The 72,089-nt window shown below is 36.1% G+C and overlaps 2 protein-coding genes and 1 long non-coding RNA gene across 8 annotated transcripts; 2 read left to right on the top strand and 1 right to left on the bottom strand.

The window, feature by feature from the left end:
* The first annotated feature begins 17,460 nt into the window (after window positions 1–17,460).
* On the top strand, window positions 17,461–31,673 carry LOC126975793 (uncharacterized). 5 transcript variants are annotated; one of them, XR_007731786.1, is made up of 10 exons: window positions 17,461–17,594; window positions 19,050–19,080; window positions 21,308–21,367; window positions 23,111–23,167; window positions 23,714–23,773; window positions 24,259–24,318; window positions 24,865–24,924; window positions 25,938–25,991; window positions 29,527–29,576; window positions 31,592–31,673. It is a non-coding gene; the product is annotated as an uncharacterized LOC126975793 (long non-coding RNA). The 5 variants fall into 5 exon arrangements; XR_007731788.1 differs by having other exon boundaries at window positions 29,527–29,580; XR_007731787.1 differs by lacking the exon at window positions 23,111–23,167.
* A 3,103-nt stretch (window positions 31,674–34,776) lies between these two features.
* LOC126975732 (uncharacterized) lies at window positions 34,777–50,136 on the bottom strand. Of its 2 annotated transcripts, XR_007731782.1 has the most exons (7): window positions 49,663–50,136; window positions 49,442–49,544; window positions 43,116–47,604; window positions 39,923–40,017; window positions 38,617–38,691; window positions 38,186–38,319; window positions 36,718–36,866 (listed from the first exon to the last, which is right to left on the bottom strand). XR_007731782.1 is itself a non-coding variant. In XM_050823737.1 (6 exons), the coding sequence occupies exons 1-6, from the start codon at window positions 49,957–49,959 to the stop codon at window positions 34,889–34,891; spliced, it is 5,241 nt and encodes a 1,746-aa protein (XP_050679694.1). In that variant the 5' UTR covers window positions 49,960–50,136; the 3' UTR covers window positions 34,777–34,888. The 2 variants fall into 2 exon arrangements, 1 of the variants encoding a protein (XP_050679694.1); XM_050823737.1 differs by lacking the exons at window positions 38,617–38,691; window positions 39,923–40,017 and adding an exon at window positions 34,777–34,957.
* A 6,306-nt stretch (window positions 50,137–56,442) lies between these two features.
* On the top strand, window positions 56,443–64,039 carry LOC126975785 (trafficking protein particle complex subunit 3). Its single transcript, XM_050823824.1, has 4 exons — window positions 56,443–56,610; window positions 56,685–56,890; window positions 58,130–58,328; window positions 60,493–64,039. Exons 1-4 carry the CDS (start codon window positions 56,572–56,574, stop codon window positions 60,577–60,579), a joined length of 531 nt encoding a protein of 176 aa, XP_050679781.1. The 5' UTR covers window positions 56,443–56,571; the 3' UTR covers window positions 60,580–64,039.
* The last annotated feature ends 8,050 nt before the right edge of the window (window positions 64,040–72,089 follow it).

Here is a 72,089-nt window from a genome sequence, read left to right as displayed (position 1 = left end):
ATATATAAAAAAATTAATTTTTCATATAAGAAAAGCGAGGGCGTGTAGAAGAATTATTATTTTAATAATATCTTAAAAAGCACCCCACGATGTTTTATTGTGAAATATACTTTTTTTTACACTGTTTTCAATTTAAATTTATTAAAGTTTATTTTCGATTTTTAGTTGAATTTTATATTAAGCGTGTTTTTTAGTTTATTTATTTTTCATTTTTTAGTTAATTTTTTTAGATTGAATGAAGGGATAAAATCCCTTCATTTAATCTAAAAATATTTGCGAATAAATATATTTTAGTTATATTGAAAGATCACCAAACTAGCTCTTATAATAATTAATAAATAACTCAGTTAAATCACGCATTTATAATTTATAATGGAACAGATTACTTAAAGAGCGTCATCTTTTCGTAAATAAAAACATTACTTCATCATTTCAGAATAATTTGTATACGCGTACATTCCATGATATCATTTCATAATTGCCTTAAGAGTTTATTAAAATGCTGCTAGATGGGGTGAAATACAAATTCACCGCCATTCGCTAGCTAAACGAATTAGATACTATAATTTTGTGGAAATGTCGCGCGGTTCCTCTGTAGTTTACAATATATTACTAGATAGCGCTTATTTGTGATTTATTTATTAAAAATTATATAAATTGGCAAAAATCTTATTTTGCAAATTGAATAATGGAATAATCTTATCAAATTAGTGTATTGTCACCGTCCTCGATGAATCTACAAAGTTTGAATGAAATCTGGCCATTTAGTGGGTTAAAGTCGCCTCTAAAGGAGTCAGTTACAAGCATACAAGTGAAGCTAATTAAAAAATAAATCGTGAAAAAAAGCGCATATACTTACCTTAAAGGCCGGCGACGCTCCTGTGAATCCTTTGGTGTTGCAAGATAAAGTGGGCGGCGGTTATCACTTAACATCAACCCGGACCCGGAAGTACGCTCCTTTGTCCTCCTCTTCCATAGTAAAAGTAAATATATACAATTGTCTGTCACACAGAGTAAGTACATGCTATGCCTAGTGTGGGGCTAGATAATATTTTGTGTAAATGTGTGTCAAGATTATTATTATTATCATTCATAAGTGTAATTTGAGATATGCATAATGAGGGTATTGAGAGAATAGCAATTAATCTAAATTTTTGATTGTTTTCAGTTAACATAATACACAAAGATATTGGATTAATGAGGCCTATAGCTTGTTAAACGGTAAGTACTAATTAGTATTTTAAAATGGAATTATACAGTATGGTCTGCATACCTATGAAATAAATAAAAATATAAGTAATACTAGTCCACAGAACTATCGCAAAATTAATTATTTGGTTAAAAAGTTTGAGTTGAAAAAGTGAAATTTTCAAACAAAATAAATATTTAAATAAATGTCGTAAAATTTAACAGTCTATATAGACATCTTACCTTGATCCCGGAACGATGTGCGTAGGCGGCAAGTTGTCGGCTTTACCTTTGATTCGTTTGATAATTTCCGACGTAATTTAAATTCACTATGTTCATTTATACGAACACTTTTTTATTTCGGGATATCTGAACTGAACTTTAAATCAAATATTGCGCATTCCAATAATAATGGAAACCTAAATTTTCGAATTTTCAAAATGTCCACCACATTCTTGAACATACAAGTTACAATGTTGTCCCGAACCCTGCTGAGCAAATTTCATTCGGAATCAAGAGCCATAGCTTTTAATTTTTCAAAGGCGGCAACGATACGATTGCACAGTTCAGCTTTAGTTTCAGGGATTCGTGAGTAATCTGCATTTTTAATAAATCCCCATAAGTCGAGAGGAGTGAGATCGGGTGACCGAGCGGGCCATCTGCGGGGGCCATAGCGCCCAATCCATTGTTCGCCGAAAATCGTGTTTAGCCGGTCCCTCACGAGGAGCACGGAGTGTGGAGCTGCTCCATCTAACTGGAACCATACCCGCTTATAAGCTGTTACAGACAATTCTTCTAAATATTCGGTTATTGGGCCATTAATGAGTTCTAGAAACTTCTGTGAATTCAGGTTTCCGTTGATAAAAACAGGGCCGATTATTTGGTCTCCGTGAATACCTGCCCAAACATTAACTGAAAAGCGGTATTGATACGAAGATTCCCTCAATAAATGGGGATTCGTATGGCTCCAGTGACGCATGGTTTGTCGGTTCCACATGCTGTTTCGAGTAAACGTGCTTTCGGCTGTCCAAAACACATCAGATAGGAATTGTTGGTCGTGAGACTTTTTTTCTAGCACCCAGCGGCAGTAGGACTCTTTAATCGGCTTATCACGGGGCAGCAGCGCCTGCACCTTTTGATATTTATAAGGGCGTATTTTGTTCCTTTTCAACACTCGATGTAGTGAGGTATGGCTCACTCTAAATACACGCCCAGTTTGTCTAAGGCTGCAAGCTGGATTCTGATTAAAGTGGTCTTAGACCCGTTGTCCAAAAGAGAATGGAACTCGACGTGGATCAATTCCTTCATGAGTGTTGGGCACTATGTGCTGGTTTTCCCTGATTCTTTGGACAGCTCCCAGGATTGTCCGGACATTAGTTAGCGAGATGCGCCGTATCTCTCACGATACGTGCGAAGAGTTAAGGCTAAATTTTGGCAGCATTCGCCATACAACAATACCATATCGGTGTACTCTGCAGCACTATAAAAATGCTGTTGTCTTGGCATTTTATTTTCAAAAAACTCACCCGTAAAAATACGCAAACGTAAAAGAAAAATAAATGTCAAATTCACCGTAAAAATAATTATAACAACTAACTTAAAAACACAATTTACACACACACAAAGTGAAGTAGCTAGTTAATAAGTGTCTATTTCACCTTGAAAAGACTAATTGCATTTATTAATTTTACTAGCTAAAAGTTAAATTATCAAATACAATTACTTTTTACTTACTACTAGCTAGAACTTCAATTAATAAGTACAATTAATTTTTCATAGTCAATCGTTTGAGGCAATCACGCAAAAAGTATGAAATCACTACGAAATGCAAATGCCCGGAAGACTCGCGATAAACTAAAGTGGTGCTTACTTAAATTAACGAAAATATAATTCCTTAATAGGGAATTCCTCACAATTATTGTTATCGACACTTTTTTATACTTATCTTTACTTTTTTATAATCATCGCCAAATATGGCGTACATGGCTACTATTTTTGTGTTTTTCGAATGTCTTAATAATTTCAACAAATTATTTATTAGATAAACTTTAAAAAAAAAATTGTACGATCAAGCAAGATCTTTTCGATGTGGGCGAGTGAGATAGTTTAAACGCCGCTCAATTCTGTCTTCTACCGCATGTTTAATATTTTATTATTATGCAAAAAATGCCTTAGTACCTGCTGCATAGGGAGTACAACGGCCAGGCAAATATAATTTAAAGATAATAAAGGAAACGCTTGTGTTTGTTAGAATTTTATTATATTTTTAAAAATACAATTTTTATAAAAACAAGTATTAAATATATATACTCCCTCAAAGATTGCTAAAAACAAAGAGATTCCATATTACTATAGACTGTTAAAATACCCTATTATATTCACTTTAAAATACTAATAAAATAATAAAGTTTGTTGTTTTTTGGAAAAGTTATTCTTTTAAATTTCATTATTTCATAAACTGAGCAACCAATGGAGGTATATTATACATATTTAAATTTGCAAATACAACTGTAACGGTGCCTTTTAAAAATAGATTCTAAAAAAAAGTGTGTGTGTCAGCTCCGACGCACGACTGGAGTCCTCAAGAACAATTGTCTTTGAACAGGTACTAAACAAAATCAACTCCAATGGAGCCGGTTACAAACAGACATACAGCAGAAGCTAATAAAAGCGTATTAATTAAAAAATATATATAGATTTTAAAACTTACAACAACTTATAAGTTGTAATGGTAACTCCTAACAAAACTTTTAACGTCTGTGGTAGTGGTGGGTGCTAAAATTATAATAATTAATATTATCTGTTTAACCAGAAAATAACATTAACAATGCTATTAACACGGCGTTTGCACTTAGAACATATTTTCTTGATTCATACAATACCATCACATTAACATTAATTTGTCAAATTGTCCATAGAGGGCACTGATTGATACACAGACTCGCTTCACCCGCCTACACAGTAGGTAGCCACTAGCCGCCAATCGCAATGTTGTTTATTAATTTATTTGCCGCCATCGTTTTGCTTATTCATTATTGTTGTTGTTTGGTGTTCGTTGCGTGTTGATTTCCGTTTATTTCCTTAAAATGCAAAGAGCATAGTTCCGAATTAACTAACAAGATATTTACTATATCTGCTATGATATTTATACCTATGTAATTGGTGCAGTCCATCAATAAAATACTTCAAAGAGCAATTTCGACGCACGATGAGGAGGATACAATGCAAACATTCGCTATACAGTATTACAATAAAAGAAGAAGGAAATAATATGTTTTTTTTTGTAACTTAAGTTCCTTATATCTACATTTTAGTAAATCTGCCATTAAATTTATGGCGGAATCCCTGTGTAAAATTAATATTACAATTAAAACAACCATAATACGGGTATTTATGTTATACGTAGGTATAACCGAGGAAAGTTTCGCCAACTTCCCACGCGATGTCGCTTTCGCCTTGAAATTGACTGACAACTCTATACCTACATTATATAATGTACTCTGTGGCTATTAATAATTGCTCTAAATGACTATATTTAACTTCATAGTTAATAGAGATTTTTCTAATGGTCTACCTGACTCTGTTTATTTCAATGCAGTGCCGCTCAGGATTCTTGACCAATTCAGACCCAAAAATGCTTAACAACACTACTATTGCGCTCGTCAGCTTGAGACATACGTACAGGTATCATAAGGATATGTGAGAACTAATTAACAACACCACACGCGTGCTGTAAGTGAAGGTTGCAGACACTCTGTAGGTATGTGTAAGCTAATGAGTAATAAAGCGCCTGATGATATTTTCGAGCACAATTCTTTCGTGTTAATGTAACATTGTAACAAGCGTACGCAAACACGTTAATATGCTTACAAGCCTTGTTATTGATTACTAAAAAACGTACAAGCTATAAGAAGTAGGTACTAAGCAAATGCGTCATACCGAGAAAAAATTTTTTAGCTGTTAAGAAAAATGGTAGTTCCAATAACTCTGTATAATATCTATAACCAACAGCAAGCATCGGCAAACCTACAGATAAGACATACGGGTATGTGTCTACTCTATCCTGTTACAATTCATGGGGCGATCAACCACTGTTTAAAAATGTATGGGCCTTATTTAATGAGCGTAAACAAATTTAGACTTTAAATATCTTCATCAGCCTAGCGAAATTCCTGAGAAAAAAGCGATTCACTCGATTGTATGTAACGTGCAGTCATTGACGGATTGACAGATTGACATATGACGGCTATAATCTTGTAAAAAGGAGATCCTCTACGTTTTAAGCAACTGTTCGCATTCAAACTCAGCCGGATTATACTTCGTGGCCAATCGCCATACTGTAATCACTTCTATTTCAAACTTATGTCAAATTACTGAACGTTTCATGCTAAACTACGAACGTCATTGTAAACTACATTTAAATTTTCACTTTGGCAGTCCCGTCTCTTATTACGTAGTATTTACATCCCTTTTTTATCTTCATAGCAAAAATTCTTTCCCGCATCACATGTTCAATTTATTCTGATACATCTTTGAAATCATATCCTCTGTTTTTATTATCTTTATATATTGTTATTATCATCTTTCATAGATAGATATAGATATAGATATTATTAAATTTAGCGCGCTTTTATTAGCTTGGTATCTATCTATGTAACGGATTGTTTGATAGTAATTTTTAGCCTTTTCAAAACGTCGGATTAAAGGGAAACTTCGCATCCTCTTACATTACATTACAGAAACTTAAATAGTATGATCCACTTATTTTATCTTTGGATTTATGATTGTTTGTACGTAATGAAACTGCACACTTATCAAGGACCGATGACAATGCATTTTAAATGGTCGGCCCCATTATCCTTACCAGGATCTTCAGTATTGGCGGTTTTTATATATCCGATACCCCATATTGTGCCAAAATCTAGGCTACTGATAAGACATGCGCACACCAAAAAGTCGTTTATTCGTAGCAACGAAATTATCATCGTTTTAAGACTAAAAAACAACAATATATTATTATAAATAATAGTTAAGCAAAACTAAAAAAAAAAACAAGTTTCATTTGGGAATAGTGTGACTAACAAAAAAATCTATTTCATTGAAAAATTCTTCAAAAACTGTATATTTCAGTATTGCTTTGATAGGAATTTTTTGCAGAATTACAAATAAAACATGATAATTTTAAACAGTCAATCTTAATTTTGTTGTACTTTCTTACAAATAAAATAATCGATCGCAGTCCTCAACAAATGGTAATACAAGATTGTGTTACGTACTTAACTATCATTAAATCGTATTAAATTCTTTTCTTTTGTTGTTTTATTTATTTTTTCTTTGTAATGGCTTTATATTTGTGAATTTTCACCACCCGTTATTTTTAAAGGTAAATTACTGTTCTTATTTGCATTCATTACTAATTTCACCGTTACCTGGAAGGCAAAGCCAAAATTGGTTTCAAACAAGCGAAATAGAGCACGGTAATTATACTTCAAGCCGACCGCAATGAGACCGTAGGAGAACCAAAGTCACCGACGTAGCGCAGTTGGTTGCAAACCGAAGTAGCAGTGGGCAGGGCACATAGTACGTTAGGGCAGTTAACTCCTCAAATGGCGACCACGTACCAGAAGACGCAGTGTTGGTAGGCCCCCCACAAGATGGACCGACGAACTGATCAAGATCGCCGGAATACGTTGGATGAGGGCAGCGCAGGACCGATTGTCATGGCGATAGTTGGGAGAGGACTTTGTCCAGCAGTGGATGTCTTCCAGCTAAAAATATGATGATGATGATGATAAAGGCTACAAACTGGAAGATTGAATTTGACTCTCTGGTTGTGGCTGAATGAGGTGGAGTTCAACAAGAGTAGTAGAGAGGTGAGAGTTTTTTTTTAATGAAAATAAGGGACGAGACGTGCAGGACGTTCGGCTCATGGTAATTGATGCGCCCTGCTCATTACAATGCAGTGCCGCTCAGGATTCTTGAAAATCCCCAAACATTCTGAGCGGCACTACAATTGCGATCGTCACCTTGAGAAATATGATGTTAAATCACGTTTGCCCAGTAATTTCACTAGCTACGGCGCCCTTCAGACCGAAACACAGTAATGCTTACACATTACTGCTTCACGGCAGAAATAGGTACCCATAATCTAGCCGGCATAATGTGCAAAAGAGCCTCCAACTGGTGGAGTTGAACAAGACATAACAAGATTAATTAACGTGACGTCACTTGAACGTTTGGGTCAGGGGAAGAGCGCTCGCAAGTAACGCAAAAGGTCGCGGGTTCGAGTACCGCATCGTTCATAAATTTTATCTTCAATTTTAATATCTGGAATTAATCCCAGAAGTAAGGGTTATCACTGTAAAAATATGAATTGAGCAGGTTATCAACTGGAAAATAGATCCTGTAGACACAACCTGAGGTTTGAAAAAGACATATTATTAAGATTTATCAACTTGACGTTACTCGAACGGTTGGCTCAGTGGAAGAGCACAGAATGCGAGAGGTCGCGGGTTCGTGTTGTGCATCGTTCATAAATTTTGTTTTCAAATTTAATTTGTGTAATTAAAACCGCCAGTTTAGCGCATTTCCAAATACAATTATGCGACATTTTGGAACCCATACGCTTTTCTCTACCAATAAATTCAAGTCTGTCTACGTGTCACGTATTGTTAGTCATGCAATATAATAAATGATGATAAAATAGTACATTGTGATACAAGTTTGGAAAGTAAATAACCACACCTGTGTATCACACGACGTTTCTAAATACAGTTTCTATGGGGTTTGGCCAAGTTCGGGTTTGGCGTGCTTCACACACCTTTGAGAACATCCTTTTTATGTCCCACTAATGGGCACGGGTATCCTCTCAAAATGAGAAGGGTTTGGCCATAGCCCACCATGCTGGCCAAATGCGGGTTGGCGTGCTTCACACACCATTGAGAACATCCTTTTTATGTCCCACTGATGGGCACGGGTATCCTCTCAAAATGAGAAGGGTTTGGCCATAGCCCACCATGCTGGCCAAATGCGGGTTGGCGTGCTTCACACACCATTGATAACATCCTTTTTCTGTCATATATAGGTTTCGTTTTTATTCTAGAAAATCAAAGATTTCCCACAACATTTTTAAAAACCTATTTCCACGCGAACGATTTCGCAGGCAACAGCTACTTATATATAAATGTAATAACGCTGCAGTGAATGAAAATAACGGTAATTTTTTTATGAAAATAAGGGATGAGACGAGCAGGACGTTCATCTGATGGTAATTGATGAGCCCTGCCCATTAGTATGCAGTGCCGCTCAGGATTCTTGAAAATCCCCAATCATTCTGAGCGGCACTACAATTAAGGCCATGAGAGCCAGAGTGGCCTAACTGTCATTTTTTCAATACTGATTTTATTTGATAAAACTGCTCTAAACGGTAAAAGTCATAGCGCCACATTGGCCTAAAATTTAGTTCAACGTTTTTTTCATAGATGGCATTAGAATCCATCTTAGCCTATCTGAAATTTAAGAAGTTTGGTAGCGCTGTACTGGCCTAAGTGAGTTAGGCCATTTTAGCACTATGGCATGACATTAGTTTGACGTTAGGCCAAACTGTCAAAATTTGCCGCGTTTCTTGGATTGTTTTTATTGTTGATCGAAGGTGTTTTCTTGCTATGAATGATACTTAAAATGGAAGCTGGAACCTCTAGTAATGTAGAAAACACAATGCAAGGTAAGCAAAACATGATTTTGATAAAAAAAATGACAGATTGAGTGTTGTAACAAATTTTCTCAGTCTATGCTATTTTCTAAGCAAATTATTTTCAGAAATCTTTGGTGTAGATGAGGAGGATCCATATCAAGATTCAGGCTCTGAGTATTTGCCAACAAGATCGCCATCGCCAACTACCTTGGATCTACTTGATCATTCTCTAAATGACATTTATAACCCAGGAAGCCCTCAAAACGATCAAGAGCAACGGAAGCCAAGAAAGCGGGTTCGACAGCCAAGTAAGTGGAAAAAGAATATCCGCAAAGCAAAACGCGCTAGAGGGGAGGAATATGTGAATACAAAAGGTAACACTGTACTTTCGAAAAATATAAACACAAATATTCCATGTAGATGTGGACTAAAATGCCACAATAAAGTTGCTGCTGCACAGCAAAAAGAACTCTTCGTGGGGTTTTATGCCATGGAAAGTTTTAGTTTGCAGTCATCTTACCTATTTTCATTGGTAAAAGTGTTACCTAAAAAAAGATGCTCTTTCCTCACTGATCGCCGACAAACTGAGTCTAGACGCTCTAGAATAGCCGGGTGTATACTGTTCCAAACTCCAATGGATTGTCTGCTACGGTATGTAAAGAATTCTTCAAGAAAGTATTTGCAGTATCTGATGGAAGAATAACCAGAGTTTTAAAAACGAAATTGTCCATCCCTATACAACCTATTGATAAAAGGGGAAAGCATGTTCCTGTCAATAAGACAACTGAAGAAAAGGTTAAAAAAGTAAAAATATTTATTGATAAATTCCCTAAGTATGAATCACACTACACACTACACAAGAGTATAAACAAAAGATTCTTAGATCCAGATCTAAGTTTGCCAAAAATGTATTCCATATACTGTGATGTTACTCCAGAGTCAGAAAAGGTAACAGATTTTATGTTCCGGAAATTTTTTAATGAACAATTTAATTTATCATTCCATGCACCTATATCCGATTCATGCAAGAAATGTGACAATCTGAAGATTAAGATAGATGCAGCTCATTCACAAGAAGAAAAGGACCAGTTTGAGATACAAAAAAAGATACACCTCTCAAAAGCTGACTCTGCTAAAGATAATTACAAGAAAGATAAAAACTTTGCTAAAGAAGATTCAAATGTGACTGTCATTGTATTCGACCTAATGAAAACATTGCCTACTCCAGTAGTGTCAACGGGTGTGTGTTATTATAAAAGGCAGCTGTGGACGTATGTACTAGGCATACATGATGCTACAAATGACAACGCAACTATGTGTGTATGGGATGAAACAGAAGCCTCGAGAGGACCACAAGAAGTAGGATCTTGTTTATTGCGGTACATTAAAGAACATGTCAAGACCAAGAGGTTAATTTTATATTCTGACCAAAGTGGGGGCCAGAATCGCAACATAAAAATGGCCACTCTTTGTCAATATATCACTAGTCATCCAGACTATGTTGTGGAAAATATAGACCATAATTTTTTTGTTAGTGGTCATTCTTATTTGGCGTGTGATTAGGACTTCGGATTGATAGAAAAAAATAAAAAATATTTTAAGAATATTTTCATACCTGATGATTGGATTGAAGTTATAAGTGCTGCAAGAAAGAAAAATCCTTTTAAAATTATAAATCGTATTCTGGGGAGGGCACAGTACCGCGCATGACAAAGGACAAACGAGGCAGTAACACCACGGCACCCCGCTCCACGCTTAATGTGGACTTTTGTAACATCAGGGGAATTCACTCCAACTTAAACGCCGTCCACCACCACCTTGAGACGGCGCAGCCGGCCTTGTGTTTCCTTACGGAGACGCAGATATCTGGACCTAGCGATATGTCATATTTATCGTACCCCGGGTACAAAACTGAGCACAATTTTATGCATCATGCCGGGGTATGTGTGTACGTTAGGGAGGATATCTGCTGTCGCCGTCTCGGCAATTTTGAGGGTAGGGACCTGTCTACTCTCTGGCTCCGCCTAGATTTAGTGGACCGCGTCCGCATCTATGCGTGCGTCTACAGGTCCCATAGTGGTAACGCAAAAAACCGATCACCATAAGGGCTGCGTTCAAACGGCAATTAACGACGTGCTTGCACAGATCCCCTCCGCAGAAATCGTAGTCTTGGGTGATTTCAACGGGCACAATGCCGAATGGCTTGGATCACGTACGACAGACTACGCAGGGCGATCTGTGCATAATTTTGCATTGGCGTATGGTCTGTCCCAATTGGTTGAGTCGCCAATGCGGCTCCCGGATGTGGATAGCCACATGCCGTCCTTATTAGATCTTCTGCTGACTACACATCCCGATGGTTACCAGGTCTTTGTCGACGCCTCTCTCGGAACGTCCGACCATTGCCTGGTCAGGAGTGTAGTGCCCATCTGACGCCAACGTCTCAGACCACCAGCGACCCGCCGCGTTTGGCACTACAAGTCAGCAGATTGGGATAGGTTGCCCTGGCCCATACGGTAAAAGAGAAACCCGATCTCCCGTGCGCACTTTTCGCCTCCAACTCGACTCTTGACGACAACGGAAAAACACCTCCGACCATCCCGCAGTGTCAGAGCTCTATGCCTGAAGTACAGTTCAGACAGAAACCTGTTAGGCGAGCTCTGTTTTCGTTGGACGTCAGGAAGTCGAGCGGGCCGGATGGCATTTCTCCAATCGTGCTTAGAACGTGTGCCCCTGAGTTGACGCCGGTGCTAACGTGTTTATTCCGGTACTCTTATTCCAAAGGCGTAGTCCCTGACTCAGGTAAGTCAGCCCTTGTCCATCCGATCCAAAAAAAAGGAGACAGTTCGGATCCGGCAAACTACAGGCCTATTGCTATAACCTCCCTGCTCTCCAAAATCATGGAGAGCATAATTAGCCGCCAACTTCTGGTATACCTAGAGGGTCACCAGTTGATCAACGACCGACAATACGGCTTTCGCCATGTTTGTTCGGCAGGTGTTCTTCTGGTATACCTAACACATAGATGGGCGGCGGCTATTGAAAGCAAGGGGGAAGGCCTGGTAGTTAGCCTGGATATAGCGAAGGCCTTTGATCGTGTATGGCACAAGGCGCTCCTCTCAAAACTTCCATCATTTGGGCTTCCCGAGAGCTTATGCAAGTGGACCTCCAGCTTCCTCACTGGGCGCAGCATACAAGTCGTTGTCGACGGTTTTTGCTCGAATCCCAAGCCCGTGAACGCTGGAGTGCCCCAAGGCTGTGTGCTATCTCCCACGCTGTTTCTTCTGCATATCAATGATATGTTGGACACCTCCAACATACATTGCTATGCAGACGACAGCACTGGTGATGCCGTATACACGGGCCATGCAGGTCTCTCTCGGGAAAACGTCGACCAGTGCCGGGAGAAACTTGTGTCTTCTATCGAGTCCTCTCTCGAGAAGGTGGCGGAATGGGGTAAGTTGAACCTTGTCCAGTTTAACCCCCAGAAGACTCAAGTTTGCGCGTTTACCACTAAAAAAAACCCCATTTGTCGTATCACCGCTCTTCGATAACACTTCCCTTAAAGCCTCGTCTAGTATCGGAATACTGGGTCACGAAATCTCGAGCGATTGCCAATACAGTGGCCATCTGGAGGGCAAAGCCAAATTGGCTTCGAAGAAGCTGGGCGTCATCAATAGAGCACGGCAATACTTCAAGCCGGCTCATATTCTAGCGCTCTACAAAGCGCAGGTCCGGCCACATATGGAGTATTGCTGTCATCTCTGGTCTGGCGCACCCCAGTATCAGCTCGATCCATTTGACCTCGTGCAACGCAGAGCAGCTCGAATTGTCGGGGACCCAGTGCTCTGTGAACGGCTGGATCACTTGGCGTTGCGTAGAGACGTCGCTTCATTGTGTGTCTTCTACCGCATTTATCACGGGGAGTGTTCCGAAGAGCTGTTCAACATGATTCCTGCCGCCGAATTCCACCTTCGCACGACACGCCACAAATTAGGATATCATCCCCACCATCTGGATGTGTGGCGGTCCTCCACAGTGCGGTTTTCAAGGAGCTTTCTTCCACGTACTACAAAGCTGTGGAATGAGCTTCCTTGTGCGGTGTTTCCGGGACGATATGACATGGGTACCTTCAAAAAAAGCGCGTACACCTTCCTTAAAGGCCGGCAACGCTCTTATGATTCCTCTGGTGTTGCAAGAGAATGTGGGCGGCTCGTTTGTCCTCCTATTCCATAAAAAAAAAATACTAAAGAAGATTTCTATTCAACTAAAAAACTGGAAAATAATATTAACAATCGAAAAGTCACTGCAGAAAAATCAAAAGTAAAGTGGCTAAGTATTCAGTGGCTCCTTTATCACAAAAACCACCCATTCACTATATTTTTTAAAAATTTAAATAATGCAGAGGTCCTGTTTGAAAATGTGGACTTGAAGAAAAGAAATTCTATTGCTTTAGCCAATTTACAGCTTGATCTTTTGTATCCAGTGGGAAAACAAATAAGTGTGGAGATAAAAAAGGATTTGGTGGAACTTCTCCAATACATTCCCCCGGCGCTTCATGACTATTATACTTATATTAAGGACAATGCTTCAGTAAGGAATGATTTGCATGTGGAAGATGAAGAAATAGATAGCGATTGATGCATGAAATTAAGGTTTATTAATGTAAGGATACTTTTATTATAATAAATACTTTGGACTTACAGCTTTTTTTTTTCAATATATCTTAAAACCCAAATGCCAAAGTGGCCTAACTAACAAAAAAAAATTGTAATGGTACCTAGGGTTCATATCATTCCTAAAAGATAAAGAATATTACATATTAAGAGATTTGAGCACCAAAGAATAATAAAATATTTTGAATTTCTAAAGTAAATTTTTTTTTAAATCTGGGCTTGTGTTTCTTCCTTACTACTGAAAACTATTGTTAAATTAGGCCACTCTGGCTCTCATGGCCTCAATTGCGATCGTCACCTTAAGACATAAGATGTTAAGTCTTGTTTGCCCAGTAATTTCACTAGCTACGGCGCCCTTCAGACCGAAACACAGTAATGCTTACACATTACAGCTTCACGGCAGAAATAGGCGCCGTTGTGGTACCCATAATCTACCCGGCATAATGTGCAAAAGAGCCTCCTACTGGTATTATAAAGAAGTATTCATACACCTTATTGCGGATAGCTTACAAGCACTCCACACTAACACCAGAGATAGCGCCTAAAAATTTCACATTGAAAATTTGCGTTAGCAGGTAGGTATGTTTACCGACTAAACACCTGTGTTAATTTACACACATAATTCATTTTAATAATAGTTCATTTTACAAAGAAATTAATATAACAGATATTTTATTGTGTTTGAATAACGCAATTGAGGCATATAGGGACAGTTGTTAACTTAAAAAAGAAGACAGAAAGATCGCAAGAATTATCTGGGTGAAATTGTTGAAGCGGTTATTACCAGCATTTTTATCGCACCTAGTCACACCAACACAACGTTCTTATTGAAATAATAATACATATTAGTATAATTTTAAATGACGATTTCAAATAATTATTTATTACCTTTTCTTATTTTTACCTACCAAATTAATTCTAAGTGTAATTTTATGTAATAGTACTACTAGCATTATCAATAAAAAATACTTTTCAACTGTTTTAAGTAATTAAAATATATTATTCTAAGTTGTAATTTAATTTATTTATAAAAAAACTACTACTAGTCACCGTCAAAGAGAATTTAACTTATACGTTCAGTCACAGTCTTCCACAGAGTACATTCGTATTTAGGAAACTGTCATGTCACTGACATTCCGTCGGGATAACGTACTCGTATTGCGATACATGATTGGCGGAATTTTTCATATTTAAACATAATAAGTAATCTAATATAAATGTAACATCTGTACCTATTTATCCAGTTAATAAATATTTATATTTAGAACAGACACGTCATCATCATCAGCCCGAAAACGTCCAGTGCTGGACAAAGGCCTTCCCCAAAGATTTCCACGAACATCAGTCCTGCGCTGCCCTCATCCAACGTATCCCGGCGATCTTGACCAAGATAGTCGGTCCATCTTGTGGGAAGCCTACCAACACTGCGTCTTCCGGTACGTGGTCGCCATTCAAGGACTTTACTGCCCCAACGGCCATCTGTCCGTCGAACTATGTGCCCTGACCACTGCCACTTCAGTTCAGAACAGACACGAACTACCCCAATTCGGAACTCGATCAGTGTGACAATAAACAAATCGGTGAACTATGTGAGAGTACGTTTAAATTTCGCAATGCGACTGTGAATGCAGTGTCTCGAATAATATTAGTTCTCAAGCTGAATCACAGACAACTGCTGTCGCCTTTTACGTTTCTCGTCCACGTGTCCATCCGGTACCCATAGCCCTATTCGCTGTAGCAGGACTGCATGACTCACCAATTTACCATACCACGCAAAATTTTCAAAACATATCCAACGAAGCCAATGTCCCTTCTAATTTCCAGTTTGTCATACCCCAACATGGCAAGAACTAGTAGCGTAGGGTGTAGAAGTGGCTATCTTAGATATCCTCGTAGATAGAATTCGTTCCAACATGTGCGTATGTCTATTTGGTTTCAATCGGCGCTTATATAAAAGCGTATTAAGTTATAGCTCATTTTGTTTGTTCATTCTCTTTGAGCTGCCGTAAAGGCTGGCAAGGCTTACTTGGTCAATTTTCAAATATAATTGGTTATCTTAACTGAATTTTTTAATTCTTAATTTCTTACATCTTAATGTCATCTAGTAATTCGGTGTAACAATCCACTTCCTTCCTTCCCATTTTAATTCTAGCGAAAGTTTGAAGTCATCGGCATATAGAAAAAATGTGGATTCACGCACGATTCCTGGTAGATCATTAACCATACTAATGAATTGGATTCGTCATAAATTGCTACCCTGGCTTACACCTGACCTGATATGGTGTTCCTCTGAGTGGAACTTGTGACAAACAACTTATGTTGTTTATCACAAGTGACATTATTTTCACCAGTCACTCAACAAGCTGATCAAGGATGACAATGTGTATGTTAGGCTTAAAACCTATGTCGACCATTTTCTTGAGTAGACAGTAGTGATCATCCGCTTAAAAGGCTTTTTATAAATCAATATAAGTAACTTCCTGTACTCCAGCATACACCGCTGGTATTATTTTTCTATTAAATGGAGCAAACTTCACGTTGTCCCTCTTCCTATACACAACCAATGTTATGCATAACAGTACTGAATATTTCCCCGAAGTGCTTAGGACTTCAATAGGCCTATATTTACTGGGTACTAGGGCACCGGGACACTTAAGTAACAGCCGGCATAACCCTTCTGAGCTTTCACTGATTGGAAAAGGTTGAATGGTAGAGCGCTTTGTACCGTCCGTCGTTAACCTAATCATGGATATTTATTATTATTATTTGATTGATTTTAGTTACAAAATCCAATTGTTTGGTTCAACTGTAGTATTCTTCAATAGCAGCTTCTAGATTAATATTACTTTAAACAATAATTACACTTTAAACATTTAAAAACCAGTTATTTATGCCACATATCAATACCATCACAGGCAGTCGCGAAATGTATGATCATAACATACGGACATGATGAGTTTATTTTGAAGCTAGTAAAGAGTGATAATATAAGCCTGTTCCTATCATCTTATAAGTTACCTGAGTACATACTCACCACATGGAAACTGTGGAAAAAATAATATCACCACGGCATGCTGAATGACCCTAAAAACATAGTCTCTTTGATGCATATTTCCTTACCTAAGGCTTAAGGTTTTCAGCACCTTCGGTGCTGCACCTGCCGCTTTAGACGTGGCATTGTTCGCTATCCTGTCTACAGACGTCTTGATCCACACCAGCATCCTCCCATGACTTCAAGATATCTACGACTTACCATCAGACCTCTCGCCACCGTCACGTGAAATACAGGTCAGCTCTAGAAAAGCCGACAAATTGACAATAACAATTTCCCGACGAATAACGTCGTTCAAGGTAGCATGGCGTGAAGACGATCGGCACTCCGTTGATAAGATGATCAGAAAGAAGTTCCCAAAATAATATTTATGTGTAATGTACCGGCCTTACAAATAAACTTGGTATAAAGTTATAACTAAGCATAAATAAAGAATATGCAAAATGTTTACAATATCGTTGACAACACTGTCAATACAATGATAATTATGAAGTTTTCCGAATGACAAGCAGCCATATGACCGAATTAACTAATCGTAAGCAAAATGTCTATTTGGAAACATTTTACATTTTCTTGGTTTATGATTAGTTATAACTTTATACCAAGTTTATATGTAAGGCCGTGTATGTACAATGTTTAAATATTTTTATTAATATTGTATGAGTATTAACATGCAAAAATAGTAATTATTTGCAATAAATAATGCTGAAAGTCACTCACTATTGGACGCAATTTACTCTTGTTAAAATTTATTTTTTATTTAAATATGTTATTGTTCATATTAATGAAAGTTGTATGATACCCCAATCTCCTCTCAAATACACACATTGCTACTACGGGTTTCGCTATAAAAGCTGATGAAATATTGTATTTATTATTAGTAAAAGAACTTGGCCTTTCCTTCACCTACTGAAAAATACGAACAAGAAATATGTTCAAACTCAGTTTATTCTTCGTCCTTTTGGCTGTGGCCTTCATGGGAACTGTAAGTATTTTTTAAATATTTTTTTACAAATAATATATCTATCATTATTATTATGTTGCAACAGTTAATATGTTAATTTTTATAAATTACTAGCTGATCCAGCAAACCTTGTATTTTTTTTTGGGGTGTAAATTTGGGGTGTAAATAGTAGATGCAACCGATTCTCAGACCTACCAAATTTATCGTACTACAATTATTGTAAGTATTGATCCATTGCCATCTTGCAACCGGGTTTTAGGGTTGTATATCATAAAAAAATAAATACAAAATATTACGGGATGAATAATAGATAGTAGCCGATTCTCAGACCTACTGAATATGCATAAAAATTAGGTAAAAATCAGTAAAGCCGTTTCGGAGGAGTAAGGTAACTAACATTGTGACACGAGAATTTTATATATAAGATTTTAAGTTTCAATGACCTAAGTTTTTAATAGCGCCACTAGGTCTTCAGTAGCACAGATGTGGTAGTGGCAGCCACATTTCCCAAGAATATACCATATAAATAACTGAGTTCAAGTAGGCGGGCCGTACTGCAGAATAATTTAAATAACTAATTAGCTCCTTCCTCTACGTTTAAAAAATACTCGCATCTAAAGTTTATATTTAGTAGTAAATTTTATATATATATTAATTTATTATTAATATAATTAAACTTATAATTAATGCTCCTTGTGTTCATTTTCTACAAGATGACGTAGATCGCATATGTAAATAATGAAGAGGAAAACCCAAGAATAGACCCTAGTGGTACTAGGAACTATATTAGAGGGTAGTCCCGAGAGATCTCCTGTCATTAGCATTCTCTATAATATCCTAGGAGGTCTTTTCATGCCTAGAAATTTAAGAGTTCTACTATTTCCACGAGCCGAACAAAGACTGAAATTTTGTTTAGATTCTTTAACATTTTCAAATGACTCAGCAACCCCGATGAAAAAGTGTTTGTTTTAGAAACATGTCCGAAAAAAAATATAAAACCCGCAACTTTCTGCTAACAGTTGATTTGATTTTATATAATGAGATTACTGTAGTACTTAATTAAGCAGAGTTTCAATTGTTTATTATTCCTGCGTGAACACTTGCTTAACTTACACTTCATACCCCCTGCCGCTGTCCTTCAAACATACCGGCGGAAAAACATATATTTTCAACCTTTGGCTCAAAATTTTGCTACTACCACCTATCAAACACTATTCACAAACAAGCTATGCATCTAAATAATTAATAAAATCTAATAGAAAAATATTACAAAACTAATTTAAGTTTAATGATACAACGACAATTTCACTGTCAATTTGTCGAAACGGGGCCCATATGTCGGTCGCGGGTATCTGCGCCTCCACCTGTGTGTGGATGCCAGGGAGACATTGCCTTCAATAGATATCTCCACCTCTCCTCTTTTCCCTCTCTACAATGTATATAATATATATTCAATTATTTTGTATATTTTTACAGAAATCCACATCTATTGGAATACCATGCCCTGGTAAGATGATAATATTATAAATACATATACGTCAATTAATTAATCGGTCTAAGTGAAACAGTAGAAATGGTGGGCGGATTATATTCTAGACATCGCATAATCCCCGTAAGATAAAATTGGGACAGGCCGCTTCTTAGACAACTTAAGCCCTTCATAAGACGGCTATCAGTCCGTGGTCAAGTGTACATTTTCACTTTCTTAATTACTTACCTACATTAATTAATTACCTAACTTAATTACTCACTGTTTGTGATAGTTGTAGATAGTGTGAACTCGTCAAACGGGTCTTGGAAGGTGGCGAGCCACGAGCAGTCATCGCCTTGATCCGCGTCGAACAATCGCGGACATAATGTTATAATGCCTTACCTACACCATGGCCCATTGCTCCGTTAACTGTTAAATAATATTTATTATACCGGAACGTGTGGCGAAATTGAAATGGGGGTGGGCTGGCCATGTCGCCCGCAATCATGGCTCGTGCTGGAAGGCAGTGATAGAATGGAGACCGTGGGGTGAGAACCGCCCGAGAGGAAGACCGTAGATGCGTTGATACGACGATATCAAAAGACTGGCGGGAACAAAGTGGTTGGAAACTGCTCAAGACCCGAAAAGATGGCATAAGCTGAAGGAGGCCTACACCTTAGAGGTCGAGAACGGCTAAAGAAGAAGATACCGGAATCCTTTTATCACGTAAAAATTTAAATTTAATTGCAAACAGCGGAGTTAAAACTCATACAATTATGGATATCTAAAAACTACAGCTCTGCTTTTGATAATAATTACAGGTCTTGATAATTATTCTTGACTTTCGTAAACAGGCAAATATTGAACAAATTCGAATGATTCAAATGTGAATACGAACCATGAACAGGTGAGATTATTAACGATTTTGGGATGACCCCCTTTATGAATAACGCACCGTGCAGGGATAAAAATTCATAATAATCTGCCCGCATCTGATATTACAAAAATGTAACGGATACAGGATTATACGGAAAAGTGCGGGATAGGTGATGTCGAAGCTAGAATCGCCAAGTTCATACATTTAGCTAATGTGTTGAAGGCTTCAAATGTAGGAATCAGCATATAAAACAAAAATATCGTTCTTTGCGAATTTTTTCACCAGCTCACCCCAGTATCAGCTCGATCCATTTGACCACGTGCAACGCAGAGCAGCTCGAATTGTCGGGGACCCACTGCTCTGTGAACAGCTGGATCACTTGGCGTTGCGTAGAGACGTCGCTTCATTGTGTGTCTTCTGATGCATTTATCACGGGGAGCGTTCCGAAGAGCTGTTTAACCTGATTCCTGCCGCCAAATTCAACCTTCGCACGACACGCCACAAGTTAGGATATCACCCCCACCATCTGGATGTCTGGCGGTCCTCCACAGTGCGGTTTTCAAGGAGCTTTCTTCCACGTACTACAAAGCTGTGGAATGAGCTTCCTTGTGCGGTGTTTCCGGGACGATACGACATGGGTACCTTCAAGAAAAGCGCGTACACCTTCCTTAAAGGCCGACAACGCTCTTGTGATTCCTCTGGTGTTGCAAGAGAATGTGGGCGGCTGTGATCACTTAACACCAGGTGACCCGTACGCTCGTTTGTCCTCCTATTCCACAAAGAAAAAGAAAAAAAAGCTCTGAATCTGAATAGAAGCAACTTTATAGGTCCCAAAGAACGAACGCCTGAAATACTTTTTTGCAAATATTTTCAAACTATGTAGAAATGTAAAAGATATATATATATATAGATATATATATATATATATATAGATCCGCCTTCATTAATCAGAATCCAGAAACGTTCTCAATGTCCTAGGTGGAAGCACCTACCCAAGTGGGATCCACTTATGATATTGTGTTTGATGTGGAGGAAGTAGGGTCGGCCAAGATGTTGGCCATATCATGGTGGCACTTAAAGCAAGCTTCCATAATGAAAGCGTACATAATAATTCATGTTACTTTGTATAAGGCGTTCTTGTAATTTCATGGAGGAGCGGGCGAGAGCATATAGAGGTTGGTAGGGGTGAACGAATACCATGGCTTTTTTTAAATTAAATAGACAAGCGGTGTTCATCTTTCAGTCAAATCCCCTATTCAATCTTGACTTTTATGTATAGTCAATGAAACATTCCTACCAAATTTCAATTATATCAATGTTCCGTTCCAATCTTGGGATGAGACTATTCAAAGGTGGAAACTACTAATAACATGATATTATGTTCAGGTGGCGGTAGTGGTGCCGGCCAAGGTGTCGGTCTAGGAGAAGGTGTCGGTTACGGCCAAGGTAAGAAGGGAAAATTTAATTTAACAAAAAAAGAAGGCTTGCTCAAATGGTTGAAAATGTTACACAAAGTAAGCTGTCTCATATAATATCAATACATAAAAAAAACAATAAAAAAGGGTTTAAAGAAATACGTTACTTAAATTTCAAGAAATAAGTTAGAAATACATTTCCGCATAATCACCGCAGTACACAAACATGTATTACTTTAAACAGGAAGTTCTTATAATTTTACTGGACGAGCGGGCAAGATCATATGATGATGTATAAATTATTGTTTTGTAACTATTTGACGTAAACAAGTGTATTTCAAATACCTACTTGACAGACAAGCTGACAAGATCATATGATGACGTATAAATATTTGTAATTATTTGACAATGACGTTTAATTAATGACGAATACATATAGACAATGCACCTGTAACTATGTATGTAGTTACAAACCACATAACTTGGCTGACACCGACTCCATAAATAACAATAATGGTTACTACAATTAGATTTATTGATAAGTTTGTATAAAAATACGCAATTATTTTAATAATTCTTAGTGCATATTTTATCAATTGTTTTGAAAGTGTTTTTGAAGTCGGTTTGTTTTTTTTTATTTTTAGATTTTTAGTGAATTTGAACTATACTAACTAATAAATTGTCTAAATTTGTGTAGATCCACTAAATTTTGCAATGCAGCAATGAACGTAAGCGCATTGCAATATTATTACAGACTGTATGAAATTCAGCCACAGATCACACCCTTACTGTAAGTCGTTCAGGAGTCCCATTGATCATTATATTTTACTACGACAATTACTTGACCATAAGGACGTTACGGTAGGTGATTCAAATATCTGGATAGCCTAACCTAGTATCGTTGATCCTAAAAATTGAAGAGTTCCGTTACTTTGTTATGGATCCCATAATCAAAACCCAACCAAACTATCACCAAACTACCTTTGAAGTATATCCTTTCCAATAAATAACAGAATTATAAAATTCACCCAGTCGAAAGTTCTGAGGTAACAATCATAAAAAAACATACCGACGAATTGATAACCTCCTCCTTTTTGAAGTCGGTTAAAAAGAGCGACTCTATTGTTTTCATTTCTGACTGTTTCCTTTCATCTGTCCCATTCTGATAAGCGGGTCTTGTTGGGGACTTGTCAATAATTGTACCATATTTAATGAACAAATATTCGTTATAATTCAATTAATTACGCTTTTCGCATATCAATCTTATGTTAATAAAATAACCTTACCGATGACAAGTCACACCATCATCTTTTGAGTCGTTAATGTATTATTTAAGCACTTTTAATAGAACACTTAGGCTTGTTGATTTACACACAGTTGACACACTACTAAGGAGAAAAGTGTGCTTAGATTGTCTTAAAGCACACTTTTGCCATTCCGTTATCAGACTGCGAATGATATCGCCATATGTATAGAACGTAATTGTTATTTGACGTAAAAAAGTGTATTTCAAATACCTACTTCCAATAAATTGTTTTAATTTGATTTGACATAATATAAGGGTGGTGACCAAAGACCATGATCCATAGGCTTTTTTGAATTAAAACAAAGAGGTGTCCATCTCTCAGTCACATCCCCTATTAAATCTTGAATTTTATGTATTGTCTATGAGACATTCCTACCAAATTTCAATTTTATCAATTTTCCGTCCCACACATCTTGGGGTGAGACTATTCATAGGTAGAAACCACTTATAACATGATATTATGTTCAGGTGGCGGTAATGGTGGCAAAGGTGTCGGTCTAGGAGAAGGTGTCGGTTACGGCCAAGGTAAGAAGGGAAAATTTAATTTAACAAAAAAAGAAGGCTTGCTCAAATAGTTGAAAGTATTACACCAAGTAAGCTGTCTCAATACATAGAAAAACATTAAAAAAGGATTTAAAGGAATAGGTTACTTAAATTTCAAGAAATAAGTTAGGAATACATTTTCGCATAATCACCACAGTACATAAACATGTATTCCTTTCAACAGGAAGTTCTTATAATTTTACTGGACAAGCGGGCAAGATCATAATATTATAATAGCGTATAAATTATTTTTTTGTAATTATTTGACGTAAAAAAGTGTATTTCAAATACCTACTTACAATAAATTGCTTTGATGTGATTTGACATAATATAAGGGTGGTGGCCAAAGACCATGATGCATAGGCTTTTTTGAATTAAAACAAAGAGGTGTCAATTCAATCTTGACTTTTATGTATTGTCAATGAAACATTCCTACCAAATTTCAATTTTATCAATTTTCCGTCCCACACATTTTGGGATGAGACTATTCATAGGTGGACACTACTTATAACATGATATTATGTTCAGGTGGCGGTAATGGTGCCGGCCAAGGTGTCGGTTTAGGAAAAGGTGTCGGTTACGGCCAAGGTAAGAAGGGAAAATTTAATTTAACAAAAAAAGAAGGCTTGCTCAAATAGTTGAAAATATTACACCAAGTAAGCTGTCTCAATACATAGAAAAACATTAAAAAAGAATTCATCACCGCAGTACACAAACATGTATTACTTTCAACAGGAAGTTCTAATAATTTTACTGGACAAGCGGGCAAGATCATATGATAGCGTATATATTATTGTTTTGTAATTATTCGACTTAAAAAAGTGTATTTCAAACACCTACTTGCAATAAATTGTTTTGATATGATTTAACAAAATATAAGGGTGGTGGCCAAAGACCATGATGCATAGGCTTTTTTGAATTAAAACAAAGAGGTGTCAATTCAATCTTGACTTTTATGTATTGTCAATGAAACATTCCTACCAAATTTCAATTTTATCAATTTTCCGTCCCACACATTTTGGGATGAGACTATTCATAGGTGGACACTACTTATAACATGATATTATGTTCAGGTGGCGGTAATGGTGCCGGCCAAGGTGTCGGTTTAGGAAAAGGTGTCGGTTACGGCCAAGGTAAGAAGGGAAAATTTAATTTAACAAAAAAAGAAGGCTTGCTCAAATAGTTGAAAATATTACACCAAGTAAGCTGTCTCAATACATAGAAAAACATTAAAAAAGGATTTAAAGGAATAGGTTACTTAAATTTCAAGAAATAAGTTAGGAATACATTTTCGCATAATCACCGCACTACATAAACATGTATTCCTTTCAACAGGAAGTTCTTATAATTTTACTGGACAAGCGGGCAAGATCATAATATTATAATAGCGTATAAATTATTTTTTTGTAATTATTTGACGTAAAAAAGTGTATTTCAAATACCTACTTACAATAAATTGCTTTGATGTGATTTGACATAATATAAGGGTGGTGGCCAAAGACCATGATCAATAGGCTTTTTTGAATTAAAACGAAGAGGTGTAAATTCAATCTTGACTTTTATGTATTGTCAATGAAACATTCCTACCAAATTTCAATTTTATCAATTTTCCGTCCCACACATTTTGGGATGAGACTATTCATAGGTGGACACTACTTATAACATGATATTATGTTCAGGTGGCGGTAATGGTGCCGGCCAAGGTGTCGGTCTAGGAAAAGGTGTCGGTTTAGGCCAAGGTAAGAAGGGAAAATTTAATTTAACAAAAAAAGAAGGCTTGCTCAAATGGTTGAAAATGTTACACAAAGTAAGCTGTCTCATTACATAGAAAAACAATAAAAAAGGGTTTAAAGGAATAGGTTACTTAAATTTCAAGAAATAAGTTAGGAATACATTTCCGTACAATCACCGTTTCGTGTCGAGGATCGGACTCTCCAAAGTAATTGAAAGCATTATTAGACATCAAATCTTAGTATACGGTCGCTTATCAATATAAGTTGATCAGCGATCGACAGTACGGCTTTCGCCGTTGGCGGCAACTATTGAAAGCAAGGGAGAAGGCCTGGCAGATAGAGTCTATAAAACTAATGCCATCGATCGTGATTGCAAGCCGCTCCTCTCAAAACTTCCATCATTTGGGCTTTCCGAGGGTGTTTGTAAGTGGAACACTAGTTTCGCAGCATATCAATTAGATGTTGGATGCCTCTAGCACGAATTGCTATGTAGATACCTACCATAACCATAACAATACTGGAGTTACCTTGTGCGAGGGATATGCAAGTCTCTCTTGGAAAATTGTCGACGCGTGCCGGAAGAAATTTGTGTCTTCTATCGAGCCCTCTGAGACCTGATTCCTATAACCACCCTAGCACGACTCGTCACAGACTAGAATACCATCCGGGTGTCTGGCGTTCATCTATAGTGCGGTATTCAAGGAACTTTCTTCCACGTGCAGCTAAACTATGGAATGAGGTTCCTGGTACGGTGTTTCCAGGATGATATCCATGTCGTATCATCCGTATTGCATTTAATTTTCTTGCAAATTTCAAATTCTACGACAGTTTCGCATAACAGTAACTTTAATAGTAGCTCACAACAAAACAAACTATTCGTTCGCCTTGATCGGATATCAAAGATAGAATGTCTTATGTACCTGAAATGACAACGGCACCCACTTTGTGCCGCAACAACAGGTCAAGCGCACTGGTGTTTTTCGTTAGAAACTGTGTTTATGTGAATTTATGTTGCACAGGTACTAATGGAAAAAGCATTACACAAGCAATCGGTGTTGGATTTGGGTTGGGAGGTAAGGTCTATATTTAATTATTTAGTCAGAGGGTTATCCTCCACGTGTTTGCGGGTTTACTCTGTAGGTAATAAAACTAGCAGTCGCGCAAAAATGTCGATAGCTTGCAGATAGCTCACATGAGGATAACTTTATATTCGTCGCATTGATTTCGCTCTCTTTATATTAAATTTCTCCAAATAGCAATAAGATAAATTTTTAATTTAATATTCACAATTACAATATAATGAAAAACATAAATAGTATTTATCGAAAATAAGTAATATAATCATGATGCATCTTTTCTCGAGTATGTTAAAAAATACTCTAAATTATTTAAAAGTGTTTGTTCTATTGCAAAGTCTATGCATATCAGACAGATAATTAAAAATGCACCGAATAAAATAAAGATGACTTGGAATGTGATTAACTGGGAATCTGGAAGAGTGAGTGTTTATTGATAAATTGAATACAATTTATCAATAAACAATACTATAATTCAATCTCAGCAGGAAGTTGCTTCTGCTTTTGAGAATTTTTTTTCTGACATTCCAGTTTCTATTACAAGCACTCTTGTCTCCTCCACCAGTGTTGCTGAGTCACTTCTCCTGGAAAATGTTAAAGATTGCCAACAAACTTTCAATTTTAGTTTTGTTAGCCCTGGAGAAATAATTAAAACTTTTAAGTCTCTCGACACGAAAAAAACTGCTGATATATGGGGCATTTCTGTTAAAATAATAAGTTCAATAATTGATGTCATAGCACCATATCTTGCAATAGTCTTTAATAATTGTATAAGTCGTGGCGTGTTTCCTGACCTTCTGAAACATAGTAAAATTACACCAATATTTAAGTCGGGTTGCTTTTCTGACCCGAATAACTATCGTCCTGTGTCGGTTTTGCCGACCCTTAGTAAAATTTTTGAAAAAATAATTTTAAGCCAAATGCTTACTTACTTTAACTCTCATAAGTTACTTCATTTGAAATAATTTGGCTTTACTAGGGGACGTTCAACAACGGATGCAGGTGTTGAGCTAATCAAGAATATTTTTGATGCCTGGGAGGAATCGCAAATGCACTTGACATCTTCTGTGATTTATCTAAGGCTTTTGATTGTGTTCAACATTCAGCGCTGGTCAGGAAGCTATACCACTATGGCATAAAAGGAACTGCGCTCGATCTTCTGACTTCATATCTAAACAATAGAATTCAGAGGGTCGACGTGAATGGCAAGAGATCTCCTAGGACTCTTCTCAGTATGGGGGTACCACAAGGGTCTATTCTTAGACCGTTCCTCTTCCTTATCTATATAAATGATCTTCCTAATCTTATAGAGAAAATACATAAGGTAGTATTGTTTGCGGACGACACTTCACTGATTTTCAAAGTGAAAAGAAACCAAGCTATGTATGACGAAGTGAACGATATTTTATCTGACATCGTGTACTGGTTTAGCGCTAATAACCTATCGTTAAATAGCAAGAAAACTACATACATTAAATTTACCGTACCAAATGTCAAAAATGTAAATGCAAATGTTTTGTTAAACGGAGAGGTGATAGAACCGGTGGAATCTGCTTTATTTCTTGGCATAACTCTAGATTCCAAATTACAATGGGGCCCCCATATTGAAGGATTGGCGAACAGACTTAGTTCTGCAGTATACGCGGTTAAAAAGATTAGACAATTAACTGACATATATACGGCGCGACTAGTATACTTTAGTTATTTCCATAGTATTATGTCCTATGGTATATTGCTATGGGGCAACGCTGCCGATATTAATACAATATTTGTGCTGCAGAATAGGGCTATTCGCGCTATTTATAACCTAGGTCCTAAGGAATCATTGAGAGCAAAATTCAAAGAAATTAACATCTTGACTGTTGCTTCTCAATATATTTTTGATAATCTAATGTATGTTCATAGGCACATAAGTGAATTTGCCAGAAACTGTCAAAACCATAATGTTAACACCAGGAACAGACATAAACTTATGATGCCTACTACTCGGCTAAGTCGAGTTAGTAAGTCTTTTGTGGGGCGATGTGCTTTTACAACAAGATCCCAGAAAATGTTCAAAACAAAAGTATAACGTTATTCAAAAGAATTGTTAAAAAACTTTGTGTGGTAAAGGTTACTATAACATAAATGACTTTCTTAATGATACCACAGATTGGGAATGGAGTGACCACCCTCAGGCTATTAAATAATAAGTTTAATTGTACAGTATTACTTTGTAAACATATTTATTCGATGAAAAAAAAATCCCGCTGAGTTTGTTGCGCCCATTCTTCTCAGGTCTGAGGCATTCATTTTGGAATGGGTGGTAGTTTTTTGACTTTCAATAAGTGATGTCACATCCTATTTTGAATAAAAATATTTGAATTTCAATTTAAGAAACCCCGTTGTGTATTCTAGAAGTGTTATATTTACCGTATTCAAGCGATGGAGCGTCTCCACTTTTATTTTAACTCTTATCTTACTATTTTAAAGACCGTCTTTAATCTAATATTACTCGCACAAAATTATCGGACATTTTGAATAGAAATCGCTTTTTTTTTTATCAGATATTGATTTGTACGACCCATTAGAAAGACAAAATGTGACAAGTCTTCGATTAAAGGGCGCAAGAAACATTAACAGACCGTTTAACTCTTATAGCCAAATTTTATTAGGTACAAAAGTTACAACGATATTTTTTTAAATCTATAAACCTGAATGTCATGATTAGGAACACCCTTGGGTTTAAGCAAGCTAGGAGCCCCACAGCTTCACAGAGGAACAATCTTATTACATTTTAAACTGATATGCACATTCAATTCAAATATTTTTTTATTCAAAATCAGATTTTAAATTACTTATTGTACGTCAAAACCTTATGAATTACTAAATAAAATTTACTCTTTAAATAGCCTGAGGTGTGTGAAGTCGTAGAGTCATCATCATATTAAAGTTTTATTCAACCTCTATCACACAAGTTCATTTATAAGTCGTGTAGATAGACTATGATAGCTGTGAAAAAAATGAGTTTAGAGTTAACCTCTATGTTGAGCAATTCACGGACACTAACACAAAGTGTCATACAAATCGCGAGTGTAGCTTGTACGCTCACCAAAGTAATAAACCTGGCCTATTTTTATCGGTTCTCTAACAGCAAAAGACTCTCCCCCTTATTCATAATGATCCGCTAACGTTAAACAGCCGCTAAGGAGTGTTTTTTCTCATTCTGACTTAGGTCAATAGAAGAAGACAGAGTGAGAATTAGCAATGCTTTAAGTTAGCAGACTATTATGAATAAAGGGATCTATCTAGATTTATAAATTGTCTACGTTTAGGTATTCTACAATATTGATTATGTACGTAACTAAAGTATAAATTGAAATTAAATGTTATATAATATACCGATACCTACATCGAAGTAATAATGTATCAAGTTTGTCTTATAGAATTTAATTTAAATTATTTTTTGTATTATATTATTAAGACAAACCATTACCAAATAAGGTTATTCTAAGAATGGCGATTTATGAAAATATTATGTTATGGTTTTCAGTTGGCGCGTCTAAAACTGTGACACAAAACAGCCCGGTGCCATGTTAAGTGGTAGGTAATAATTTTAATATTACGCACACATACATTCTAAGATATTGTGATAATTTTATTAAATTATTATGCAAACAGTATTTACTTTTCAATTTGATAAGGATAAACACGACATCTAGCACCCTATCGGACTGGATTTAACGTACATACCTAGTGGTATTTTCTGTATTATTTATATGGAATGTGCCATTAAAAGCTATCATTAGATTATACACTAATTCTTAGGGCTCGTCACCTTGAGACATAAGATGTTAAGTCTCATTTCCCAGTAATTTCACTAGCTACGGCGCCCTTCAGACCGAAACACAGTAATCTTTATACATTACTGCTTCAAGGCAGAAATATACGCCGTTGTGGTACCCAAAATCTAGCCGGGATCCTGTGCAAAGGAGCCTCCCGCTGCTAAAATTTATAGTAAATAATGTAATATGGCCGCCTGTTTAATATATCAAAAAATACTCTTGATTTAGAAGCTGGATCTCAAGACTGACAAAATCAATATATTTTGATGTTAATTGCAACATGACACCGTCATGAGAAATGCTATTGACAGATGGACAAGGACTACTGAACCTATAAATAAGATTCTTGTTCTCTTAAAGACGTAGGAATTCTTAACCTGATTCCTGCCGGCGAAATCACCTTCGCACGACACGCCACAAGTTAGGATTTCATCCCCACCATCTGGATGTGTGGCGGTCCTCCACAGTGCGGTTTTCAAGGAGCTTTCTCCCTCATACTACAAAGCTGTAGAATGAGCTTCCTTGTGCGGTGTTTCCAGGACGATACGACCTTCAAAAAAAGCGCGTACACCTTCCTTAAAGGCCGGCAACGCTCTTGTGATTCCTCTGATGTTGCAAGAGAGTGTGGGCGGCGGTGATCACTTAACACCAGGTGACCGCTCGTTTGTCCTCCTATTCCATAAAAAAAAATCTTAAAACCAAATAATGTGGATTGATGCATCTACTGTACTCAATAACTCCTCCTTTATTTATTAATTTACATTTATTTTTTTCGACCTACTCGTGTTAGGCGTATTTGGCGTTTGAGTATTGTTTTTACATCACTTTACATAATTTGTAATTATGTAAGACGCGGAAGCTGTAAATCTCGATTCAAAAGAGATGAGTTTCTTGCCACTTCTTGTTATTTTAGCTCGGCCTCTTCCGAAGCGGTGGTACTTAAATGGTAAAAGGAAAACACTTTTTACAATCATAGGCGTCATTTCTTTGACCTACGTGAATAAAGTGATTTTGATTCGATTTGATTTGATCAATTATGTCCTGTGCTAGCCCTTGAACCCATCAGCTCTCCATACCTTCGACGGTGTGGAAATTTAAGCTATTAAAATAAGAACCGCCCTTGTTCTGTTGTAGTTTACAATCTTGCCATTGCATCTAATAATTATAGAAACCTTCGTTTAATGACAAAAAATGTAAATATAAAAGTAATAATATACAAATAACGATGCGGAACTCGAACCCGCGACCTCTCATGTTCCGTGCGAGCGCTCTTCCAACTGAGCCAACCGTTCGAGTGACGTATCGTTGATCAAATCTTGAGTTGAGAGTCGAACAAGCTTGCTTTCAGGTTGTGGCTTGTTGTGTGGCACGGAACTCGAGAGGTCGCAGGTTCGAGTCCCGCATTGTTCTTAATTTTTTTTTACTTTTATTTGTGTAATGAATCCCAGACGGGTTATCACTTTAAAACATACCGAATCGTAATAATATATTTGAAGTTAATTTTTTCAATTCAATTTCTTCAAAACCAGTATTGTTATTTTCAATTCCAAATATTAGAATGGAAGTATTGACGTAGTCCATGCGAATATAATAATGCATTAGGTTGGTAAAAATAATGTACTTTTGAAAAGGTAGGTGGTATTTTCTGAACAAGAAAATTTAGAGACCGATAACTTACCGTGCATTAATCTTCAAATTATATTTTAGCTCATAGAATTAATATCTTAGTTAAGATTAGTTAATAAAATATTAATATTCTTTATATTTTTACAGGTAAATAGTCCGCCGAACAATAAAATCTCAATCGGAATGTAAGATTGTATTACATTAATTTGATTAAATCCGATTAAATTCATATTTGTTTTAATTATTTCTGAGATATTTATTTTAGGTGATTCTAACGGCCGTTCCCAAAATTCAGTCTATCTCCGGTTGTGGCCTACTATTACTACAATTATATAGATTTATAATACTAGAGATAAAAATCGTAACTATCGTTGACTTTTCTGTCCCAATAATATTATCGACGGTAACTCACCTTATCCGTACACGCTGTCTGTCAATGGGTCGACGTATAGCTTACCAGCGATTGAAGTTTGTATGGAAATTGCAATTCACGCGTCCCAATATAAGGCGATAAGAATGACTTATCGGATGTATTGGGACAGCTTCAGATTATTGACAGCTAATTACTGACAGTAGAACGTAGTAATTTATCTCTATCTGTACATAGTATATTGTGAACGGCCGTAAGTCAGACGTAGGCAATGATATATTAAAAAGGTGCAAATACACATTTTAACAGTAAGTTGGCGTTCATTGATTCACGCAAACGACAAATACGCCATCTCTTTACAACTCTTCTATGGGTCAGCATAGTATCTTTTTTCGGTTAAAAATAAACTTTAAACTTAAATCGAAAAAGTAAGCATAAATATCATATAATACTAGTAAATTATATCTATCTTTGGAAGTAGAGTACAAACTATGCTTTAGACATGTTACTGTGACAAAAAGTACCCATCATTAGGTTATTTGAAAAAAGGGAAATTTAAATATTCCCAACAATGGCATTAAAGACATTATTGCTCTTTTAACAGACAATTTTTTTTTATTTATTTATCATATTACATATACCGATATAAAACTAGGTCAAATAAACATCTAAAAAAACCACAAAGGTTAACAACTAATGCTAATAACACTAAGGGCCTCGTTCACCATGTCCAAGTAAAGCTGTGATTAGTAACTTCTCAATTAACGTTAATTGGAAGCTACATGTTATGAGTATCTTTTGCCAATTTCACAAGCGAAAATTATGTCTTGAGTAACTACTGATTGGTTATGCGAGTAATGAATCTATCACACGTCATATTAGTTAAATTTTACGTCAAATATCACTTGTCAAACTCCATTGTAGATTGTCATTTATGAATTTGTTAAATGTTGAGCGTTCATTTCACTGTTTGGCGCCAGATGTTTGACGCATGACCTTTGAAACTAGAAAGCATCTGGAAATAGTACAATACAGTTTTTGTCATTTAGTGGTTACTTGTGTGAATATCATTATGGATAAAATTAAAAGAGAGAGAACTACATACTTTACACGAGAGGGATATTTTGGTATTATTAAATATCTTATAAAGTAAAAATAATTAATATAATATAAAGATCTATAATCTTAACTCGTCCAATTGATGATCAATCAAATCGAACAAATCCATATCTAATAATTTATTTTTATGCTACCTCTGAAAAGATGCACGAAACAACAAATGATAATAATAGTAGGCACATAATATCATGCAACTGTCAAGTAACCGTGCTAATTGGCAGAAGATGTGGCAAGTTAGTTACGGGACAGCTAATCTTAAGATTAGTGTTACTTTAAGGTCGTGAAATTCGCATGTTGTTACTATTGATTTTACTCAGTGATTAGCTTACTTGATAGTTTACTTGAATGTGGTGGTCACAACTCACAACTTATGCTATAAATTAAATGAACACAGTGAAAATATTTTAAGACTTAAAAACGAATAAATATAACTTATAAATATGACTTGAACAGGTTCAAAATTCTCTTAGCTGCTATAATTTATGTAATAGGTAATCCTTTATTCTATAATTAATCTTTTTAGTATTTAAATTTTGCCGCTCAATGAAGGGCAGCTCATTTAGCAAGCGAGGTATTAGGTAATCGGCAGTTCGTTCGCCGTACACGTTGCAGGCCCGGAGAATCGACAACCGAATTACATTGTATTTATCCGTTTAGCGATCGATAGTCTCATTTTACTGTGATTTCAGGCTTAAATTATTCGTGCTTTATTTAATAGATTAGAATTCCGGCAACTGAATATAAAAATAGGCCTGTACATATCGTACCTATGATGTAAGATGGGGGGCTCCTATTTCATGTGCATTTTGTATGCAGGTTAGGCAGCACAGCTCCTTCCAGAATTTTAAAACTTTCCTGGGATGCACAGAATTTTCGGAGCGACTTCATATCATTGAGGATTTTTGCCCATTGGTCACCTATTCCTGTACATTCCAGGATTACCTACATGAGTAACCGTTTCGTCTTTTACCAGATAGTCTTTCAACTTGGGACTGCACGTTATGCTAATTGTAATGCTTATTTAGTGCTATATATCCCTTTAATCGGTTAAAGTTTAACCTTACTTCCACAATTTGGAGGTCATTTTTGATTTAGTTGACGAGTTTTCGAATCAGTCTCGGTAGAGCAGGTATCGCTTTTCTCGACCGTCGGTCGCTTGTAGCTTATAAGGTGTGCCCATCGGGTATTATGAAGGTCATTGGTATGTGGCGTTACGTAGCCATGATCGTAGTTGCCCGAGGGGTTGTCGAAAGGGTTGCAGTATCATAGATAAATAAAAAAAAATATTGAAGCAGGCGATACTTTGCTGAAATCCATCCAATTATCAAAATGAGTTTTCCTAAGTTTTAATTCCGCCAATATTTGACTAAACTCAGTCTCGTGCCAGAATTTGGCGAGACAACATGTCCTGAGGATGCCTCGTGTGAAGGCGAAACAAGTGTCGAATTGTTTTAAGACAAATATTGGCGGAATTAACACTAAGGAAAACTCAAAACATTTGGATCATAGATTAATAGCCATGAGACTCCTTGGAATAATAATCAGAATATCATGAAACTGATTAGCTGGGCAGCCTGCGAAACTCTAAAAAAAAGCGATTCACTCGATTGTATGAAACGTGCAGACATTGACAGATGATGGAATCTTGCAAAAAACGGAGATAGCCGAAGTCCACAACGTTATAAGCAACTGCTCGCTTTCAAACTTAGCCGGATTATACGTCAAACTTATGTCAAATGACTGCACGTTTCATACTAAACTAAATTTAATTTTTACTTAGGCAGCCCCACCTTTTATTACGTAGTATTTAGATCTTCTTTTAAATGGGCTTCAGTAAACACTCTTTTAGAAAAGTTGTTACATTTATTAAGACGATAACAAAATATAATAATAATTATTATATAATAAAATATCATTACAAAGGTATTATAATATACGTGACGAACACGGATATGTCAAAACTTTACCACAGTACTATAATTTGATAGGTTGATAGCGCCCCGAAGTGTCTTTCTCTGTAAATTCTGAAAATGACATTAAAATACTTAGTTATGTAAATATATAAAGCTATTAAACAACAGAAGCATCATCATCATCAGCCGGAAGACGTACAAAGGCCTCCTCCAAAGATCTCCACCACAATCAGTCCTGCGCTGCCCTCATCCAACGTATTCTGGCGATCTTGACCAGATCATCGGTCCATCCTACCAATACTACGTCTTCCGGTACGTGGTCGCCATTTGAGGAATTTACTGCCCCAACGGCCAACTGTCTGTCGACTATGTGCCCCGCCCACAGCCACTTCAGTTCCGCAAACATTTGGGCTATGTCGATGACTTTGGTTCTCCTGCGGATCTCCTCATTTCTGATTCAATCGCACAGGGAAACTCCGAGCATAGCCCTCTCCATTGCCCTCTGAGCGACCATGAGCTTTCGCATTATCATTAGTTAAATATATATATATATATATATATATATATATATATATATATATATAAACACGAGATGGGAGTAACTTATCCAAATTTACAATTATAGCGAAAAGGTGTTTTTTTTTTAATTTAAACTATTTGGGTTCTAAAAGAGTGCTGACACAATATATTTCCCACTGATGTTGAGTCGAGTTGAGTTGTGTGATAAGGGGTATTAAAACACGAATGTGGATTTATCTCACGAGGCGAAGCCGAGTGTGATAATAGTATCACATGAGTGAAATACCTAATTATCAACAGTTGCATACAAGACTTTATCTACACCCAAAATATGAATCCTCTAAAAGATTTTGAAACAGTTAGCTTACTGCTAACATTAACACAGGCATTCCTAGTAGTAACCTAATATCATCCATTACTGATTATATACAAATAAACTAAGTATTAATGAATGAATTATTTATTTTAGTAGTAATTTACATTTTGTATAGTGCAATAATTAAAATTTACTCGAATATTATGTTCTTTTGGAAATTAATCGCTCATTTTTTGTAAACAAAACAATAAAAATATCGAAGAAAAATGGCGGGGATTCGAATAACCTACTTTTTTTTAAGGCGCGCGACTTTCTGGTGGTGTAGAACGCGCGTGAACCAAAACGTTCTTTTTTTGAAATTCATACAGATGCCACGCATCGAGCAATAAGAATGTGGCTGTCTGTTAAAACTCTTTTAGAATGAAGGGAATGAAAAAAAAATAGGAGTGTTATGAAATTCAGTACAACATTACAACACTCTTTTGGATGATGTAATCGTTATTAGAACATTGGGTGTTATAATGTTGGCAATAAGCTAACTGTTTCAGAATCTGTAATAGAGGATTTAAAGCATGGGTGTAGATAAAAGTTATTACAACATTCGCAATTGGAATTCTTCGGTTGTAAATACCGTTTATTATTTCATTCAATCATTTTAGAAATTTCATGTGTCCAGATCATTTAAACATCTAGATAAGACTATAACAGCTGTGAAAACGTCGAAAAGTATCTCTTGCTGCAAGACGACCGAAAAAAACAGGCCAGGAATATTAGTTTAGTGTGCGTGACAAGCTACGTCTTACACTCGCGATTGGTATGATACTTGTTAGATCTGGTTACTACATACTGGTTAGATCCAAAGTCTATTTTTTTCGACGTTGTTATGCCACAGTCTATGTAGATGTATAAATAATCTAAGAAGTATATCCTACCAAAAACTCACTTGTTACTTTTGATCATCAAGACAATCTTCGACGCGAGGCTACCTCAGTGGAAGACCATCTTATGACCGTTAGTAAAAGAATACCTTACTTACCCTCTTAAACATGTTGGCCATCAACAAATTTGTCTTTTTGATACTCTCCTTCTTGCTTTCTTCCCTCTTCAGGACAACTTCGGGCAGCGATTTGTATATTTTCTCGGAATGTCTCTTCATTTCTCGTTCACTTATGAATTTCGGTGGTACTGAAACAGTTTACATTCCAAATCTTAATTTATTTTACACATGACGAGAATTTTTTTTGGAATAGGAGGACAAACCATGTGACCCGTACCTGGTGTTAAGTGATCACCGCCGCCCACATTCTCTTGCAACACCAGAGATATCACAGGAACGTTGCCGGCCTTTAAGGAAGGTGTGTGCGCTTTTTTTGAAGGTACCCATGTCGTATCGTCCCGGAAACACCGCACAAGGAAGCTTTTTCCACAGCTTTGTAGTACGTGGAAGAAAGCTCCTTGAAAACCGCACTGTGGAGGACCGTCACACATCCAGATGGTTGGGATGATATCCTAACTTGTGGCGTGTCGTGCGAAGGTGGAATTCGGCGGCAGGAATCAGGTTAAACACCTCTTCGGAACACTCCCTCCACCAAAATATGACATGAGAGTGACAGCTGTGAAGACGTCGACCTTTATTCTGAGCAATGCACGCACACTAACACAAAATGACATACAAATCGCGAGTGTAAGACGTAGCTTGTCACGCACACTTAAGTAATCATCCGGGCCTGTTTTCCTCCGTTTTCTAACAGCAAGATGCTCTATCTAGACGTAGGTATAAATTATCTAAGCCATAGACACTCGCATAGTTATCGAATTTATTGTATATGAATGATTTTTGGTGTTTTATATTCGTTATAGCTATAAGAAAACGTTACTAATTGTATATAATTAGTAATACGTCTGCGAGCATGTTTGCGTATAAAATCCTACAGGCGCTCTAATTAAGTGAAAATTTTTACATAAAAAAAACATTTACACATCAAGATTTGAAAAGATACCTAAAACGAATGCTAAAAATATAAACAAAGACAGTTTTGAGGTGACTTTGTAACCAAATAATTAACAATTACTAAAATAAACATTTGACATTTAAACCGCATGTCTACTGTAGTAACTATAATCACATGCATGACTAATTTATGAGGAACGTCTAATATTTTTGACAATCACTGTAACACTAAAGTAACAGGGTGAAGTTGGTTCATAAAATTTTCTGACGTTTGCGACATTCGTTATTTTGTTCTGGTTTCTTCTTCCATTATTATGACAGGCAAAGGGTTCAAGCCCATACAGCCGTATTCGTTATTTAATAATTAATTGTCAAAGCCATCTTTGCAATATTGTTCTACAAACGTAGAATAGAAGAAAAAATAAATAATTTTAAGGATTTTTGCACTGTTTACGCCAAAGAAATATAACTTGCATGCATACTTAGGTACATATACACTTTATTTTGGTATGTGCTGTGTGGAGGTCATTAAATAGATTAAATGAGAGTATACCCTTTTTAGTCCTCATCTCCTTGCTCAAAATGTCAGCCATTTTTGTTAGCTCTGAATCGGTGAGGTTCCTCATTGCTTCTTCGTCTTCCATGTGCAGTGACAGCAGTTTACGTTTGGCTGCCCTGGCGTTTGCCCTGTACACAAAATTAAAATGTGCATGAAAAGAAGTTCCACTGCAGAGCGACCTATGCCTATTTATGTGGTTATATACAATATTCATTTATGGCACTATCGTACACAGAAAAATCAACTTTCATGCATAATTTCAACGACTGTCTTACGAATTTTCGATCAGGTCACGTGTCCTGACGCGAGTTTAAGATTTAAGAAAACTGCTCAACGCCGCTAAGGAAGTTTTCACTTCAATAACAAATTTTTGGCATGGTGTATCTCTATGAAACCTATAAAACAACATCAAGTCGTGAACTCACCCATTTTGTTCGGATTACGCTGAATGCAATGCAAGTTGTTATATGGATCGACACAAGGCTGATTAAACGGAACACCTAAAAGAATATATCATTTAGCCTTTATACCATTACTATAATTACTTTACTGTTGAAATTAACTGCAAACTACATGAACCGACATTTTAAGTGTACTTTAGATATTCCATCTACTAGGTTCCGTAATATTAATAAATCTTTTAAAGTAGATTGTGTTATATTTATAATAAACTCCCAAATTATATTAAAATATTACCTGTTAAAAATTTAAATGTATCGTAAAAAATAAATTAACATCTAAGGCCTATTATAATTTGAAAGATTATTTGAATGATAAAGATAATTGGAATTAATGTTTCTAAATTTTGTTAATGAATATTGTTATACTCATTTGATTAATATTGTAAATTTTGTACTTCATTCTGACTTGCACTAAATAACTTATAAAGTTTTACAGTGGCTAAAGATTTTTTGAATTTGAATTTGTTTGTGTTGTCAAGTGTACATGAAACGCATAAACGGCATTTATTTTCAAAATTGATTCCTTTAGAATTCTATTTGATGTCGCTTCTAATAAACTAGATACTACTACCGCTTCGGAAACAAATGGCGCTCTGAGAGAGAAAGAGTCGCAAGAAACTCTCCCAGCATCCTTTTTGAAATACAAAAACCAAGCAAAAATACCTACATTGTATTTTCCAATATATGGGATAAGAATAGAAGTCTAAAATTTTCCATAGATCGGTCATGAAAATGCCAAAAGGTACAAATTGATTAAAAATATCATACTGGGACCAATTTAGGTTTGGTTAAAGTATAAATAAAGAAATCAGGTATAATTCGCTTGTTTAAAACAGTTTTAACCGTAGACTTAACAATATAATACCATATAGACGAGCAAATCGGGCAAGACAGAAGAACGTCTCTAAAAGATACCGGAAGAATCTACAGGATGTTTTTTTGAGAAGGGCGGTGATGGTCAAGTCTGAAACTACGAGACTTAGAAGAAAGTCGTAAAAGAAGTCATGCCCTCGATAGTTTATTTATGTTATAATGTTGGCAATAAGCTAACTGTTTTAGAATATTTAATAGAGGATTTAAAGCATGGGTGTAGATAAATGTCTATATTTACGGTACAATGATGAAATGAATGTCAGAACTAAATTAATTTCGGAATATATTTAGGGCTTGATAATAGATGAAAATTAGTAAAAGCTAAAGCTACCCATAAATTAATTATATAATAAAGTTATGACCAAAACAATATCAAATATAATTAATATGCATTTACCTGAACAATACATACTAGCAGTTCCCATACAACAATTTGCAGAACATTCAGGCGAGTGCACGACTATCATTTTCATTCTAGGACATGTCGGGTGTCTGGAGAAAAGACTTATTAGATAAACTACGTAGGGACGGCGATTCATTCCAAAAAAGATCTTTAAAAAAGATTTTTAAATCGATTAGAATCGATTCATCAAAAATCGAGTTCGAAAAGATCGATGTCTAAAAATCGATTTTTTATTTTCAAATTTTTATTTACACATGGTCTGAGCTCACTACGTGATCGCAATATTGAAAAATAATATTTTTTCTACTTAATTCAAATGTGAACGCCTCGCACAAATTCTGAGCATAGCGAAATTTATATGCAGATAAATAGGAGACACATAAATGCTACCCAAGATAATGTGCCAAAATACGGGTCATACACTTAGATTAAGGATTGGTCTCCGCAGCGCTCCAACTAGATACCGCAGGCGTAGTCGCAAAGTGCGACAACTTATCTCGTCTCGAACAATGTGTGACGTTAACGTGCCACATGTTCTGTTAAACTTTGCTCATAATTATAACTAAAAGGCCGGGTTGCGTAGTAAAACTTTGTAAAAATAATACTAGAAAAATAAGAAAGACATTGAGATAACATATTATCAGTAAGTATTTTGTATTCTATTAATTTCAATGTAAAATAACACGAACCGTATGTTAGGACACACAAGCATCTAATAGTTGTTGTAATAAAAAAGCTATTGTTCTCAGTGAGCGCGGTTGATAAACTTGGAGCAGAGACCAAACCAATCCTTGAATAGCCATACCATACAATTACGACGGCTGCACTAAAAGTATCGGGAATGGAATATTTTCACTGTTCCTGTCATATTAAAATCTTTTTAATTAAAAACTCCTTGGTTTTAAAAATCGAATACCATTTTTTTTATTTAAAAAAAGATTATCGGTCTTTTCAAACTTGTTTCGACTCGAGAAAATTCTAGAGCGATGATTTATTATGACTTTCGAAGTGGTTTAACACAAAAACAGTGTGTTGACCGGATGATTTCTGCATTTGGTGACGAAGCCCCAACCAAAACCACAATTTATCGCTGGTTTGCTGAATTTCAACGTGGACGTGTCAAGCTCAATGATGATCCCCGTCAAGGTCGTCCAAAAACTGCAGTCACCAAAGAAAAAGTTGATGCTGTGCGTAAGCTGATTGAGGAAGATCGACATGTGACATACCGCGAAATTCAGTAAAATACAAATAATCTTGCATGAACAATCAGGTGTAACAAAGTTGTTTTTCCGATGGATACTGCATTTGCACTGTGAAGAGCAAAAAGCGGCTCGCGTTACTTGGTGCGTCAGAACTCTCGAAGGATTCCACGCAGGGTCCTCAAATGCTGTATACAACATCGTATCAGGTGACGAATCCTGGATATACGCGTACGAACCCGAAACAAATAACAACAAAGCCAACAAAAATTGTTCGTTCACGGAGTGTTACAAAAAAAATGGTGGCCACGTTTGTCTGCAAAACCGGCCATGTTGCGACTATTCCTCTTGAGGGACAAAGAACGGTTAATGCAGAATGGTATGCTAGCATTTGTTTGCCACAGGTCGTTTCTGAACTCCGTAAAGAGAACTGAAACCGCCGCATAATCCTCCATCACGACAATGCGAGTTCTCACACCGCGCACAGAACAAAATCAGAAAAAATATTATAGCAAGAAAACATAGAATTATTAGACCATCCGCCGTACAGCCCCGACCATTCATGAATCATTAGGGCTTACCCTAATGATTTCTATACTTTCCCTAAAATAAAGAATAAATTGCGTGGTCAGAGATTTTCATTACCTGAAGAAGCTGTGGACGCCTACAAAACGGCCATTTTGGAGACCCCAACTTCCGAATGGAATGGTTGCTTCAATGATTGGTTCCATCGTATGGAAAAATGTGTCAAATTTCGCGGAGATTACTTCGAACAGCAATAAATACTAATGTTGTGTCACTTCTTTGATTCCCGAAATTTTCAGTGCCGCCCTCGTATTAACTTACAGATTGCAGAATCCAGCCAGGTATTTATAAACTGATATTATCATAATATAAATATAATGCAAATTGGAATTCGCTTCATGATAATAGTATAGATAATAAATAATATGCAATGATGTAAAAATAATAATAGGTAGGTCAGGGAAAAGTTCTTCGCATATAGTTTGTATAATCTAATAATAGAATATGTTTGCTGTACTATTTGTATTCCGCTGGATGACTATTGTGATGACTTTGAAAAGGTCATGGTCAAAACATAAACTTTTCTGCCTGTTACTTCTGTAAAATTTTAATACAAAAAGGGAAAAATGCATTGCAGGCTGCGAATAAAGATTCGGGATATTTATGGAGTCGTGCATTTATTGATACCCAAAAGTAGGTACTGCAGTATTATTAAGACTAGCACAAATTTTGGGTAAGCGTTTCCAATTCGGGAATTCCGATGTCAAAGATGCTCGCTCTCGTCGCCTTATTACGTTTCAAAAGGACACCATTTTTGAAAAAGACTATATATTCAGTAGTTACGAAACCTATAGCTGAAGAAATAGTGTCTAACTACAAAACTAAGCTCACTGAAAAAAGCTAATGAACCATATACTCATTTGCGATTCTGTATTGAGACATAATAAAACCGAATAGTTTAGAGAAATCTGAAAAAGGTCATGGTCAAAGAATACTCAGGGGTCACTGACTAATCTAGTGAGACTAAAGGAAGAAGTTAGAAGCGGCTGGAATCGTCGGATCAATAGAAAGGGTGTGGTCTTTCATCACGAAAACCTTAAGCCACACACATCTTTAATCACTCAGTAAAAATTAAGAGTTTGGCTGGGAGGTGTAAATGCATTCAGATTACCACCTGTTTAGGTCTCTCCAGAATTCTTCAGACAGTTTTATCCTATTAATGTCTCTATCCACCTAATATTAAACTAGCGTAGCATATTTTTTCGCTAGTCACCCCTGAGACTTTAGATGGAGTGTTTCATGTGCTTGTAGGTACAATACAAATACAAAAACACCCCATTAATTTCCCTATATTATGCTCTCAAGTATACCACATTTAAGTACTAGCAAGATTACAATTTAAGTCATTCGGTAAGTAAAATTTAACTATAATAATTATTATGCAATTAAAACAGAAATCTTACCTCGTTTCATTCAAAATCTTCAAACAACTTTGGCGATTTGAGGACTTTTCAATAAAGTCAGGTCGATTTCTTTCCAAATATTTTCTGACAGAGCACGCTTGTGCCTTGCGAAGTATTTCATCCGTACTAGATATATCACTGTCATGGCAAGGTAAACTTTTCGATCGATGACACCTACAAGCTTGAGGGCCACCACACATATTTTTTTCAATTTTACATGACATCTCTTTAAATGGCATGTTTGAATTTTTACATCTTGATGGTACTTTCACCACTATGTTTTTTAACTGACGTTTCTTGTCCATGCACATATTATTATCTTCACTAACTACACTATCAGAAGTCTGTATGATCAGATTGTAAGCAACACTGTTCTTTTCATAGCATTTACTTTTAACATTCTTACACTTGCTTTTACAGTGGCAATGGACATGCTTGCATTTATCACAATTTGTTGATGTGCTACTGGATACTTCACATTTTCTATGTGAATGGGATTTACATTTGTTATGGTGATATTTCTGACATTCTTTCATTATCTTGTTCATAACTTTGTATGCGGTTGAATTGGTTGATGCACTTGGTAAATCACTTGATGTCAAATCTGATGGTTCAGGATCAGAATTCTTATGTTGAGCTTTCGATTTGTTTTGAGACTGTATTGATTTTTCTTTCACTTTAGACCCACATTTGGTGGTGCATGCTTCTTCATGATTGCTGGAAGTTCTTTGATCATCTGAACTCTCTTCTGTATCTAATAGATAGTTTATAACTGCAATTATGTCCTTATAACATCTATTCCTTTTGTTTTTATCTATATCTTTCTTTGAATATCTGCGTTTTAGATCTTGTATGATTTTAATTAATGGGTCCTCTCTTCCCATGGAACTATCATTTGTACTTTTAGAAGATTTTGAATGTGTTGTGTCACAGTCTGTTGATTGCTTAGATTCATGCACCTCAGAACAACTGGTTCCTGATTTATCTGATTTACAATTCATATCTTCAAATTTTCTGTCTTGACCATCTTTAGTACTATGATTACCTTTTGTTAGGTTGTCAATAAGTTTATTAAATGTTACATGAGATCCTTTTTCAATCCTATCAGTATCAGTGTTTGAACGGAGTAATGGTTTTCGAGACTCTAATTTTGGATATGTGTTGAATTTGCAACAATCACCATTTATTTTAGCAGAGGAGGCAATATGAGTGCTACAGCTCCCTCCAATATTTTTTTCATTTTGGTTGCAAAACTGGTTGTTTGGTAAATCAATAGGTACGTTTTGTGCATTTTGAGGCATATTTTTGTCATAACAACTCCTTTTAATAAAATTCAATTCCTGACTAGACAATTGATTGCTGAATGAAACAGGGGGTGATTTAAGTTCGGGTGGACTAATGTCACAATAGTTTTGATCAGGATGTCTTTGCCCACTTCTTTGATTATGTGGTAAAACAGAAGCAGCTTTGTTATTTTTTTGTGAGATTCTATTATTAGAATTTGTTAGAGTAGTATTTGAGGTTTGGTTATAATATTGGTCAAATATATTTGTATCGGTACACTGGGTTGCCTTAGAACACTCTTCTGTAATTGATGTGCCGTTGTCAGCAGTATTTGGTTTACATGTTGATGTTTCCCTAGTTTCATAGGTAGGTTCTTTTACATCCAGACAGTTGTTCATAAGACTTTTCTTCTCTACATCATCCTGAAATTCTTTGGACCCCAAGCTAACCTTTAATGTCATATTAGTCCCTTGAATCGGAATTGTGAAATTGTTTGAACTTGGTATATCCACTTGGCTTCCCACAGTATGACAATTGTTTTCAGTTGATTGTACCTCTTTATCACTTCTCTGTGTGACTAAATTTATATTATATTGTGAAGTCTGATCAATACAACATGTCTCTTTAATATTATGTGTCATTTTCACATTACATGACTTTTTCATATTACTTGTTTCCTTCATGTTACTCATTTCTTTAATATTCGTTTCTGTAGAATTTTTGCTATGGCATGTTGATGATCCAGTTGTACATGTATTGCTACCACAGGGTAGTGATTTATTGGATATCTCTTTATATTGTTCACCAACTAATTTTGCACAGCAGCTATCACTTACTGCAGTTATATCACTTAAAGCAGGGTCTGATATTTTCGGATCTATACTTATTTCTGTTTGAGTCCATCTAATTCCTTCATGCACACATTTGGGAGCTTTATTTGAATTAGGTAATTCAATATCCACCTTTTGCTTGTTTATAGGAGGTTTATCTTGCTCCCAACATTTTTTGCTTGAAGGTATTTCCAAATTTATATTTGTTTGAGATGATTTAGAACTAGAGCTTTCCTTAAACTCTATGTTTTCGCCATGTAAAACCTTTGCTGATGATCTCTGTTTCAATCCACATGAAGGTTGTATTTTAATTAGAGAGAATTCTTTATCACAGCTTGACTTTACAGCACATGAATTACTTGTATTACAATTAGTAATCAATAATTTGGACCCCTCATTATTGATTTCTAAAATTTTATGCATACATTTGCAATGACCAGCTGTATTTTTGTCTTTTATGTCAGAAATGCATCTTGGTGACGGTTTGGGTTTTTCATATTGGTCAATGATTTCATTTTTATTACATATTAACCTTTTGTCACAACATTGCATATTCACCTGTACAGAACTATCTGTAACACCGATTTTACCATGTGAGCTATAATAAGGACATAAACAATGTCTCTCAGTCTTACTACATGAGGGCTTCTCTTTGGAGTCATTGTGTGATTTACTTTTCAATTTTACGTTTTTTGAACGGTTATCAGATGATCCTGAAGAAAGAGTGAAAACAGAATGGCTTCTTTGATTTCTTATAGGGACATATACATTTAAATTTGTTTGTGGACCACCTTCTAACCTGCTTGCATCACCTGACCCATCATCATAATTATTTCTGATCAAATCTTTCATAAGATTTTTAATTCTATTCTGAGACTGTATGTCATATTGATTTATAACATTGATCTTTGTATCAGATCCAACCAATTTTTGTTTCAAAAATAACTCCTTTTCACGTAAATGTTTTTTATATGCTAGTTCTCTTTTAAGAGCATCTGTGTATTTTTGGTAAAGTTCTTCTGAAGATGTTTTTGGGTAGGAGTGAGTTCTTTCTTTTATAGATATATCAGAATCTGTATGAGACCCACTAGGCTTAAACAAATGGGTATTCATATGAGTTTCAGCTTTTACAGAAGCTAAGTTAGGAACACTCTGTGATGTTGAAGGTATGATGTTTGAATCAAATTTGTCTTGGCGTAGTATAGACTTCTTGGGTAGCCTTTTGTCAGTAGTTTCATTGGGATCTGATGTACTGGTTGTTGTATGATTCTCTCCTAAGCCCAACTTTTTGCTGTCAAAGCTTAAGCCAGATAAGAAATCAGTACTATCATCATCATCATTGTACTTTGAGCTAATAAGCCTCTGAACAATTTCCTTTATAAGTCTTTTCTTTAAATCATCATCAGCATGTCGTTTTCTAAGAGCAACTTTAAGTAAATTAATACTTTTCTCCAAGTCTTTGGTGAATGAGTTTTTTTCCTTGCTTGATTCAGTTGTGTTTCCAGTACTAGATTCCAGACTTGATTTGTTGTCCTTTCTGATCTGTGGAGCCCTATTATTTATTTGATTCAAATGGTATACATGGCCAGGCATATACTCGAAACTCTCTGCTTCAGAAATTTGCTCTCCCTTGTGATCATGTGGAATATTTTCTTTCTCAGCTTTGGAAGGTTTTTTATTTTTTGGTTTTCTTTTAATCCTTCTCACATTCCGCATATTCCTTCTTCTGAGTGTATTCAAACTTATTAAGACAGGGAATTTTTGATCATTTTTCTGGATATTATGTGGAGGTCCATTATTGTCTATAGATTCTTCTTGATTAATCAATGATGTTTGAATTTCTTTGTCAACTTTTATTTCTTGTGTCATGCCTGTTTCAACAGACAGTTTTTTAGGTGCCTCTGATTCATTTTTTCTAATATTTTCAACATTAATATCCCCAGATTTTTCAACATTCACATCCCCAGATTTGTCCATATTAAATGATATATGTTTTGTCAAATTCAGATTTATTGGTATATCTGAGACCTGTGGTATACTAAGTTGAACACAATCAACCTCCTTTTGTGTAATTTTTGTGGTTTTCTTGAAAATTTTCTTCTTTCCTGATGTTTTACTTTCATTGGGTTCAAGTGGTGTGGAGTGTGCTGTAGGTAAACCAAGATCATTTTTCTGTGAATCACTGATGCAGTTATGTTGCTGTTGTAAAGCTAATCTTTCGAGAGTACTTAAACTAGAAGCAGATGTCTTTTTATCACTTTGGTTGGCATATCCAACATCACCCAGTGAATCCCATTCCAGTTTTCTCTGTGATGTAACACTGCTGGTTGGTGAATGAGCTTTGTTCGTTGATCTATCCAGTGTTCCATCCAAGGCTGTAGGTATTAATGAAAAAAGTGTATTAATTATTATAGAACATATTATCTGAAAATATTTATCATGCTAGGTAATGATTTACAATCATTATGCTACATTTTATGATGTAGGTAACTTCCTATATGGTAATAGTTTTTTGTTTCTTGTTATTGTTTTTTACTAAGCAAACTGATATTTTAAAAAGATTTTCCTCACTTCTAGGATGTAATATAGTGAATTAATTAACAATGTGGGATCCAAACCCACAATTTTTTAAACACAAAGCTAAGCATCCTATAAACACATAATCCATAAATCTTGGTATGTTTGTTCTTTAATAATCTATAAGATTCTTTTAGACTAAAATGAAGTAGGTTATACATTATGACAGAACAATACAATAGCCTTTTTTAGATGTGTTTCTAGTTGGATATGGCTAACTAATTTTGAAATGTGTATATAAGCCAAAAATACTCTTGTAATTTGACAAACAGCATAAATTTACAGAGAATTAAAAATCTCAAGTCAAATAAACAACTTTTTTATTTATTCTCTTTTGCCTTGGTTATGAGGTTCGGTGTCGGCATAATTGGTGAGTGAATGATTCTATTAAAATCGTAAGCCTAACATGTGTTATTCAAATTGAAAACATTTATGTTATACATCCAAAATTCAAGTTACAATGCCACTGATGTAAATATGACTTAAATCTCAAGAATAGAATATTCATTTGAATAAAGTAGACCTTTAAAATTAAATATAATGAATAAGAAATCAAAAATAAACTCTGAGCAGGAATTGCTTATGCTTTTGAGATTTTTTTTAATATTCCAGTTTCCATCACTCTTATATCATCCACCAGTACTGCTGAATCCATTTTTTTTGAAAATGTTAAGGATGTTCTACAAAAAATTTTTATTAACATATTTGTGGCAAATTAAATATCTTAGAATATTTAAAATATTTATTTCTGTAATGGATGTCATATACCACCATAATATTTTATAGTTTTTAATAGTTGTATTAGACAAGTCTTTGGTGTATGTTTCCTGAGCATTTTTAAGTAAATAGTAAAATCAAACCAATTTTTAATTTGGAATATATTTATTATCTCGGTAATAAACTAGTCAGGCAGTAAATTTAAATTTAGAATGTTGAATGTTGTTTCTTGTTTATTATGTTGAAAATTTCAATCATTTTCTACAATTTCACTTTACAACAAATAAAACGAAAATTGCAGTAATGGCCATGCAATTGTCCTTCAAGACATTTCAATAGCTAGTACCGTGTATGGTATGGTATGGTGGTATGGTATAGTTTGTATATTGTACACTTTTAACACATCCTATTAAAGACCATAAAAGATTGGGGTGGCCACATGCTGTTAGACCTAACTAGGCTGTTTATGCTGGAATTGTACAATATCCTAAAAGGAACCATTATTTTTTATCATGAGAAATGAATATGATTGAACCTGCTGGGTGCTTTTTGTCATATACAGGACATGGCCTAAATCCCGATATGCAGGTAAAAAGTACAAAAATATACTTTCACTGATAATAACATTCCACAGTGAAAAGTGCTGCAGCAAGCAAATTGACAGAGTGTATGCTCATAGCCACAAGTAGTCGGAACCTTTGAAATTAATTGTTAAATGGAAATAGTTTGTAAGTCCACAGATTTATAGCCACAGAGATAAAAAGGCCTACATAAAAGCCAAAGGTTGTCATATTGGATAGAAATTATTTTCATTTATAGCCAAAACTGGGAGATAATATTACACCTGGCAACTTGTTGGCTGTTGGTAAGGTAGGCTTGTTGACAGTTAGGATTTTTAGCATCAATTTTAATACTTACATATTTGTGAATGGATTTCATCTGATTCATTATCAGAATGTCCTATTTCATTTTCATTAATGATTGGTGGAGAAATTGTTGGTGTTTCTTGTTCATTCGTGTTCTGTAACAAGTAAAAGTTATGTTTACAAATAACACTTTTTTGACATTGTTTTATTTAAAGTACAGGCGCTTTGCGAGACTAATTAATTTTTAATTTATAAGTAGATAATACTTATTACCTGGTACTTTGAACTAGCGGGTTCCGGAATGGAGCATTTAATGGAAATTCTGCATAATTCTGTAGATGACTCGCTCTTCTTTTCACCAGAATCCGAATCCGTTGATTCTTTCATCTTGCGCCAAAACGAGCTTGTTGGGTCTTGTATTTCACACTGCGCGGTGGATAGCGAAAAGTACTGTTCCAGGTCTCGTTTTCTTCCAAACTTTTTATAATACTCTAGTATTAATCCATTGACAGCAGTTATATTCTCGCAACTGAAACTTTCAACGGATTTCGAGTTTTTATCAGCATCCATTCCTTACTAAACGCAATATTATCAATCATAATCGAATATCATCTTTGAAGGACCATAAAGAGTTTGTTATATTTAATCCCGTTATTTTAATTATCAAGAAGAGAACATTAAATTTTTAAATAAATCTCAAAAGTCAAAACAAAACAAAATCTATTTAACCCGTATCTAACCCGACTAAATCACAATCACCCATACAAAGAGAATGTAAATACTCGGATCTCCGTATAATTAATTACAAAGACCAAATCATAGAATATATTTATTTACTCAAAAGCCAATAGAGCACAGAACACACAGAACACTATTAGGAAATGTCTGGATTCTAGAACTCATTTTTATTAAGTCTTCTTCCCCGTTGGAAAGGCAATAGCAAAGCCTTGCAGCACGTGTCTAAACAATTTGAATTTAAATTCTCTTTGCTTGGCTGCAAGAAAAGAACAAGTGGCATCTGACAGTAGACGTTGCGTATGTGGCGATTGCATCCACTTAAAAGTTGGCAGCCCAGTAATGTTTGGAGTGCCAACTGATCACATAAGAGAGAGGGAGACAGATATAGACGCCAGACACTTGACAATAAAGGATGCGAGTGGCGAAGACAGACGCTAACTTTTTACCCGCGAGTGTCATAGACTTTAACTTGCATTATATTAATTAATAGATTTTAGAGACTGAGCGTTTGGCGATTAAATAAAACAACTGCTTGACTGTGAGGAATACGTGGAAGATAAGATTTATTAGAAAGTTACATGATATATATACAATATCCTTAAAACTAGTTACCCAATTACAATTGTTGCTTAAAAAATATTTACAAGTTCAGAAAATACACACCAATACTAAAGCTTACATTTTGACCAATAGTAAAACGTTTCATTCAATAAGAATTGAGAATAATATTATGTGTTCTATCTCGCTCTAAAACTAATGCTATCGCAGTAAGCCGGCCAACGAACGCGGGCTTGTGTAAACTCGCGTCGAACCTCGATCATACGATGTCAATGAGCATTTAGCACCTACTCTGTCGCTCATTGATTAAAATTGCATGAATAGTGATCGACCCCCGACGCGTCAGTCGAGTACGCTCGGCCTTGCTGTGCGTTTATGTAACGCGGAGCATATGACTGATCACGTGAGTATATCTGCGGTCGTCGATCCTTCGTCGTCCTTTTTTGGATCAGATAATCAATGGCTGACTTCCATGAGGGCTGACTTCGCCTTTTGTATATGAGTTCCGGAATAAACGCGTTAGCACCGTCGTCAACTCAGGGCCACATGAAAGGCGGCTTTAGTGCACCCGATCCCTAAGAAAGGTGTACGCTCGGATCGGTCCAACTACCGCCCCATTGCCATTACATTTTCTCCAAAGTAATGGAGTCGATCATCAACCGCCAGCTCTTGGGATACCTAGAGGAGCACCAGCTGATCAGCGACTGGCAGTACGGTTTCCGTCAGGGTTGCTCAGCTGGTGATCTTCATGCATACCTCACCCATAAATGGGCGCAAGTGGTTGAGTCGAAGGGAGAGGCGTTGGCGGTGAGTTTGGACATAGCGATGGCCTTCGATCGGGTGCGGAATAAGCATAGAGACATCGCTTCATTGTATGTCTTCTATAGCATTCATCACGGGGAGTGTTCCGAAGAGTTGTTTCACCTGATTCCTGCCGCCGAATTCAACCTTCGCACGACACGCCGCACATTAGGATATCATCCCCAACATCTTATTATTTGGCGGTCCTCCACAGTGCGGTTTTCAAGGAGCTTTCTTCCACTTACTACTAAGCTTTATAATGAACTTCCTTGTGCGGTGTTTAAGGGATGAAATGACATGGGTACCTTCAAAAAAAAAAGGCCGGCAACGCTCCTGTGATTCCCTGGTGTTGCAAGAGATTGTGGGCGGCGGTGATCACTTAACACCAGGTAACCCGTACGCTCGTTTGTCCTCCATTACAAAAAATTGATGAAAGTTAATCTTTCTGAGAGATAAAATTTTTAATGTTAAATAGTTGTAATAATTCCGAAGTGTTAAATCTTTTATGTACCTACCAAATATAATATATTGTCATTAATGTCGACCACAGCGCAATAGATGAATATTGTATTCAACCACATAAATGCTGGTACTTTTATATTGATAAATAATGCAACTCGGCCGGCAACGCTCTTGTGATTCCTCTGGTGTTGCAGGAGAGTGTGGGCGGCGGTGATCACTTAACACCAGGTGACCCGTACGCTCGTTTGTCCTCCTATTCCATAAAAAAAAAAAAAAAATATTCCCATTCCAAAATGTTGGCACTCCCGGAGTGCAACCCGTATTTTTTTTCTGATCCTGACTGTTTAAATAATGCTGTCAAATTGTTACATTATATAAATACTCACCACGTCTCTGCATTGTCTTCGAGAATCTATGTTATTTGGTATACCCTTAAAAATATAATTATTTCATTGAAATAAAACATTTTTATGCTAAACATTAGAACTCATGGTCATACTACTTGCGTACGTAGAGCTATACGTACCTATAACTATGCCAATATCTCAAGTATTTTTTGAAGTTAAATTCGAACTTTCCTTACTACGCTGCAATGTAAAAATCGTTACCTACATTAGACTCTAGAATATTTGTTATTTGGTGTTCTTATCAAACGAAAATGCATGATTATATCAATATAAATATACAGGCTAGCCAAAATATTTAAAGTTGTTGGTTTTAATATCATTTTACTTAAATCATAATGCCAATTACTATGTATATTATTTTAATAAAAATAGGTACTTATGTACTTACTCAATGCTATTACGCATCTCTTGAGTCATCTTTTTACATCGTTTTGTCATCGTTTGCAAGGACGAATTTACATTTTCTGGACAACTTCACTGATTTTCTAAGTTTCCACCCAGTCTAATTTCTCATTATTATTGTTTTTTACACCCAAACAGAATCTATACCAATACCAATGCCTGATACAGCAAGGTGAGAGGTAATTGTATCACCATCACGCTGATTGAAGTATGTGAATGATGAGAGCCATAAAATGTAACGCCTGATCATATTTTGCGAGTGAATACTTTCTTACTTATATAAAAAGTAAGGCGCAAACAGTTATATGCTTATAATCCTTTTTATTGATTACTAATCCTAATAAGAGGACTTACACAATAAAAGTACAAGCTATAAGAATAACCCATCTGAGTTTCGTACTAAATAAATGCGGCATACCGAGAAACAGCGTGTTTAACTGTAAATAAAAATGGTAGTTAAAAATAATTCTGGAGTATTAACTATAACCAACAGCAAGCATTGGCAACTTAAAAATTAGACTTAAGGGTATGTCTAACAAGATAAATTAGTGTTCATAGCTCCAAATGCTATATTTTCACCATAAAACTTGTCTAAAAACACCTAGTTTGCGAGTTTTCTTCTCAATCTTTGCCTTAAGAAAGGTGTACGCGCTTTTTTTGAAGACATCGGTAATGTCGTATCGTCCTGGAAACACCGCACAAGGAAGATCATTCCACAGCTTTGTGGTACGTGGAAGAAAGCTCCTTGAAAACCGCACTGTGGAGGACCGCCACACATCCAGATGGTGAAGATGATACGCTAACTTGTGGCGTGTCAGGTTAAACAGCTCTTCGGAACACTCCCCGTGATAAATGCGGTAGAAGACATACAATGAAGCGTCATCTCTACGCAATGCCAAGTGATCCAGCCGTTCACAGAGCACTGGGTCCCCGACAATTCGAGCTGCTCTGGGTTGCACGTGGTCAAATGGATCGAGCTTATACTAGGGTACGCCAGACCAGAGATGACAGCAATACTCCATGTGTGGCCATACCTGCGCTCTGTAGAGCGCTAGAATGTGGGCCGGCTTGATTGGCATTCACTCGAGATTTCAAGACCCAGTATTTTGATACTAGGCGAGGCTTTAAGGGAAGTGATGTCGAAGAGCGGTGATACGACAAATGGGGTTTTTTTAGTGGTAAACGCGTAAACTTGATTCTTCTGGGGGTTAAATTGGACAAGGTTCTATTTACCCCATTCCGCGACCTTCTCAAGAGCGGACTCGATAGAAGACTCAAGTTTCTCCCGGCACTGGTCGACGATTTCTCGAGAAAGACCTGCATGGCCCGTGTATACGGCATCACCAGTGCTGTCGTCTGCAAACCAATGTATGTTGGAGGTGTCCAACATATCATTGATATGCAGAAGAAACAGCGTCTGAAATAGCACACAGCCTTGAGGCACTCCAGCATTCACGGGCTTCGGGTGCGAGCAATATCCGTCGACAACGACCTGTATGTATGCTTCACCCAGCGAGGAAGCTGGAAGTCCACTTTCACTAGCTCTCGGGAAGCCCAAATGATGGAAGTTTTGAGAGGAGCGCCTTGTGCCATACACGATCAAAGGCCTTCGCTATATCCAGGCTAACTGCCAGGCCTTCCCCCTTGCTTTCAATAGCCGTCGCCCATCTACGTCTCACCATGGTGAAAGCCGTACTGTCGGTCATTGATCAACTGGTGACCCTCTAGGTATACCAAGAGCTGGCGGTTGATTATGCTCTCCATGATTTTGGGGATTGGGGAATGGCCTCCGGTCCTCGACACTAACCTATGCGAAACATAGCGGCACTAGGCCGCTACTTCAAGCCGGTATTCTCTGCGAGTGTGGTAATTAACCCGGACGAGTCTGGCCCGATTGTGCTGACGTCATAAGATGGCAGCGTGACTCTCCCAGTTCTAAAAAGCCCTTAGTCACCTCTTACGACACCCTTGGGCCTGGGACTCTTCTATTCTATTCTCTATTCTATATATTACTAAAGAACTGCGAAATACAGCTGTGTACGTCCCCAGACGCGAACTAACACTAATATAGTTGCCCCTTTATTCATAATGGTCCGCTAACTTAAAACAGCTGCTAAGGAGTGGTTTTTCTCATTCTGACTTAGGTAAATAGAAGAAGACAGAGTAAGAATTAGCAATGCTTTAAGTTAGCTGACTATTATGAATAAGGGGATAAGTGTCTAGTGAACATAATTCGATACCTAATGACAACTATGCGCAGAATATGTTGTATATTTATAGTTATTTACACAACGTAATAAGGGGTAATAAAACATGAATGTAGGTCACGAGGCGAAGCCGAGTGTGATAATCCTACATTCATGTAATATGAGTGTTTTAATACCTAATTATCAACAGTTGCATACAAGACTATATATACACCCAATATATGAATTATCGAAAAGATTCTGAAACAGTTAGCTTACTTGTACTGCTAACATTAAAACAGCCAGTCCTAGTAGTAAACCTAATATCATGCATCACTGATTTTATACAAATAAAGTAAGTATTAATGAAATAATTATTTATTTTAGTAGTAATTTACATTTTGTGTAGCGCAATTATTAAAATTCACTTGAATATTATGTTCTTTTGCAGCGTTTAAAATATCCGGCGATGTGCTGTCAAAACTTGAATCGCTCATTTTTTCATGAAAAATGGCGGGGTTTCAAATAACCTATTTTTTTTTACGGCGCGCTACGTTCTGGTAGTGTGAAACGCGCTTAAACGAAGGTGTTCTTTTTTTGAAATTCATACAGATACCATGCATCGAGCAATTAGAATGTGGCTGTTTGTTGAAACTCTTTGCGGATTGAAAAAAAAACCAAGGAGTGTTGTCATGAAATTCAGTACAACATTACAACACTTGTTTAGATGATGTAATGGTTATTACGACATTGGGCGTTTTAATGTAATCAGCTAACTGTTTCAGAATCTTTAATAGATCATTTAAAGCATGGGTGTAGATAAATAATATAACAATTTAGTAATTGAGTTTATGAAGTACATAACAGTATTGGAATTCGAAAAAGATCCATAGCACAGATTACTAATTGAGTAGGTATCCGTATTATTGATAATGAACTAAAGAATTAAGGAGCGAGCTGTGGGAGCGAGGGATGATCGCAGGGGTGGACAGACGCCTTAAGTGACGTTTTCAGAAGAATGTAGTGCCATCTGTTAGTTGTCCCGAAAATGAAAGCTTTGGCAGCTGTCACTCGCTTTGAAACCTTTCAACTTTTCTTTAATTGTGTTACTGCCCACTGGTCATAAAATAGCGGCTACGTGTAGCGTTTGCGCATGCATGTAGCTCTCGTGTTCCATTTTGCATGTTTACACCACTAAATCTATCCTTTATGTTCTATGTTGTGACAAAATTAGATAACTAACTCTACGCGCAATACCTACATTAAAAAGTAGAGTTAGTTATTTAATTGCGTCACAACATTAAAAATGAATTTTATAATTTCGCTTTTCGAGCTGGCCAATCTCATGATGGCGCTAGTTTTCAAATAGACAGCTCTCATTGCGTAGAGAGGGGTCACTTTCCCTATATATTATTATACTCTTTGGATGATCGCGAACTACACAAGTATAGAAAACTTTTCAGTCTATTCCAAAGCCGTTAAGAAATTAAAAAAAAAAGTTATTGTTGATGTCGTTTTCATCAACTTTTCAGTTTTAAATTTTCATATTTATCCTAAATAATAAATGAGAATCGATTCATTTAAACAATATTTTATTTTAAACCTTATATAAAACATTTAAATATAAAATGTCCCGTCAAACTTCAAGATTAGATTCTAAAAAAGTCGTACGTTACAGTTTTTCTTTTGTATGTATTTAAATAATTTATTCCATTTAACATGTTTTAATGCTGTTTTGTAGAATTCAGAGTTATTAACTCTTACTTACGGAGCCCTTGTATCTCAAATGTTAAAAGAAATTGAAAATCCTGAAGATGTAAATAAACAGTTGGAAAGAATTGGTTACAATATGGGCGTAAGACTAATTGAAGATTTTCTGGCTCGAACTTCATCAAATCGTTGCTTAGAAATGAGAGAAACTGCTGATAAAATACAACAAGCATTCAGGTACCTATTTAACGAATAAAAGGGAATTTATGGCCTCTTATATTTGCTATGTATTATCATTCTTTATAAAGTATATATATTCTTAGAAAAACATTTCATGATTAAGATCATGCCAAGTCATCCTAAATTTGAATCCTTTGGTCACTGTTTCCTCTTTCATCATAAAGTTGAAATCTTCAAGTACTTGGTGTGCAAATATGACAACTAATGTATTCTCTGGATAAAGCTCCAGTAGAGTGACAATTACTGCAAGTTTTTAATTATAAAATATGTAATGATATAATTATAATTTTGTATATAAACACTGATCATTATAACTGGAATGCACTTCAACACCGTTCTATTACTTGGTAGCCTACCTTAATTTGCCTCAAATGTGATGATGGTTCCTCCAAAGCCACAAAATAAAGAATGTAAGTGGTCAGGCAATTTGTTTTTGTGCACCAACCTAGCTAATTGTATTTAGTTTTCTATAATAATCGAATGTGATAATAGAAGTAACAATATTTAATTTTGAAATGTTGTTTAATGTTTAGTTATAATGGAGTTGTGATGAGATAGAAGATAGCCTTTTTTGTCTCAGGGCCAGGCTGGTTAGTGTAATCTAGTGCCAACAATGACCTCTGAGTTTGTATGATAAGTGCACCTAACTACCACAGTTCTATACATTATGTTGCAAGAAAACAGTCTGCTAATATCTATTATAATGAGGTGGAGGACCTAGCAGTGTACTAGATGAATGAACCTGATGATACTGCTTTTTTATGAAAATAAGGGACAAAATGAGCAGGATGGTAATTGATACACCCTACCCATTACAATGCAGTGCCACTCAAGATTATAGAAAAATCCAAAAATTCTGAGCAGCATTATAATTGTGCTCGTCGCCTTGAGACTAGATGTCAAGTCTCATTTGCCCAGTCATTTTACTAGCTATGGCGACCTTCAGACTGAATAAAACTGTAATGCCTACACATTACTGCTTCACGGCAGAAATAGGGGTTGTTGTGGTACCCATAATCCAGGTGCAAAGGAGCCTCCCACTGGTGAATGTCAAGAGCTTCATATTTATCATTACTTGTCAGAGATTTACCCCTCATGTTTTCTTGTCAGAGATCAACTTTATTAATTATAAGGAATTTTATAGACAGAAGGTTATCTAACATCTGCAACAAATCACAAAATAATAATGTAATATTCTTAAAAAATTAATTACAAATAAAGAAAAAAAAATTTCAGGTTATATTTAAACATGCAACCAACAGTAACAAGCTGGAGTAGTGCTGGGGATGAATTCTCTCTGGTGTGGGACCAATGTCCGATAAGTGAGTGGGTTGAGATGCCGAACAATGGACTCAAGTACTGTGCGCTGATACCAGGAGCCATCAGAGGTGCATTGCAGATGGTCCAGTTAGATGTTCAGTGTTGGTTTGTTCAGGTTGGCAGACTTTCATTTGAGTCACATAGTTAACTACTCTTTACAATTAACATGTTATTTGGATTTAAAATCGGGCGTTACGGTGTTGATATCCTCCATGTTGTTTTAAGTCGATCAGTGCGCACAACCGGCGCGGGCGCTACTTTGAAGACGACTGCGACTTCTAAATGAGCGCTCTACTGATGGACAATAATAACTAACTTCAATCACGTCACCGACAGTGACGTACACAGTGACAACTTCAAACACACTTCGAAAGATGACGTTCGCCATCAGTTCAGCCCAATACACAGAGTAGAATATAATCACACAGGCCATATTACTTTTATATTCTAATTCTCCGACATATATATACAGTAGAGGACATTAATTAATTGCAACATTTTTTATTTGAAAATGAAAAAGAAATTGCATAAAATATTATCTTCAATGATGTGTCATTTCTTGGAAAAACAAAAATACTACTTAACAACAGCTGCTGTTTAAACATAAAATTTTGTAGAAACAACTAAAGTCGAAAATGTCTTTTAAGGTATCAACAGTAGTGGACAACTAATTAGAAACAACAGAAAAATCGATCATAAATTTATGTTATTTATAAGAATACATAATCAGTAATATATTGTTCATGTAATACTGTTCAAAGGCTAATACATTTTGTTATAATTTATATTTAATTGCGTAGCCTTTATTGTTAGTGACAGCTCTGCAGAGACATGGCATTGATTCAAGCAATTTAACTTAAAACCCATAAACGCTGGTGTCCCGCAAGGCGTGCTGTCCCCTGCGCTGTTTCTTCTGCATATCAATGATATGCTAATCAGCAATATTCATTGCTATGCAGACGACAGCACAGGGTATGCTTCCTACACCGGCCGTGCCAACATGTCCCGCGATAGCGTCGACGTTCTTGACACACCTGTTGTTGCGAATGTCCATGGGCGGTTGCCTCACCTCTCCCAATCCCGTGAGCCTCTTGCCCGTTTGCCCCCTCTCATATAAAAAAAAATGTCAGACATTTTTCGATTCGGGATTGATTTCAGTTCCATGCTCCAAAAAAAACCTTCCTAGAGTTCTTTTGACTGGAATTGTGTTTGCTTGAAACTTTCTTTTTAACGAATTACTAAAGGTTTTCAAAAGGATTTAAACCCAGATTATTTGCAGGCAAGTCTAAGACAGAAATACGCGCCTGTTCCCTAATAAGACATTTGACACCGTTGGTCTTGTCTTTAGGGTCATTACGATGAAAGATCCAGGTTACAGGCAAATGGTAGTCAATGTAGGGAATATGTCCTCTAAAATAATTTGGTACTAAAATTGATCCATTGTACCTTCCATCTTTCGAACAGGTGCAACTCCGTCTGAATTAACCATGTTTATTTTTGTATAATCTGAGAATAACACCGTTTGCCATTCTCGTACCGTCAAATTAACATATTATTTACCCTAATAATAAACGCTTCTTTCGGTGTTCCTTGGCTTACCACTAACTCGCTTCTTAAAGCGAGAAAACTTCCCAAATAATTTAGCTTCAACTAATCTTCGGCCTATCAGTTTTAACGAGACACTTCTAGGGTCATAGGATTGACGCACTAGAAATGTGGTGTTGGAGACGAATGCTACGAGAATCTTGCACACAACGCCGCACAAACGTCTCGATACTTGAAGAGCTCAAGGTGAAAGAAAGGCTTTCATCTATAGTCAGAGCCCGTATCCTCAGATACTTCGGACATATCACGCGACGTTGAGAGCATGCCATAGAGAGACGTGTTGTTCAGGGAAGGGTCAACGGCAGTAGGTCAAGAGGACGCTCCCCTATGCGCTGGACAGACCAGATCAAAGCCCTAACCAATACTCCCCTCAACACATGTGCCAGAGAAGCAACAGCCAGGGATAACTGGCGTAGAATCGTTCGTCGTTCGACGTGACCACGACTGCTCTGTCAAGAGTAATCCGACGAAGAAGAATCTAGGGTCATCAGGCAAAAAACCTCCATTTTTAATCTGGTTGGAATCTTTAAATGGGTCTTGTTTAGCACCAATTCAGCGTGGCTGGATGGCATTTTTCCAAAAAAACTTAATGCTTTATTAGAAAGAATTAACTTTTGTATTTTTTATTAAAATACTATATATATGGGAAAATTAAGATCTTTTTATGTTTTCAGGATCAGTTGAGAGGTGACTCAGTGACTGAGCTGAGGGTGAAATTTATTAAGAGACTTGAAGATGCTGTTCCAGCTGGCGAAGATTAACTGTAACAGCTTAAGATTTAGTTATTATGCCCAGTCCTGTTTCTGTCTTGATATCACACTTATATGATAACACTTAAAATTGTTTCTCAGAACTAATTACATACAGTAAAAATGGGCATGATTCGGGTATATAAGACTTATAGAATAAATGGTTTTAAGAAAATATAAATTATGAACAGATTCTGAAAAATGACCCAGGTTTGATGCAGTCCCACAAGATAGTCAGACCAAATTCTATCTTTTCTGAACATTAACTTCCACAATGCCCTTCATGAAGTTAAGGATGGCAGCAGATTGATTGGGTTAAGTGAAAAGATATAAAGACAATACGGCAATCACTTGGCATTATGGTTGTTTTAATACGCGTTATTATTGATTTCTGGAATGAGACGTCATAGTCTACCAAAATTACGTTTTTGTGTGAAATACCTTCAAAATAGATTGATAAGTATAGCGTCTTTTTTTGTTTTTTTTTTTTTTTTTTTTTTTTTTTTATCGAATATAGTTGACCTGTACCAACTTAGCACTGGAACCCTATGTTGTAAATAACCCAGAATATGCAATCTTTTACTTTCGTTTTACTTTCTAAAACGTAGTAGTAAAACGTAGAAAAGTTGTATGTAAATCCATTTCTGACGCGATATTCCTTTTTTATTTCGTTTGAAAATCTTGACACTTAGATAATTTATATGTCTAGATAGAGTCTCTCGCTGTTTAGACATCCGATAAAAACAGGCCATTTTTAACACTAGTGTGCATGACCAGCTTCGCCTTAAACTCTTGATTTGTATGATTAGTATGCGTACATTGCTCGAAATAGAGGTTAACTCTGAACTCAATTTTTTTCCACATTGTCACAGCTGGTATATTCTATCTAGACGTATTAAGGTTAGATCCTAGATATTAGACCGTTTTCAATAGCGTATCTCTAGTTACGGATAGATTGCTATCACCGTTTTATTACAAGATCTTATCTATACATAGTTATGTCCAATATAGTTACATTATTAGTTATAGTCCAATGCTATATATCGATAGGTTATTAAAATGTAAGTTAGCGTAAAACGATTGATTTGTCTACCTCTAGTAAGTTAAACTAAGGACAGATAGGTTATTGAAAGCGGCCGTATGTTCTGACGGCCGTTCCCAATATCTTATCTACAGATAGAGATACTACCTTCTACTGTCAGTAATAAGCTGTCCCAATATACCCGATAAGTCATTCTTATTGCCTTATATTGGAACGTGAATTGCAATTTCCATACAGACTTCTATCGCTGGTAAGCTATACGTCCTCCCATTCACAGACAGTGTGGACGGATAAGGTGAGTTACCGTCGATATGATTTTTGGCACAGAAAAGTCAACGATAGCTACGATTTTTATCTCAAGTAGGCCACAACCGGAGATAGACTGAACATTGGGAACGGCCGTTAACCGATATCCACACTGGCTAGTTACAATTTATAAACTACTAGCTTGAGACCGGTTCACCTAAACAAATACATATTATATACAATAGTTTATATTAAAAGTTAAATACTCTTTCGTTAATTACGAAATTTGTAGAAGTTTATATACAATAAGTATGTAAGTATTTAGTTTTTCCCTGTTCTTGTAAAGAAATAATGTCACCGCAGAACTGAAACTGTATGTCAAAAATTTATCTCATAGCCTTAGATAAGCTTTGGTTTGCGCTGCGCTCCAACTAGATACCGCACTACCTAAGAACAATAGCTTTTTTTTTATTACGGCAACTAATATTGTAGTGTCTTGGCTATTTGTTAAGACGCTTGTGTGCGTTGGCATCTTGACACTCAATTGCATCTTTCAAGTTTTGTAACTTATAAACGCTTTGTGTAAAATATAAAATACTTACTTAATGATGATATGTGATCCCAGTGTCTTTCTTTTTTATTGTAGTATTATTTATACAAAGTTTTGCGAGGCAATCCGGCATTTTAGTTTCAATTATTAGCAAAGTTTAACAGAACATGTGGCACGTCCACGTCACACATTGTTCGATGTTGGCTCGAGTACGCTCACTTGGGCGTAGTATTAGTTGCGGCACTTCGTGACTACCCGAGACCAATTCTTAACCTAAGTTCGTAGCATTATTCATAAAGAAATAAAATATTATGATGTAAAAAATATCAGAATCACGAATTAAAATGAAAAATTAGCCTATCTCTCACGTTGGTCAAATTACACACAGTGTTCAAAATTTGATTAAAATCGGTTCAGTAGTTAGGAGTTCATCGCAATTAAAAAACGCGACACTAAATTTTTATACATAAAGATGTGACAGCTATTGAAATTTTTATAAGGCTTCAATTGGTCTTTGCGTTTAATTTGTAACAATGATTTTAAATAAACAATTTATTTGCTAAAATTAAAATAATTAATATTTTTCCTCGTAGGTGTATAAAATATGTATTAAGTTGGGTATTTGGATTCCAGTACTCAGGTGTATTGAGGCCTTCGACTTCGTCTTGAACCTTAGTAAGCATTGGCCAATTTCTCTTGATAGACATTTTAATAATTATAATAAATATAGTTTATTTCAAAGATCGCTTTATGCATTTTAGTGGTTGGGGCTTCCTAGTTAGTTGTCTTAGGACACTTGTATTGGGAAATACTAAGATTGCCCATCTGTATTAAAGCATCTCCTGTTATAACCCTATGCGAAGGCTAGACGATAAATAAACTTTGTGAACCGCAGTTATCCATGGCATATTTTTGAAGTTATACTTCAGGCGCGTTTTGGAAAAATGTTGAGAGTGAAATTTTTAAATGCGCGCGCATCACTGTAACACAAAAGTAACAGGGTGAAGTTGGTTCCTAAAATTTTCTGACATTTGCGTCGGAAAAATACACTAAAACTACGACAGGCAAAGGGTTCAAGCCCATACAGCCGTATTCGTTATTCAATAATCAATTGTCAAAGCTATCTTTAAAAGATTTTTACAAAATTGTTCATTCTAAAAACGTAGAATAGCACGAGGAATAAATAATTTTAATGATTTTTTGCTTCGTTAGGCCAAAGAAGTATTACCTACTTCTTGCGTGCGTACATAAGTACACACACACTTTTCTTACTGTCCATGTAGCCTGGGTATATACATACCACCAAGTCCCGTATGTATGTATACTCGTTTGCGTTCGTTTTCCTTATGGTATGTTTGATCATTTGTGGCGTTTGATTTACATTCAATCTTGTAATTATCACCAAGCTAAACTAAACCATGGGACAATTGGGTTTTGATTTTCTATATTTATAATTATTTACAAACTTCACGAAATGTTATGGACTTAATCGAACATATAGGAAATCTATTATGTTTTCTGTGCTATAGCGTCATTAAGGTCACTTGTTAAGCTTTATTTATATCTGTTGTTATTTAATTACGTTGTATATTATGTAGAGTGTAATTTATTTAAAATAAATATTATACAAATGATTTAAGTTTTCTTTAGTGTTAATTCCGCCAATATTTGTTTTAAAAACAATTCGACACGTGTTTCGCCTCTACACGAGGCATCCTCAGGACGTGTTATCTCGCCAAAATCTGGCACGAGACTGAATCAAATGAGTTTTTTTTTTTTTTTTTTGCGCCCAAGCAAGGGAATGGGCTACCCTCCGGGATAACGACGGGAGGGAGGTGGTGAATGCTCATGCATACCAACGCAGCCTAAGTCTGCGTTGGTTATGTGGGACTCACGTGAAACCTAGGTGCCTACCCACTAAACACCACCTGCAGTTGGCTTTGGGCAGGTGCCCTCTAAGCCTACATCGAAGGCGACCTTCTCATGGGGAGAGAGAGGCGCAAGCGGCACTCCCTATGGAGTTTCCGCTGGGATGTCATCAAATGAGCCGGAAGCCGCTCTTTTATACCCTCGTCCCATGATGTGACGCGCTGTGATTGGTCGGCTGTTGTGACGTATTACCCCCGGAAGAGACACGTAACAAAGGTGATGGGACTAGATTTGTTTGTTCATTCAACAATGTAAACATGTTATTTTTGTGTTTTATTATTTCTAATAGCTCTAACACATTTAAGCGAAATTTTTTTCACATGTATGTAAAATATTAAAATTATTATTGTTTCCGAGTGAGTGACCTGTATCAATTAAATGTTTCGCGAAGTGTGATTTTTCGGGATGATTATAAAATAAATATTATAAACGATATGTTTTTTATTAAATCGTTGTAGTTTGGAATACTCATTGTATTTGAGTATTTTTAATGGGAGATAATCCCGCCTGATATTATATCATCAATGATGCTCTGACGATGGAATTTATTAAAATAAACTAGTGAGTTTAAAAGATTGAAGCCGAAACATACAATCTGCACTTTAGCACGTCTACATTTGATGATTTGTTGCACTATTAAGATAAATTCACTCTACGACACGGGAGATTGGAAAAGTTGACCTGGGTGTATGAGATGGAGAGGTTCGTGCGAATGGAAATAGGCAGAGAAGTAGGAGTGCGGCAAATATCGGTCTATTTTCTGTGCACACCACAAGGAGACAAGTGTCATTTAACGTATTATTACTACCACCCTGAAAATATCAAACCGTAACCCACCCATAGTTATTTTTTACGTAATATGTCATTATATTGTGTCGCCAATCGTCCACTTTGTGAAAAAGATCTAGCCAAAAATTTTTGCGAAAGAAAAATACTGAAATTCAATGCCGTTTAGAAGTAGTTACAAAAATTCAAACAAAAAAGGCTTCACTTTGAGATTTTTTTTCATCTCTTTATAACATTCTAAGAATAATTTCAAACTATAATATAAAGTCCAATAAATAACATATATTTTTTTGGTTCATTTATAATCACTCAATAAAGAACAGTTACACGGAGAAAACCACTTATTGACATATACACAAGACTTAAACTTTAAGTTCGACACCCTGGGGTCGAGAAGTCCTTAATGGCCGCATGTTATTACTCAATAAATGTTAACATAGTTTACAATTTTTTGGTATTTCGTTTAATCCATTCGAAAAAAATACATGTGATGATCACATTTCACAAAAATGTGAAAGTTGCACGTTGTTAAGAATCATGCGCATCCGATTTCATGTCAAAATATTTTTTTCCAAATCTTAAGTTTAAAAACAAATTGATTGCAACGATGGATGGCTCAACGACGATTAGATATTTAAACGGCTTGAAGTAATGCCGTCCTACATAAATAACACCCAGCTTCTTCGAAGCAAGTTTGGCTTTGCCTTCCAAATAACCGCGGAATTGGCAATCGCTTGAGACTTCGAGACGCAGAATTCCGATACTAGGTCAGCCGTCTCAATAGTGCCCTTCCAGTAAGTGACTAAAATGCTGAGTGATTCCAGTGCAGAAAATGACAGGCCCTGGTAGGTAGGTATTCGATTAAATGGGGCATTCTGTGAACGGGCTACCCATTCTATACACTGGTTACCAGATGGTGGGGATGATATCCTATTTGTGGCGTGTCGTACGAAGGTGGAATACGGCGACATGAATCAGGTTAAATTGCTCTTCTGAAAACTCCCTGGGATATTAGGTAGGTAGGTACCTATACCACGTAGATTCAGTAATATAAATGAAATTTTTACTATGACGATTCAAAAACGCTTAGTTTGACTTTGAAAAATAGGATTGTACATAAGTATTTTAATTTTACCTGCAGTTCCCTTCTATGAACATTGATTTGAGGAGAGTAGGTACCTACTTAGGTAAAAATTCATATCTACTTTAAGTTCCGTATTACAAAATGTGTCTCAATACGAAATTTACGGTCATAAGCATTTTTTAATGAAAATAAGGGACGAGACGAGCAGGACGTTCAGCTGATGGTAATTGATACGCTCTACCCATTACAATGCAGAGCCGCTCAGGATTCTTGAAAAACCCAAAAATCCTGAGCGGCACTACAATTACGCTCGTCACCTTGAGACACAAGATGTTAAGTCTCATTTGCCCAGTAATTTCACTAGCTACAACGCCCTTCAGACCGAAACACAGTAATGTTTACACATTACTGCTTCACGGCAGAAATAGGCGCCGTTGTGGTTCCCATAATCTAGGCGGCTTCGTGTGCAAGAGACAACAATACACTCGATAATAGGCCACGAATTGAGAAATTGTAAAATATACTGGAATATGAGCCTTAAAACGTTTAGCGAAGAAACGGAACGTAGAGAGGATGTGGGAAAGCAGAGAAAGAAACGCGCGACTTATACGTCTGCTTTACAAGTCTTCAAGCCGCTGTCAGTTGGCAAACGTTAGGAGGTACCTTAATTGGTAATTTTTGCAGTGTACCTGATGCCTGAACGCACCCTGAGCCTGACGAGGCTAACGACAGGCTGTGACATCCCTATCGCGCGGGGATGGCTATAAATAGTAGGTACCTAATCCTATATAAGCCAGCGGTTGTCTTCGAGATATTGTTATTGGGCAATGCATCCGATATTAAAAGTTAAAACCATCTTTGTGTTGCAGAAGAGGGCTATTCGCGCTATTTATAAACTAGGTCTTAAAGAATCATGAAGAAATTTAAAATAGTTAAACTTTATAACTGTTGTTGACTCTCAATTTAATATTCATAATATTTTGAATGTTGGTACATAGGCGAAATGTAATCGAATTATCTAGAAACTGTGATAAAAATTATGTTGACACTACGGGAACAAACATAATCTTGTTATGCTTACTTATACTCGGTTAAGTCGAATTAATAAGTCTTTTGTGGGGCGACATGATCCTAGAAAATGTTCAACACAATTCGAATCTCAATTATGGCAATTCCAGCTCTTTGATTTTATTCAAATCCCTAGCTCATCTCTGCCTTAATTAATTAATAATTATTTGAAACTTTAAATACGACTCGTACACCCAGGTCACCTGCAAGTCAGCAAGGTCACTGGCATATTCGATTTTAGAATAAGCTTCCTGAAATCATAATGGAAATCTATAAGTGTCAATGTTTCCATTCTTTATTGTATAGAGCACACAATATAATTATGTAATAATTGCACTAGTTATTGGCCATGACCAATAATTCCGTTACGAGTTCATTATGAATGGCAATAACAGTAAATAGAAGGTATTTGTTCTGGATAGTTCCAATAGTTGTTGAATTATAAGTAGGTAGGTAGTAGATGTGTAGGTTTTTACCTTTTGTTCTGGCAAATTATTGTATCTATGTTTCTTGTATCAGTATGTAAGTGTACCTACTTATTTAAAGATTGTAGATAAAGGCTTTTTGACGGGTTCTTACGACAAATCTATATATATAAAAGAAAGTCGTGTTAGTTACACCATTTATAACTCAAGAACGGCTGGACCATTTTTTATGTTGTTTGATTTTTTGGGTTTCTCTTAGTCCGGAATAGGATAATAAGTAATAAAATATCGCAAAAATCACAAAAAAATATTATTATAAAAACATTTATTTTCTCATACATTTTGTATGGATTGACATTTTCATGACATCTCGAGAATAGAAAGAATTCAATGAAGTTTTTGAATGAAGGGTGTGTTTGTTTCGCGTTTCTATTAGCTTATTGTGCCATCTTTCCCGACATAGACGTAATGCAACTAGGATTCGAAACATTGCGGATTGGACTGACGAAGAACAAGAAATTGCAGGTAAAAAGCACCGCGTTAGTATGGGCTCGACGTTGTGTTTCTGAATCACAAGAGCAAAGCGAGGTAGCCTGTAAACCTCAGAGATCAACAACTAGATAATTTTCGACGCACAAGAAGAAATTTATGAAGTACTGATTTGAATCGAGCAGCGTTTCGATACGATTGCATTACTGATTACCGCTTGCATACTAGCGTTCCAATTGGGTCAATTGACGTTGTTTGCAAGTATTTTCCGGAGAAACGCCAGGATTGTGCTGCCTTAGTGGGAAACTACCGAAGCACGACATTTTCTAGCAAACACTCAAAAATACAATGTTTGTTTCCAAATATCCTCATTTGAGGCAGACATTGTTTAGACAATTAGATTTAAGAACGACGATTTAATCCGATATTCAGGGTATTAATTTATTTATATTCTTACACACAATACAGTAGAAGAATAACATACCTACTATACTTATTCCTATGTATTATGTATGCTAATTCTAAAAATAAGTGTTTACAAATCAGTAATACGGACTTTGCTTTTGATTTTGTAGATACAAGGACAGATTCACCATCGAATTGGATCATTGCAATCTCTCGAAGATGCACACCATAAATTTTAACAATTATATTTCATGGGCACCATGGAGGAACAACGACATCAAGAGATCAATGCAGCAATGATAATAGCAATTCTTCATGATCTGCAGCAACTACTTCATGAACATTTTGCATGTCGAGTTAGCCCGCAAATCTTTAATTTCCGATCCTTCTTGCATTCGCCATGACCGTTTACAAATCTCAAGGCCAATTCTTGATAGTTTGTGGTCTGAATCTAGAAAATCCATTTCCCATGGTCAATCTATATATATATAAGAGATTTCCACGTATATAGTCACTCATCACGATATCTCTGGATCCATAAGACGAAGAGACTTGAAATTTGGTAGGAATATTCGTTTCGTCGAGTAGAGGTCAGCTAAGAATTCGGAATCAGATTTTACGAAATTCCATCGGCTAGAGTTTTTTTTTAACAGAACAACGTCTGTCGAGTCCACTAGTAATCTATAAAAGAGAAATTTATACTTGTGATTTTTCAAAATTATTTTATTAAGAAACAAAACTTTTGAAAGATATTTTTTACAATACTTTTTTCTACTAAGTACCTATGTTTTTTTAAAGAATTTCGGTGTTTCCACGAGAACTTCCACATTATTAGCCATAAACTTAAATAGCACACAGAAAGTATGCTAAAAATCCATTCTAAAAAGTAGGTAACACGAATTAGATTCTTCTGTTTTCCACACATTCTCTCACTCTCTCAACCATTTTCAACAAGTTTAGTGTAGGCTTTCTTTAGATTGCTCTATTTAGCTCGGTCATAGACTAAAATGTTTTAGCGTAGGTATAGACCACCTGGCAACCCCATAAATACCTATGTATAATGTATATGTTATATGTTTGCCAATTTGTGCGCTAGCTGGTGCTTTATATTCAAAATATTAGGGAGCTAATACCAAGAGTATCTGACTGTTTTCTACTTGTCAATCAAAATGGGTTACATTAAGTATAGATTCTTCCTTTCCTTTTCTATCTTGCTTTATTTATTTAATAGGTACACACAACAGAATTACAACAAATACATAATAAACAAAAAAACTATCAGCTAAATGCAAGATAGGCTGCAACACGAGGGTGTGTACTCAGCATGTTTAGCATAAATTAATAAATATGAAAATACAACAATAATAGCGATTTTAAAACTAGCTTTAAGTAATGTAGTATTATAAAAGAAAAGGACAGAGAAAATATATATATGGACAAATAGAAGTGAATAAGTATGGTAATAATATTAAGATTTTTTTTTATAGTTATTTATGCAACTGTTGTGTAATAAGGGGTATTAAGACACGAATGTGGATTTATCTCACGAGGCGAAGCCGAGTGTGATAATAGTATCACATGAGTGTTTTAATACCTAATTATCAACAGTTGCATACAAGACTTTATCTACATCCAAAATATGTATCCTATAAAAGATTCTGAAACAGTTAGCTTACTGCTAACATTAAAACAGCCAGTCCTAGTAGTAACCTAATATCATCCATTAGTGATTATGTACTAATAAACTAAGTATTAATGAATGAATTATTTATTTTAGTAGTAATTTACATTTTGTGTAGTGCAATAATTAAAATACACTTGAATATTATGTTCTTTTGGAAATTAATCGCTCATTTTTTGTAAACAAAACAATAAAAATATCGAAGACAAATGGCGGAGATTCGAATAACCTACTTTTTATTTAAGGCGCGCGACGTTCTGGTGGTGTAGAACGCGCGTAAACCAAAATGTTCTTTTTTTGAAACTCATACAGATGCCACGCATCGAGCAATAAGAATGTGGCTGTCTGTTAAAACTCTTTAAGCATGAAGGGAATGAAAAAAAATAGGAGTGTTGTTATGAAATTCAGTACAACATTACAACACTCTTTTGGATGATGTAATGGTTATTAGACATTGGGTGTTTTAATGTTGGCAATAAGCTAACTGTTTCAGAATCTTTAATAGAGGATTTAAAGCATTGGTGTAGATAAAAAATTTAAACTAATTAAGGAATTTATATAAACTAGATTTACATTTACAAACAGATGAACTGTGGATGTCAGGTACTTCACTGATTTCGAGTAGTAGTGCATTGTATTGACGACAAATTCTGTAGATAGGGTTATGGAAGGACACGTTATTATTGCAGAACGGAATGATAAAAGGCTGTTCATGTCTTGATGACCGATTGGGAATTCTTAGATGAATATCCGACAAGCGGGTAGTAGAAATTGTGCCATCGAGTATTTTGTATAAAGTCGTTAGGCCATGTAATTTGCAACGACTCTCGAGGCTTAGTAACTTGAAGTGAGATAGCCTTTCCTCATATGTAGTCAGCTCCCTTTTTAGACCAAACCTTATCGTCAATACGCGAAGAAGACGTCTTTGAATAGAGTCAAGCATATCAGTATATGTATTATATTGAGGTGACAGAGAGTACAGACAATGGAGGCGTACTCGATTTGGCTCAGGATTAGCGACTTATAGAGTAACAGTAAATTGGTGACTTGAATTCTCTAGTAGCTCTACATATGATGCCAGATATCTTTTTACATTTCTTGGCTATCACGTTATCACATTAGAAATGTTATTCTCTCTCTATACGCTAGTATATTGTAAGTCTATGAGCCTGGTTTTGCGCTACTTCCATTCAGTTCCTCCCTCCGGTCTTCTTGACGTTATTATTCCATCGCCTCTGTAGTCTGCCTCAAGGTCTGTTTCCACCCCAAGGCGTCCATCACAGGACTTTTTTGGCCCCACGAGCAATGTTTCCGTGCTCTACTAGCCTCCTACCACTTCGAAGTGCCACCGCTAGGCATTCACGACCACTCCAAGTTAAATGGAGTACCGCCGCGATAAATACTCGCGCGAGTAGGGCAGAGTGTGGGCATAGACGGCGACATCGCGGTAGCTTGAGGAGCATAGACATTTTCAAGTCTTAACTTTCTAAACAAAATACAAAATGTACTCTGTGAGCACAACTTAAAGTACTGTGATAGAAATGACCAGCGCAAGCAGCAAGGGCCCGTTATGTGAACGGTTTACCAGTGGGAGGCTCCTTTGCACAGGATGCCGGCTAGATTATGGGTACCACAACGGCGCCTATTTCTGCTGTGAAGCAGTAATGTGTAAACATTATTGTGTTTCGGTCTGAAGGGCACCGTAGCTAGTGAAATTACTGGGCAATCTTGTCTGAAGGTGAAGGGCGCAATTGTAATGCCATCCAGTATATTTGGGTTTTTCAAGAATCCTGAGTGGCACTGCATTGTAATGGGCA

This window comes from Leptidea sinapis, chromosome 37 (assembly GCF_905404315.1).
Source record: "Leptidea sinapis chromosome 37, ilLepSina1.1, whole genome shotgun sequence".
Classification (NCBI taxonomy): domain Eukaryota; kingdom Metazoa; phylum Arthropoda; class Insecta; order Lepidoptera; family Pieridae; genus Leptidea; species Leptidea sinapis.
Note: the sequence above shows the minus strand (reverse complement) of the source record. Positions and strands in the feature narration are given on the sequence as shown.

Coding starts and splice junctions, on each gene's coding strand:
- LOC126975732 (XM_050823737.1), bottom strand. CDS start 49,959: ATGGATGCTGATAAAAACTCGAAATCCGTTGAAAGTTTCAGTTGCGAG. Junction 36,867..38,185: donor GGAGATGAGGACTAAAAAGG/GTATACTCTCAT, acceptor AAACTGTTTCAG/TACCACCGAAATTCATAAGT. Junction 34,958..36,717: donor TGGCCAACATGTTTAAGAGG/GTAAGTAAGGTA, acceptor TGTCATTTTCAG/AATTTACAGAGAAAGACACT.
- LOC126975785 (XM_050823824.1), top strand. CDS start 56,572: ATGTCCCGTCAAACTTCAAGATTAGATTCTAAAAAAGTC. Junction 56,611..56,684: donor GATTAGATTCTAAAAAAGTC/GTACGTTACAGT, acceptor GCTGTTTTGTAG/AATTCAGAGTTATTAACTCT. Junction 56,891..58,129: donor AAAATACAACAAGCATTCAG/GTACCTATTTAA, acceptor AAAAAATTTCAG/GTTATATTTAAACATGCAAC.